Source organism: Lepidothrix coronata, unplaced genomic scaffold (assembly GCF_001604755.1).
Source record: "Lepidothrix coronata isolate B3197 unplaced genomic scaffold, Lepidothrix_coronata-1.0 Scaffold16, whole genome shotgun sequence".
Lineage (NCBI taxonomy): Eukaryota > Metazoa > Chordata > Aves > Passeriformes > Pipridae > Lepidothrix > Lepidothrix coronata.
Window position 1 is genome coordinate 1,920,146 of NW_016690196.1, and position 72,089 is coordinate 1,992,234.

A 72,089-nucleotide genomic window follows, 5' to 3' on the forward strand; every position below is an offset into this window, starting at 1 on the left:
ATTGTAAATCAGCTTCCAAAAAATACAGTTTTCTTGTGAGAAGACAATGTGAAACAAGCATTTCAAGAGAGTATCAATTAATCTCTCTAAGGGACTATTAAAACAATCATAAGTAGATTTTAAGGTTGACTGTCAGCTCCAGTGTACCTTTCTGCTCATATATGAAGACACATATGGTCAATATATGTAACTAAATCGAAACAATCATGGAAGACAGATGCAAAAAGTGTAGGCGACAGGACAATTCACAACAGGCAGCCAATAGACCAGCTCTTGCCTAATGCAACTTTTCTGTTCAATCTGACTTCAAAAAAAACAATGCCCACTAATGTCCAGATTACTATCTTTTTGGGTACCGCCTCTTCTGGTACTCTACACCCTCTGTAGTACACACAGTACACACCTATCATAATTTTACTCTTTAAACCTCTTCAATACAATTTTCTTCTTCCCCTCTTGAGATGTTTTGGTCAAAGAGGAGAAGTAGCCACACACTTTTTGTGGCACCAGAGCACTGCCAGCTCTTAGGCCATTTCATCTGTCCCCCCAGTTCACAAAGAATGGCTTCTACAGATTGGGAAGGCTGTGCTAAACAAAATCCCACAAGTGCCCTAGAACTTATAAGAATATTGTATGCTAACAAAAGGTACCACTGTGGTCCAATTGCATACCTTAAGTCTATGATGGGCAAAACTGAGTAAGCAAACTATTTTTTAATATTCATTAATCCATGAATTGTTCGCTTATTTGTTTTGAAGTTCTACAGCATCAAGAGAACTACATGCAGAGCGAAGCAGTACCTCAAACTTCTCCCCAGCACTACTTTCTATATAGGAAACATGTCCAGCACATTAGGAAAAAAAAAAAAAAAGAAAGGGAAAAAAAAGCTAGGTGCCATGTAGCTTTTCCTGTTTAGGCACTGCTCTGGCAATCCTACAAGGTGGCTGTTAGAAAATCCTGAGGTCTGCTAAGCAGACTCCAAAGCACCAAAAAATAACTTGGAAAGTACAAAACTGCCTTTCCCCACAGTCTTGGTCTTTGGAAGCAGTATCCTAAAGTCCAGCTACTTTTCTGTTAAGCCCCAGAAGAAGTCAGCTCAGAGAAGAAAATGAAAACCCCTCCACACAGTGAGTGAGAGAAGGAAATGGAGCCTTTTTCTTTCTGCCCACTCACCTCCCATCACACATGGATGGGCTCAGGAAAATACACAAAAATTAACCACGCACCAGGGAACAGCAGCTCAAGCATTAGCAACACTTAAAGACTGTACATGATATCATCTTTAAATCAAGAAATATAGACAAGCAGGATAAAGAAAGAGATCAGAAGTTTGGTCAGTTGATTCTTTTTAGGAAACTGCATTTCATCCAACTGAGTTAACCTCATTGTAGAATGCACCCTGGAAAGAAAGTAATTTTGTCATAGACTGCTCTTTAATCCACCCTGCTGGAGCAAATTTGCTCAGCCTTTCTTTTTTTTTTTTTTCAAACTGAGAAGAACCATCATTATTTCATATGACAGACTTATAGACAACAGAAACTCTTTTGGCAACACAGCAGAGTAACTGCTAGCAAACAACTACAGGTAATTTCCTAGAAAAGCATCAAAAAACTCAGTCAGTCCCCAGCAAACTCTCTAAGAACAATTATTTGACAATAAGCATCAGACAAAAAGCATCATCACCTAACCTTGCTGTCCAGCATCCATAGGCTAAGGATAGTCCCGGGAGTACACCCTGGCCAGAAGGCAGGCAGCCTTTCCAGCGCTTACTATAAACCACAACCAGGTATCCCATAAGGTCACGCTGCTTTAAAGGAACAGTGCCAACAAAATCATGGGGAGGAAAAGGGTCAAAAGTTTTCTAGAGCCTTTCTGCTAATCCAAGAGTTAACAAGCTCCTAAAGTATCCAACTGAAATTTTCTGATAGGAACATAAAGCAACCTATCCTTTTAAATAACATCAAGCCATCATGTTTTGTGTAGCGTCCTGAATTATCTGTATTTGCAATACAGGTCTCTCAATTCTGCAGTGTTTCCTACGTCCCAGGACCCATGTGACTCTGCTGAGTTCATTACAGGGTCAGGGCCTCAATGAGATTCTGGATTTTATGAATTCTTTTTCATACAAAAGAAAACAGAACTGCCTGGCAGTTTCTCTGTGAGACAAGGCATCTGCACTTGTTTCTCCTACTCTGCACACTAGCAAAGTAAGAGGTCCTCAACAGCAAAACTTAAGAAAGTTAGAAGCAAGGTGAGCACAGCATGCCAGTCTTAACAGGGAACTGTTTTAACAATACTGTTATAATAGACAGGATAGTGTTTCTTACATAAAATAAGAGCTGGTTGCTGTTTCACAACAGTGAGCTTGTCTATCATTTACAAACTTGAAGAACTTATAACCAAATGTATTATTAAAAAGGACTGAAAACAGGCATGCACTTCAAGCACAAATCTAACACCTTCAAAACAGAGAAGAATCAGATTGTCCACAATATCTATAAAGTTTTTTTTAATCACCAGTATGTTCCACATGGGAAAGTCTCAGATGCTTTAGTTATGGATAGCACCGTGAAATCATAATATACTTACAAAAAAAAAAGCAATTTAGAGTAAAAGAAACGAAAACAAAACCAAAACCTGACAAAACACTTGAAAAATAAGCAATTACATGAGAAAATAGTGTTATAACTGTTCAGCTTTAAAGGAAATTAATGCAGAGCATTCAGCTGGCAAATCTTTAAATGAATGCTTAAAACCAGCTTTTTTCCTTTATCCTCTATTTCTTCTCTGAAGCTGGTCTCATCACAAAAGCCAACATGTTTTTCTCAGTAGATAGCACGTATGCTCTCTCCAGCTTCTAGGTATTAGCACTTTTATTCCTGATTTCCAAGTGACAATATAAGTGATTAATTCAGTGCAATTATTTGTGATCACAAAGTTGACAGAAAAAAGGGCTCTTACAGGCTAGATTTGTCTGTGAAATCTTGTGCTTAATATAAAACCAGCTCTTATCTGCTGCAATCCACCAGGCTACTGAAGGATGTGGGGAGGATGGAAAAAAGAATTTGATGATGGCTCTCTTAAAAGCAGATCTTCCCAACCATTGGATTGCTGCTAATGGCACTGTCCCCTTCAAAACCAACCACACCTTATGCAGATGAAATGCCAGGCCTGGACCTTTGAGTGATCTGTGAATTTATGGAGCTCATCCCCACCCCTGCCTCCTTTTTAATTCTGATATTACTGAAGATTGTCTCTACTGAGAAAAAGAGATGGGTATTTACTTCTTTCAAAGTCTCAAATCAGAGATTCTCATCTATGTTTCTCATTTCTCAAATCTATGGGGAAGCCAATAGCTTTAGGCTGATAACTTTATGCATTCATATTTCATGGCAATGAATATAGGTTGGAAAGTGATAAAAACAGAGCTCTGAAAATCAGCTTCTTGCTTCTACTACTGAATCAAAGTAATCCCACAAAGACAAAACACTCTTTTATTCCTTTCTGTGTCATATTGACTGAAGAGGTCTTCAGTCTTCAGTTAATTTGGAAGACTGGACTTCTGAAAATATACTCAAAAAATTGGCTGCTAGAGGTGTTTAGGAGAACAAGAGGTTCTCAGACTTGTCAAATTTTAGATCAGAAGAATCATGTGTATCTCCATGGTTACCAGATCAGTTTGTGAGCATCCTGGCAGATTTCTGGTAGCCATTTTGAAAGGTTTCATAGATACATTGCTTAGTGAAAAGATTACTGTAGCCATGCAGGCTTGCTGGGGAGACCAAGGGAGGTTGGACCAGACGACCCCATGGGTGGTCTCTTCCAACCTTAACCGTTCTGTGATTCTGCAAAGGCTGTATATATTTGACCATCAGTTAGAAAGGAGAACATGTTGCTGCATCACCTTGTTATCTGACCTTGTTAAACTTGCTGGTGTCAGGGCTAGAGATCAACAAAGTGGTCGGTTTAGTGTCTTGTGATCTGGCAGTCATGGGTCTGTCTACATGTCTGTGTAGCCTGAACTTCTAGCTTGCAAATATTTCACTATGGGAGGAGGAAAAGTGGTGGTGGTGCCACTGAAGGGAAAGCTTTGTTGCGGGTGGGAATAGAAGATTGAGACAAAGTTATTAAAAAGCAAGGCCTTGCCGGTGAGTCTTGAGGTACAGAAAGGACTCCCTTGCTTTCTAAATTCCTTCTCAGAGAAGGGTTTAGGTGCGGTTAAACCCAATCTTAGCCTTGGACTGTGTTAATGCTTTAAATTTAAAGGAAGTATAGAGGTCTGATTTAACCACTTTTGTCCTGCTGATTTTAATGATTGGCAAAAGGAAAATATTTATATAAAATGAATAATTTATTTTATATAAATGATCAGACAAAAGATCTTAATCAGAATTATTTACTACACAATATAAACACTAAAAATCTACTAGTAGAGTATAATGTAGCATAAAGTAGTATAGTGCACTGCAACAAAGCAATTATTGAAGCAGTTATATTAAAGCTAGCAAAAAGAAAGAATTATTAAGTAGAGAGCTGATGTAACTCACCCATACCAACACTTGTGGGAAGATCTTCTCTAAACCTCAAGGAGTATCCTTGGAGGGCATCCCCAACCCAAGGAAGGAATCTCCACACGCACACTCCAAGAAGGGTTATGTCAGAAGAACCTGGCTGCAGAAGAGGGGACTGTACTTCTATAGTATAAAGTGATTGACTGCTAGTCACAGCTTTACAGACCAGCTGTCAGCTTATCTGGATGGTAGCTGGCAGTGGAAGGTAAGGTCACCACGAGACAACAGTAGTGCCTCAAATCATCGCAGCAACATTTTGTCTTCAGGCTTCCAGAACTTGCGGTTTAGTTAAAAACTATTCTCCTTCTTGGAGTGTCTGGTTGAGTTAAAGTGAACTGACAGTAACCATAACTCTCTAGGTGACAAAGATGCCATGCCAATAAATACTGTTGTATAGTGAAAGTATATATAAACCAGATAAAAAAGTGTGTTCTGTTTTAATTATATACTTCAATAAACAATTAGAGGAAAATAACTATCTCACACGGTGATATCACTTTTAGGTTTATTTTCATAGCCATCCTGTTCCTGAGTGTAAATCCTGGTGCCAATGACATAGAACTGAGAAGAAGTTACCTATCTAGGATTTACAGATCCTCAATTTCAGGTGGACTATTAAACTTATATTTCCACTTTGTTAAATTCAATTAGCAGGTAAAACTTATGCATATATTAGGTATTGGTCCATTTTCACTGTCCTGCATAATCTTAGCCTTAGCTCTTTCCTATGCTGCTAAACTTTATTTGTTGGAATAATCTTACACACTGATCTGCATATGATCAATGTGTCTAACCGGCAACTGCTCAGCAACCAGACGTTAGGCAGTTGTCACTCCCCATCTTATTCTGTGCAAGTATTTATGTGGCTATTCAGAAAATGAGAATTTGTTTCATGGAGAAAAAGCCCATTAGTACTTCGTTGCCTATGTGTATTTCCTGGGTTATTTTTCATGTTGTTTGTCATTTCCCTGGTGTGGTTCATTGCATAGTTTCATAAATTCATAAGTGATACAGCTCTGAATGTCCATACTGAAGACAATTTAAATGGGTTTATCGAGATATTTAAGTGCCTCTTCTTGTTAAGTCTCCTTTATTTGCATCTATCTACAGTATCGATTAGAATCAGTTTAGTATGCTGCAGTTTTCCCTGCTCCTTAGGGCTCTGCATGTGATAACTGCTTGTCTTTCTGTCCCATAAGGCTAATGTCCTTATCATGTTTTCCTTTGCAAACACTCACCTATACCTTGCAGGTACCAACTAGCCATTTCACTCCAATAGTCCAAATGATGTAACATAATAAAGCTAAATCTATTTGAAAGTGGTGACCACTGTACTCTGTTGAAGGGATGCAATTTCTGTTTCAGAGCTGAAAAAGGGATTATATGTCCAAAACCACTGGTGGTTTGTTTGTTTGTTTGTTTGTTTGTTTGTTTGTTTTTATCCCTCCAGCTAGTCTAATAAATGATTAAGTTTCTTCTTCCAAGCCCTGCTTTTGCTTCCTCAGTGGGCCTCTGTGAGAATGAAGCATGACTGGAAGACATTTCAAGAAGGCAGCCATATGAGTTGGGAGAAGTTGAGCCAGTGATGGAACAAAAGCCCCTTGGAGGATTGTGCCAAAAGTCTCAGGCTGCTCCTTGGTGGCAATTCTGTGTTTCCTCAGCCCCTGCTGATTGTTCTTTCACTGCCTCTTCTGCTACACTAGCCCAACTCACAACCTGGTAACCACAACCACAAAGAAAGAGTATTTTTTAGCTGAATCAGCTTCCTACTCAGATCCTTTCATGGCCATGCCTTGGGGCATGGCAAAGAAGGTGATACAAGAGGAGGTGATGCCTCTGCTTGCCCTGGCACAGTGCCTCTGAAAACTCGACCAATCCGAAGTATTTGTTAGTTTGCTCTTAGTTTGAGTTACTGTGTCTAAATGGTGCAGTAGACCCTTCCTATTTCTAGATTTATGCCATATCTAAATAGTTGCAGTGGTGAAATTTAGAAGAGGAGGAGCAGTTTTGATAGCTTATTTTTTCAGTTCCCAAGAATGAAGAATACAGCAAAATGTCAACTCTAACTGGTAAAATTGGCTGAACTTCAGCTTTTGACAGTGTAACAGTCTATTGTGGTATGAATATTTTACATTCATAGCCAACATGCAGTCTCTGAGAACAGATTTGATATTCATTAATACAGCTATGTATCTTCTGGCCACAGTGCATCAAAGTCCCCTATCCCTCACAAGGGAAGCAAATAGGAGTTCAATTTCTTTCTTATTCTGAAGGTAGAAAAAATATTTCTGGAATGCGTCTTAGCTCTCTTCCTTTTTTCCCCTCTTAAAATAACAAAATATATTTTTATTTCAAAGCAACTTTCATTTTACAATAGTAAGTCTATATAGGAAAGTCTACAAAACATACCCTGTATAGTATCTCTAGTTAGATCAGAGATAGCTTTTTTAAAATATGGAAATCAATTTAATAACTGCAAAGTTAAAGCTTATATTTCAGTAAAAAATAAAATTCGTGAACCTGGAAAAACAAGCTAGCCATGCAATTAGCCCTTTAAATAAAAAAATACTGAGATGAATGAGAATTGAGGTGATACTTATGCTATAAAACTAGTCTTCATCCTGTGCCACTTGTGTCAATGGAGATGAATAAATTGTGAATCAAATTAAAATCAGTCCCCCAGCCCTTAACCTTATTCCCACTGAAATTCTGAAGTTAACATGAGCAGGTAGTGGGGTAAGACTTGTAAAGTAAAATTCTGAACACATTAATGGGACTTGTTATGGAATATGGTTTTCTCCCTTACTGTCCTACCGTAGATTTAAAAGGGTAGTGCTACATCAGTTCTCCAAACATTATCTTCACAAGCAGATGGTGTAGAATTTCTTTTAATAAATGAAAATTTGCATTCTGAAGAAAGCAGAATAATCAGAGATGGTTAAATTGATGGACTCTCTATAGCCGGGTTCATTTTGGTTTTGATTATTACTAACTTAGTGAGTACAGCAACATCTCTATGCCCAAATAATCTTGACAGATGATGTAAAAGAAAGTAATTTTACTTATAAGCCAGAAGGATTTTCCTGAGTATTAAAAAGTACCGTTTCATACCTCATGTAAAGTGGTTAAATGCCATATATGATCATTCAGATGTATAACCTCAGTTCCTTTTCTCATCCTGTGTCATGGCTGACAGTTCTGTAAAATTTGCTTTGGGCAAACTTACCCATGCTATGGCCTTTATACCCTTAAATTTCGTGTTATAACATAACGAACAACAAAGTAGGAGCTTTTTTTTAAAGGTTAGCTTCACAATATTGGTAACATAAATGTAATTCCAGCAGTCAATCACTTTATACTATAGAAATCCAGTCCCCTCTCCTGCAGTCAGGTTCTTCTGACATAACCCTTCTTGGTGTGTGTGTGTGGAGATTCCTCCCTTGGGCTGAGAATGCCCCCTGAGGATACTCCTCGAGGCTGAGAGAAAGTGATCTCCCTACAAGCGTTGGTATGGGTGAGTTACATCAGCTCTCTACTTAATAATTCTTTCTTTTTGCTAGCTTTAATATAACTGCTTCAATAATTGCTTTGTTACAGTGCACTATATTATGCTATATTATACTCTACTAGTAGATTTTTAGTGTTTATATTATGTAGTAAATAATTCTGATTAAGATCTTTTGCCTGTTCAACTGTTTGTTAATTTGTCATAATAAATTCATTTATATAAATATTTTCCTTTTGCCAATCATTAAAATCAGCAGAACAAAAGTGGTTAAATCAGACCTCTATAATTCCTTTAAATTTAAACCCTTAACACAGTCTGAGGCTGAGATAGGATTCAGCCTCACCTAGACTCCTCTCTCAGAAGGAGTTTAGAAAGCAAGGGGAGTCCTTTCTGTACCTTGAGACTCATCGGCAAGGCTTTGCTTTTTAATAACTTTGTCTAAGCCTTCCACTCCCCCCCATGGCACTATTCAATTACAATTGTCTAATTATCAGTCTGAAATCTTTGATTTTGTGTTTTCCTCATGTATCTCTATTTTTACACAGCTTCTAGATAACCACCTTATTAGAGGGCCTCGCTTAAATATTAAACAATTATCAAATAATCTTTTGCTTTTTTAAGAATACCAAGATGAGCCTTCTGGGACATGTCAAATGTTCATCTCTTTGAGAATCCTTTCTTCTAGTGACGCCTAAAGAAGGTGCTCAGTGGAGAATCAGGCAAATGAGTATCTTCAATACTCTGTCTCTCAGCCTCCTACAAATGGTTTGTGATTCAAGGATTTCCCAAGCTAGGGACATTTTAGAGTATTTCCATGTGTTCAGTACCACTCGGGTTTTTCTTCTTTTCTTCCTAAGTCCTTCAGTCATTTGAGAGTATGTTATTTGGGATTTTCTTTGGCATGGTATTGAAACATGCAAAGAACTTTTTCAAAAGAAACAGAGAAGGCAAGAATGGAGTTTTCACTGATGTTGCCAACATCATTGCTTTTGTCTCTTGAAAGAGGGATTCCACTGACCTTGTCTCGGTACTCCAAAAGTCCCTCATTCCTGAATGTCAGGCTACTGGCTGATGCCTTCTAGGCTCCAGAGGAACACAGGCATCTTAGATATAGAATCCAAGGTCTTCATTTGAGGAAGCAGGCTTTCTTTACCAGTACGGGGCCCGTGAACTTGGCTCGGTGCTCAGTGGTGAGCCCCTGCTGCCTGTGGAGCATGGGGAGAAGTACTCATGGCAACCCATGTTGCTAGGCAGATGGATGATTGTGTTTTGTTCCTGCTACCGTGTTCTCAGGGATCCTGGCTTCACTTCTAGATATAATTAATGGTAATAAAGTCTGAAGGTTAAAATATATGGATCCCTAGGGCCATTTTTGTGCCTGGGTGGGATGGGGAACAGCATCCTGACACTTACATATAAAAGAGAGAGCTTTTTTCTGCTGCAGCTCTTTAGGCGTAGTCCCAGAGGCCAAGCACTGCCAGCAACTCCTTGACATTGAAGAATATTGCTGCAGTAAAAAATGCTTTTTTTTTCTAGTAACTCATTTTTAATGTATGTTCAGTCACTTTTCCTCAAGTGTAGCTTTGTTGAAGCTGGACAGGAGGAGCAAAAGATCCAAAAGATCCATAGCTGTACATGATAGATATTTACCAGGACAGTTCCAAAGCAATCCCATGGACTGAGAAGGGTTTGAAACGCTGCTATTATAAGCAGACTTCAAACCTGATTTTTCCCCTTTCTTTCTTCTGTATTTTACTTATGGACTTAGCCAATCACTGAGCCTTCTACCTGTAAAAGAATATCTCACCCTTCTTGCCTTCCTCTCTATTTCTCCCTCTCTTCTAATTGCATGGTCCAACTTCCTGGATGTGCTGATTGAGATGCTTGTCAAACCCTTTTCTGAATTTCTTAATATGGCAGAACACTATTCACTTTTTGCTGGATTGTTTTTTTAGTACTTTAGTGACTCATATCTGCTCTCAGTGAGTGGCAGAACCAGCACAAGGTAGAAGGAGGTTGTGCAGCCAGCAATAGGGAAGGAAGAGCAAGACTTGGATCTTCCCCTTTCAGCAATGGTGAATTCCATATGTGTCAGGGAATCATATGCTGACATTTTATTTAAGAGATCAGATTTTTTGCTTCTAGGTTTATGACCTACAGAAAAAGTAAAGGAACTCCCTTGCCAATTTATGTGCTTTTTGCTATTCTATAGGTGAGAAGAGGAAAACTTATTTTTTACAAAGAACCCAAAGTTTTGGCAGATAAGGTTAATATAAACATACCAGCAGCCCAGAGGAGGTCAGTGGTAGAGCAGATAATGGTGGGCATGCCTATATGTCTGTCTCTACCCACTTTGTTAGGCTTCTCTTCATCTGGTCCAAACATAGGATAAAAGCCTACTGTTACAAAGAGAACAAGTCAGAGGAGAAGCTGTCTTCCCTCCCACACATCAAAGAATGAGGTAGCTGCTCTCAGTGTAATTTACCTAAATTCTGTAGGGAAAGATACAGCATAGGCAAGGAATAATGGAGTCTTTTTCTCATTTTTATCTGGTTGATGTGTATCATTTGGGTGAACAGATGTTTAGATAATACTCTGTTTTGAAGAGTCTGTTTCTGAGTGACACAAATCAGCTGCTAATCCCAGAGAAAGAGTGGAATGAAGGTGCCAAATGCACTTGGGCCATTCATGTCACATTGGTTAGAAAGGGTACTGTGACATGGAAATGCCTGCTGAGTGGTACATCTATACCCATTTAGCTGCGGAGGAGTTACAGGTAGAGTCCTGTCACAGAATTACAGTTATCCACCTGCTTTCTCTGAGAAGAGCAAAGGAATATGCTTCTTTGTGCCTTCAGTTACATGGTCCCCAAGGACCCAGAGAGGGAGTCCTACAGTGAAGGTCTTCAGCAAGTGTTTGGTGCAAAGATGTGTCCAAATGCTGCAGCCCTGAAGCCATGGGGGGACACTGTTTTACAGGATGTTACTACACCGCCTTGAACTGCTTTGTCTTTTACGTCACTTCTCCCATTTTAGAGCTGGTTTTTATTGCTGAATAACATTTCTGAACATATGCATGGAAAATATGCAAAATGTGTGATAGGACCCTGATAGCTCACAGGAATGTATGTGATTAAATTAGGTTCAAAAGTAAGGGTACCTTATGTCTATCAGACTTCAGTGGATCCAGGCTTTGTATCAGTAATGCTGGATCCTTCCATATTTTCCCTGAGATATTTTCTGACATTTTTTAAATGAAAAGTTACAATTTTAAAAGGGTATGTTCTCTTCAGAGAAGCTCTGTAAAGATCTTGCATGCAGCAGCTGATATTTCAAGCTGTTGAATTAGTAGTTCTGGGTTTCCTTTTGTACTTGTCTGTGCCAAAATGTGATTAGTTGTTTCAGCCCACTCATACCCTTGGTTTGAGATATCTGTGCATTAAGTTAGAAGGGAAACAGCCATGTGGTTCAGGTCCAATATTTGATTTGCATTATAATTGTTAACACTTTTTTGCTACATAGATTTTTTTCAAGACGTTGCCAGGAAATTTTAAAGCAGTGAGTTCTTGTTTTGAAGTGCTTTCTCATTCCATATTTTGGAGCCGAGATATCAGAGCCCTGTGTGTCAGGAGTTGGGAGAAGAAGGAGAAACAGGTGCTGACACTTGACTGCAAGCTACTGGAAGCAAAAGGAAACTCCACACTGGAGCAGACAATGCAAAGGAAGCACTTTGATTTACAGTAATTGTCCTGAGTGGAATCTCAACAACACAGACAGGACAGCTCAAAATACTGTTAGCTGAAATTAATATGACTCTGAGTCACTGAAGATTCTTCACCTAACTTAACAAGTACAAACATCCAGGATTCGAGCAATACCTTTATACACTCAGAACGACACTCTCCCCAAGGAGCTATAGTAGCAGCTCACGAGGGCTGGAGCTGGCTGCTGCAACAGGACATAGATGTTGTGGTGTAAATGATGTGTCATCTCTGTAGCGTATTTCACCATTTTCCCTTTCTTCATCAGCTTTTGCCCACTGCTTTCATTACCATCTCTCTTGGAGGAAACAAAGGAATAGCGAGGAAAGCCAAGTGCAAGCCCTGGTGAAATTGTTGGGAAGATATTATAGGTGGATGCCTGAGTGGAGTTCCTGCCTTTTCACGTCACATTTTCAGTGACTCACTTCAATTCAAAGGCTACTATAAACACACAATAATCTCAATAAGTTTACACAATAAGCAATATTTGTATGTATTTTAAAGCTGAAAGCTGTTCATATTCTGGGCATAGATTTATCATGAAAACCTGAATAACTAGAACAGGATTTTTTAAAGCTTTGTTTAGGGATATGTAGTAAACACTTGAATCAGTGTAGCATTCATAGAAGAGCTGTAAGTGTGCTGTGATTAATTAGGTGATCTGGAAAATTACATAAGAAATATAACGCTGGGTACAATATTCAAGAACATGAAATTCCGCATTTGGGGTAGGAGAGGGAAGAGATAAGAAAACTCCATCCTTGCCAAAACAATGTATTTCACACTTTACTTCAGTTTCAAACATGTGATTGATCCACCACCACATGCCTACAACCAGGAAAGAAAAAAGTTTTCTGTGTGGAGGGGTTGAGGGAATAAGAAATGGGACCCCTGTGAGACTGAAAGATAAGAGTCTTTCATTCTGCTGCCACTGCATCCTCTAAATTTTGCTGCCATGCTGTTCTCACAAAAATTTCTCTTACCAATTTGAGAGGAAACAAATCTGTGCTCCTCCTGTAGTCAAACATAATTTGAAATATTTAGTTACTTTAATAAACTGCTCATGTCAGTAGATAACCTTTCTGAGAGATCAGCTTTGTTAGAGAGCGTAATCAGCTGTTTTCCGAACAGAGTAAAGATGTATTCTCTTGGGTATCTATTATACCATCTTTATTCAGAGCCACATTCAATAAAAATGCAAAAAAAAAGTGGCTGAAAGGCAAATAAAAAATGCTAAAATGTTTTAAAAAAGGGATGTTTTTTAAAGCAGAGAAGACCTCTCTAAGTTCAATGTGTTTTTTGAAATTTCCATGAATACGGGGAACATTGTAACTGAGAGGTGGAAATGAATGTGTGAGGAGCAGTCATCCACACGGGCTTTGCAAAAATTTAATATCTGACAAACAAGCACCTGCTGTGGTGAGGATGAGGTTTTAGTCCTAGGAATTTCATAAATGTTTATTTTCTAGGAATATATGATTTTATCTTGCCAAAATATTAATATTTATATTTTTTTCTATTTTCACAGTTGTTTTTGAGTCAGAAGAACCAGGCATCGCAACCCTGTCTGCTAAAACACACAGCTAAATTTAAACTACACAGTTTTATTTAATATCACTAAGACAGAATATTTTAGCTGTTTCGGTGCGATGGTATTTAGAATAAAATGTTCTTTCACTTTCTAAAGCTGAGATACACGGAAATCTCTGCAATTGCTGGGAGAACTCTTTAAGAGAAATGTAGTCCTCTGAAGTGTCAGATTTAAGCGGCAGGTTTAACTTGATTCCTGCCTGGAAGGGCAGTGGGGTGCAGTGGGGGTCAGACATGAGGTTTGGGTACGTTCTCCATCTCTTTAGCACAGCGGGGAGCGACGCCCTACACCCCGCTGGTGTGTGCAGGAGAGGGCCCGCCCGGGCCCGGCCAGGCCCGCGTCGCTATGGCGACAGCGCCGGCGGCTGCCATGGAGGAGAAGGAGAGCGCCGAGGGTAAGGCTGGGCCGGGGCCTGGCCGGGCCGGGCCAGGCCAACCCAGGGCCGCCCGCCCGGCAGAGTGTGCAGGCGGGCAGCGCGGGGGACGGGCCGCCGCCGGGCGGTACCGAGAGAGGCCTGCCCGCTTAGGGCCTCCGGCGGCGGGATAGGCGGCAGCTGCGGGGTCAGCCCTGCCCGGGGCTGGTGCAAGGGTGGCACAGGGACACGCACTGAGCGACACAGGCAGAGATACACACGCACACACGCACACATATATACAGGAGTGTGTATATTGAAGTCTTCAACATCTTCACGAGGGGAAGCAGAGGGGCAAGCACTGGTCTCTTCATTCTCACGACCACTGACAGGACTCGAGGATACGGCCTGAAGCTGTGCCAGGGGAGGCTGAGGTTAGGTATGAGGAAAAGGTGCTTCACCCAGAGGGTGGTTGGGCACTGGAACAAGCTCCCCAGGGAAGTGGTTGCAGCACCAAGCCCGACAGAGTTCAAGAAGCATTTGGACAGTGCTCTCATTCACACGGTGAGATTCTTGGGGTGCCCTGCGCAGGGCCAGGAGTTGGACTCAATGATCCTGATGGGTCCCTCCCAACTCAGCATATTCTGTGATTCTGTGGTTCTGTGATTCTATATATGTGTATATATATATATGTGTATATATATATATGTGTGTATGTATATATATATTTGCATATATCTGTGTGCATGTATGCACATATGTACATGTATATGAAAGCACGCACACGTGCATATTTACACACACACAGAGAAATACACCTCCTGCCCCCGTCCCGTTCAGGGTGGTCACAGCAGTGCCTCCACCTCAGGGCAAGGAGCTGCTCCCCAGCACTCCTTGCCACAGGGGATGCCACCAGCTGCCCATGGCCAGTGTCACCTGTGGCCAATGCCACCTGCAGGCAGTGGCCACCGGCACTGGCAGCCTTATGGTTGTGTTGCTGCCACTCAACTGAGCGGCTGAACTGAGCTGGAGTCACTTGGTCGTCTCTTTTTGCAGTCATTTCTGGATGCATCAGACTCTCTCTGCCAGAAAAAAAAAGTAATCTGTGCTGCTGCTAGCACTGTGGCTTATTTTTAGAGGCAAGCATGTTCTACTTTAGGGAGTGTTGCCAGAAATTATATTTTATAGGCTAAAGGTAATTCCTTCTTCAAGGATATTCAAGTACCATTTCAAGGAAAACGTATTTTCTGCAAAGCTCACAATGTTGTGACTTCTGAAATCCATCCCTTCTCTAAGTAAACTTGGTGTGTTGCAGTAGTTTGCAAATTCTGAGCATTGTATTTGAAATAATTTAAACAATGGATTAGTTCATATTATTTAGGAAACAAATAATATATTCCACAGGGAAGTCCAATATAAATAGTTGCTGTGGATAGTGCTAGATGAGTAATTTGATTTTGGTAGAAGTATTTCTAGCTGCACTTTGACACATAGATACCTTGCAGACATTAAAAAATAAGGCTGATGTAGTTTCATTGAAGACTATTCTAAAAGTGGTTGTTTTTAATATTGATTGTCCTTTTTGTTTAGCCTTGTGAAAGCATATTTCAAGTGTTGCAACTGAAGATGAGGTGCAGTGCTGGCAGAGGTGAATAGAGATGTAGGATAGCAGCCTAGAAGTCTGCTGGACCGTCTGAGAAGACAGAATGTGGTGTTCTGGCAGGATAACAGTAGTATTGGGAAGTTCTAGCTCCATATGTTTTGGGCACCCATATATGTAATACTGAGATTTTGCACCATTTTGGTAATCCACAGCCAGAAACTCTTGGAGAAGAAAGGTCATGGGTTTTTGACTGCTCAAATAATGAATTTAAATGCCTTTTTTTGTAGCTTCAAAGTGAGAATACTTTGTAAGAAGTTTAATTATTGTATTACTAAAGACAGATCTCTTGGGTTTTTTTACACTTCATGTTTTTTTTAGATCCTGTAAAACACTATTCCCAGAAGAGTATCAGATGTCATCTTCTAGAGGAAAATTGTACTGTCATCCTAAATGTCCTTGATCCGTAAACTCCATCCCTGGCCCTCCAATGGTTCATGGAAAGTGACATTTAGTTTCTTTTCCATAGAATGAAGAAAATAACTTGTATCACAAGGAAAAGTCACTCATGAGAATCACAACAGTGTCTGCTGTTAGGCAAACCAGTTGCTTATTGCCCTATAAAGGTGCCTCATTATTATAAAAACAGGTGAGGTAAGCTAAAAGTCTCATTAGCAGAAGCAATCCCCTAAGAATAAGTCACTTACACCATTTCAGACTTGCTATTAGCCTTCTTGCTGAGAGCAGTTAGAGGGTTAATTAGGATTCCCGACTCCGGATTCACACATTGATTATGCTTTCTTCTGACAAGTATTCCACATCTGTGCAAACTGCAGCTTTTACTTTATTATGCTTCAAACTAATAACATTAGTTGCATTGTCAAATAACTAGTCCTTAAGTATTCCTCTCGGTTCTTTGTAGAACTGCAGCTCCACCAGCTTTCATGGAAGGGTTTCCCTTAGGTCCTATTATCTTCCAAGTTCTGTCTTCTTCAAAGTCGAAATGCCTACTTAAATGTTTTACAGATGTACATGATGTACACAAGGAAAAATGGTGAAAGGCCAGATCCTTCTACCTATTGAACATGTTATTCACATGAGTATTACTCTCTAACTTAAGCAAATGTTGTGAATAAAATCTTGTGTGTGCATAAAGTGTTAATGGGATCGTGCCCATACTATCTGTAGCTATGTGTTTTATGTATGAATTTATATCCCTACATTTGTGCTTTCAACTATATTTAATGTTTTTTTTCATACTCATCTGATCATGCTAGACTATTTGCATAATCTTTCATTTTTGTACATTTGTCCCTATCTTCCCTTCTATCATTCTGTTCCTTTCCCTTTTTCTGCTACTTAATTCAGTCTGTCTGTTCTTCCATTTACTCTCAGATACTGTCTTTGTAATTTGACACAACATGTCAGATTTTTTAAGTTTTAATACCTTTGATCTCAATACTGATGTTAACAGAACCTGAAAGCAAAATGCCAGACTGGTAGTGCCTCAGGTAGAACTAGACAGAAGACATGTTTTTTTCCATATGGGATTTAAGAAAGTACATAAAGGAGAGAATACTCAGTGTTCCTGTATCATTATGGAAATGTTATGTAATTGATTGGTATTAGAGTTTTTGGTAAGACCATATTCTTTGTGCCAGATAGTGCATATTTAAAATGCAACTAAAAAGTCATGGATTTTAATCCAAAAGGGAGTATATTAAATAATCTGAGTTCCTGTTTCATCCATTTACACCCATATGAAACCGAATAACTAGTTCTGGATAACAGATGTCCTTCAGAAAGTTACTCTTTTTGGATATGAAGACTTATGGAGAATAACCTTCTGCAATGATGGCTTTCTCTGGTACATGATTAGTAGTTGTTCTGGGTAGTTTGAGTTACAATTACCACATGTAATTGAGCCTCACAAAACCTCTTCCTACCACGTATGAAGACGCGCAGTCAAGTGGATGTTATAAGTGGAAATGGGAAGAGTTTTCACCCCAATTTTATTATGTAAATACAGTAGCAGTGTGTTCAGTCATACCTATATGTCTGCTCTTTACCTGCCCAGACTGGCTGCCTGGCATGCTGATGAAATCAGGAGTTTACTGGAGATAACAATTGGTAAGAGCTAGCTACATATCCCATTCAACTACTACCTTCTTGCAAAGAAGCAGAGTTACCACTACATCACCTGCCATGCTGAATCTCTTCTGGAATTAACATCTAAACCTTCCCTTCCCATGTCACCTGGCTCTGCCTGCCTTTTGATACTGATAGAGATACTGAAAATGTGCTATCACTACTTGTTCTGTTTTAATAAAGTTTCAAGTCAAAGCTTAGAGAGCCTAGGAGCTGCCATGAGCACTGTAGGCAGTTGTAACCATTAATTCTGCTTGGAGCACACTTAATTAACATGAGAGTTTCAAATCTGACACAGAAAAGCACTTAAGCCTTGTAAGGCTTTGGGGAATCCTGCTGAATGGGATAACATGATGCACATGACACTTAAGCACATGAGTACATTTGAGGGTCTTGCTATATTGAGGATTTTAAAATATGTTTTTGAGAGTTTCACAAATGAGCATCAGCATTTGAAAGGTACAAAAGCTATAAATTAAACACGATAAACCTTCAGGCTAGAGGAGTCTATCAGACAGATTATCTCAATTTAAAAAGTGACAGTGTTTCATTTATGGGAAAATATACAAAATTAGTATGAGATGTTAAAAATAAGTGGCTTTCATAGTGCTCAAGCAAGCAATATTTCAGCTCTGGAGGAAAATCTGAATATATGAGATCACTTAGGAACTCAGCATGCAGTTTTATCACAGTGGAATTTACAGATGAACACTATGAATATTTTTATATTCTCTTGTTGACATTGCTGTAGGAAATTATGTGAGAATAAAAGTTTATAGCCTTTATTAGACTGTAATGCAGTTTGAGATGCACCCTGGCATCAATCTGATTTACGTTTTAATATTTATACTTATTTGAGAGTGAAACAAAAATTAAATTTTGTCCATCTCACATGGACAAACACAGGTTGTAGAGCTGATCCTCTTGGCTATACTCCCCCAGCAAAAATTGATCTCAAATGAATGTAGAATAGGTAATTGCAGATTGACATGTTTCTTGTTTCCATGGTGCATAAAACGACAGAAGTTTTTCAGTTTGGCTCTACTTCTAGATGATTTATTGAATAAAAATTGGCTGCTGTGCAGGCAAAGGCTTTAAACTTTTTTGTCTTTTAAACAATACCAACCAGCAGATACACAGGGCTGACATGGAGCTTGAGAACCCCCACAAATTAGCTTTCCAACAATAGTTATCATGTTATTAAGAATTTCCATGTCTACATACTAATTACTCTGAGATCTGAGGGGTTGGGAGGTTTTTTTGCAATTTAGGAGTACCTGTATTTTGTGTGAACAGATACTGCTTCGTTGCTATTGGCAATAAAATGTGTTGGGCTGGAGGTTGTGGAAGGGAAATGGTCTTTTGGGTAACAAGAGATCTGGCATGAAACTGTTGTCAGGCCCGGTGTTTAGCCCCTAGGTGGGAGGTGGCCATGCAGACAGCAGTGCTGGTCACACCAGTGCTCTGTCCTGGCCAAATCCTGCCATGGGGTTCGGCTGCTGCCTTGAGATTATGGCTGAGGTGGGGGGCAGAAACTGAGAATATCTCCTACACATCCTGTGAGGTGTCCTGAGAGAAGAAGGGGTGTGGCAGCAACATCCCAGCCCAGCCTGTGTGGAAGTAGGCCTTGTACTAAACGTGGCAGTGACGTGGGGAAGGGAATGGGACAGTCAGCGGAGGGGCTCAGGGTGCGCAGAGGTGGCCAGAGAAGCAGAGCTCACAGGTACCTGGTGCAAGGGTAAAAGCTAGTGGCACGATGAAGGGCTAGAGTTCCCAAACTTACCTCTTACCCCCACTGCTTTTGAGGTTGGATTAGGTGCTACCTGATGGGTCTCAGAAGATATTTTTATAAATGGTCTTCAATTGTGAATGTCCATCTTTAACAAAGTACAGACTACCAAATTTTTGAAAATGACAGCCTGCCTCAAATGATTACAGGAATGTTGTTAATTCATTGTTAAATGTATATGTCTTAAATTTGTCAGTCGAAATTCTGTTCAAATTCAGAATATTGCTTTTAGGAAAACAAAAAGAAAATTGGAGGTTCATAGTCATTCACAGTATGTAAAGAAAGTGGTTTCGGACTGTAAATGATACTTTCAAGACAGTTCCTTAAAAAGCAGTAGCTGCAGCAGACCCCTGTAATCCTTGCCACTTTGTTTCACTCTTAACAGTCTTCCTTTGCGTGGTCAATGACAGAGCAGTGCAGATAGAATTGCAACCAGTTTGGAAACTATTTTTCTAACCCATTTAACACCAAATTGAAGGGTTTGTGATATATTACATAATAACAGCATGTATTAAAAGTCATACTTAAAATGCTCATTCTCCTGTTATATTGTAGATTCCAAAGAAGAAAGTTTACAAACTGTTGTATTCTAGCAGCGGTACTGTGGTACTGCAGATAAACTTCATAATAGCTTATGTTTAAAATACATTAGTTCTCAGAGCACTAGTATCCAGTTAATTCTGGTCCCTGGTTGCGGACCACTTAAGCAGTCCATGTGCAGAGGCATATTCAATTCAGTTCAGTAGGCATATTCAATTTATGAGATGTTTGCTGCTGCCACGTGCAATCAGGTGTCCCTTGTCAGTGACTAGTGACAAGGTGCCCTGTTGGGGCTGTCCCATGTCCTTGGCAGAGTGAGCTGCTGTTGAGGGGCCACAGCAGCATGTGCATTGATGCATTTTGGTGGAGCGTGGGGTGGTGCATAGGTGTAGTAGGCTGTGGGTGTCGGAGTTGTCCTTTGTGGATCTCCCATCTGCTTCTGGGGCCAGCACTGTGGGGAGTCCAGGAGAAATGGAGACAAATGCCTTCTGCGACCACACAGCACGGCAGCAGGGGTTGTGTTCTGCCAGTGTCACAGCCTATGTAAGCTTTTCATTTTCAGCAGCAGCTGGAGATATAGCGAGACTTGGCATCACCAGGAGAGCTACATATCCTTGCAGGGCAGTTTGCTGGTGGTGATGAAAGAGAATATAAGTATGGGCTAGACATAGCTCTTTCATTATATCTCAGGTGTGGCTGAGATGAAAGAAAGATATAGGACAAATTGCAACAGTGTAGATGACTGTTTTTGGCAGCTCTGAGCTGCCACATGGGTGCTGGCTGATGCCATTGCCAGAGTTGAGATTTCAGGGATGTACAAGACATCCCTGATGGAGATTTATTTAGAGTTTTTCTCTGCCTTATGAAAAGGGACACTGCATGTGGCTGGTATTGGCTTTAAAAAAGGTGTCACAATTATTTTCTGCAGGCTAAAAAACATCAAGTGCTGGCATTTCTTTAACTTCTCTGAAGGAAGGATAACATCCTGACTTTCCTCAAGAGAGGTATAAGATATTTAAATGTATATTACCTGTGAATCACAGGCATACAGGAAGCAATCCAGATCTGTGCATAAATCAGACTTCTTGCTTTCTTTTCTTTGGATGACTGGAGGCACGTCTCCACATCGTCTGATCAGAAGAGGAGACCTTTGTATCAAAAGGAAAGGATTTCCCCCATCATTCTGTAAGTTAGCGCAGGGCATGTTGTTTCACTGCCCTCAGTGTTAGTTGCATGTGATGGCAAATATTTGGCAATTTGTCTGTGGTCACCAGCTAGCAGAAGGAGAGCTTTGTTGTTAGAGCTGGACCTGTGCAAATGATTAGGGTGAGGGATATTAGTCAGACCTTGCTGCTTTGGCTAATGAAGCTCCAGGTTTTGTGAAGTCAATCTCAGTCACCAGTGGAGTAGCTGCAAAATGATGATGTGCTTGTCTGGCTGAAATTCAGGTCATAATTGAGACCAGTTAGGTTCAATTTGGATTCTTCCTGAGAGTCCTTATTGCATGCTGCTTCCAAAATAATAATCTACAACAGTTGTGAGGCCTGTGGAACTAAAGCAGCATGCGCTATGGCCAGCTACTTGGGAAGACAGGTAGGGCCAAATCCCGAGAGCTACAGTTGGACATTTCCTGCTATGCCCCAATTATTGCTCTAAAAATGTTACAGCTACTCCTGACATAAAATGTTTGACATCTTATCAAATGATAATGCGCATTGTTGTGATCCAGAACTCAATAGCTTTCTCTGTCCTGTAATACTACTGTAACTTTCCTATCCCAGGGTCTTAAGGCCCGTCTCATCCAACACTTCCCTCCAAGAAATGCAAAAAGGAAAAATGGATTTCAGGGAAAAAAAATACGTTTCAACACTTGACCAAATATGAGAGACAAAAAAGAAGAAACTGGCTCTTCTTCAAAGATTCTACAACAACAAATGCAGAAAGTGTGGGCTAACAGACTCCTGTGAATGCTGGGAAGGGAGAAACCCCCATGGTCAGCATAGATGCTGTTGTATTTTGAAAGATGCTCAGGAGGACTGACAAGCGTTTCTGCTGTAAGTAGCAATGACTCCATATTCTTTCAAGCTCTAAAAGATTATCCCTACTTTTTATCTGAGGTTTGAGCGTATGCAGGGCAAACCCCATATGCATTCCTTGTGTTTCCTGGTGTTATGTATTCTCCAGAGGGTATAGGCAATGAGATGTATGTTACTGTTCACTGCATAACCCTGCACTATTTAAAATGGGGGTGGGGTGACAGTGTGTCAAGGCACAAGGAGTAAGGTGCTTAAGAAGATCAGGTCAGGGCATTAGCTCTCACTATTGAGTGTTTTAGAGCTCAGAAAGACTTTGTACTCATGGTGATAAAAATCTCTAAGCTGCAGCTATAGGGAAAGGTGCAAGCCTGAGCTGTGAAGTCACACTGCAGCAGCAAGGTGCTTGTCACTGGGCACTGGCCCCCAATGGCCAAGGGACCGTGGGAGATGACTGGAGGAGCTCAGGGCTGTGACAAGGTGGAGCAGCAGCAGAGCAATAGTAAGTTGGAGCAGGAGGAGGGCTGGGTGCCAAGTATTTGCTTGCACACTTCCCTGCTACTTAAAGGTAGTAATTGCAGTAATCTTCCCACCCAGCCATCCTGGCTGGTCAAAACGGAGAGCAGAAAACGTACTTGTGCTGCTGCCTATGTGGAAATCCAACTTGCTTTGCTATTTTCTGACAGAAGAGTTTCTGCCTATTACCACCAATGAAGTAGTGGATGATGACCTCCACTGGACTATTTTCCTTGCAGATGTAAAAGGAATGCTGTAGCATGGCTTACAAATTACTCACTAGAAAACGTGTCAGAATTTTAAATGGAATTAGCCAAATTACAGTTTTCTTTTTTGATTTTTTTTCTCCCCTGGATGTGCTGCTAGGTCCAGAACACTTAATCAGCAGGTGTATCTAGTGCTGTAGCCAAGTCCTGGCCAAGTCTGCAGACTTTCAAGACCTTCCACTTCCCATCTCAGCAAGCTGCTGATATGGGCTACTGCCTGGACTTGCGGCAGCTCAGGAATCCTTCCCAGAGTCTTACTAACCAGCCAGCTACTGCACCTCCATTTCTCCTCTTTGGTGGACGCAGACCAAATCCAAAAGTGATAAGTCATTCTGTGAAGTGAAAGTAGGAAGGACACCTTCCATACCATCCCTCAAAAAAAAAAAAAAAAAAAAAAAAAAAAAAAAAAAAATTGAAAAATTGATCACTCATCAAACTGCAGTGCTTCAGATTTGAGAAAATTTAAGTCTTATCTGAGTACAGCCAGGTAGTATTCCTTGATCATTCCCTAGGATTACAGGCTTTTCTGCTGATGCTTATGAAGACTGATGTTTCAGTATCTATAGATATATATGCAGATATAGCATATCTCCACAGATTGTGTACCGTAAAAGCATCAGAGCATATTTCGTTGAGCTTCTTCTAGGATGCATGAAGTGCTATCACTGACATGGATTGATACGCACCTGTGTTGCATCATTCAGACGAGCTGCCTAGAAAGGAATGATTTTTCCCTAACAAACCATGTGATTGTAGCGTTTTGCCTCAGTGTGTCCCAGAACTGTGTAGACTGAGCTTGCCCTCACCAACAAGGTCCTCAGGAACAATTTAAGCAGGAGGAAGGAAGGAATTTCTTGCCTCTGAGGTAGGGGAGAGACTAATCACACACATCACACAAAGAGATCTGGAGATTATGATGACAAAAGCACGAAGCTGAGAAAGAAGGTTCAGCAGAGCAAATGGGTGCTATCTCAGAGGGAACAGCAAAGTGAGCAGAGCTGAGGTGGTGTCGGTTGCCCTTGCCTTCGTGCATTTCTGTGTAAAGGAGATCCATGAGATAACAGGAGGGGCAGATTCGTATTCCCTACCACATTCTCAGCATGTGCTGCTGCCTTTTTTTTTCTTTTTCAGTGGCACCAGACTTGCAGTCTGTCTTTCATATCTCTTCTTCAGGACCAAACACTCCACATGCCCAGCCCTGAAGAGCATTTAGTGGAATTTTAGGGACTGTAAGAAACACTGTATCCCATTAGCAGGATTCTTGCTGGTTCCCAATCCCACTCAGCCACTCCTAACATTTAACATTGCCTTCACTTGCAAGTTCTGCTTGGCTATAAATAGTTTCAGTAAGTTTAGAGAAAGTTTGGTTTGCGTTTTGGGTGTAGGAGGTCCTTATGCCTTTTATTTCTTTGATAAATTGCAACCTTCCATTCTGGGGACTTCCTCTAAGAATTGGGTGGAACCAGAGAAATTAACGCTTCAGTTTCAGGAGCCTGGGCACAGGGAGGCTGTCAGGGTTGTAGTATAGGAACTGATGCAGGAAAAAATGGTTTATTGGTCCCCTCCAACATATGGACAATTTTGTGTTGCAGCAAGCATCTGTTAAGGAATTTGCAGAGGTAGCAAGGCTATTCCTTGTAATTTGCCCTTCTCCATTCCCATAGGCAAATGCCTTATCTGCAGCAAGCCCAGGCAGTGGTTGTAGTTCCACTGTGGGTTCATGCTGACATACTTTACCATCTGCATCCCCTGGTTTTGATAAATACAGTGCAAGCTCAGGACAGAGCAAGCAAACAGCAGCTCTTAATATAGCAGCTCTTCAAGCTGTTATATCATAATGACTCGAGGCAGACAGGTATGAGTTACCAGGTGAGGTTACTGAGTGATCTCTCTATACTGGTGTGGGGGCTGTCTGCCCAGCACAGACCGGGATAAATAATGGCATCTTGCAGGAGCAACCAGAAGTGACAGCATTAAAATGGGCTTGATGACCTACAAGAATGTGTACCATAAGGGAAAGAAATGTTTTTCCATTGATGAACTGTGTTTGATCCAGAAGGGAGGTCAGCAGTTAAGACTGCCCATGACTCCAGCGCTTTTTGTGAGAGATGAATGGGACAAGAACTTTATGAATGGTGGATAATCCCTTTCAAATCAATGACATTTTAATATGAACTGTGTTTTGAGGTAGTGTGAACTATGGGTTTAAACACCTTTGGAAATAGAGGGTGGGGAAAGACATTAACTATTTATACCTTCTTTTCCAGCTTGACTGTGGCATCCTCCATGGTCTGTTTTGTTCTGTGTTACAGCAACTAGCAGCTTGACTGCTTATCAAGGCAGCAATAGTTTCTATACTTTGTTTCTTGACAGTTTGCTAATTGCCGCATCAGTTTTATTTGTTTTTGTTCCCATATGTATTGAGACATCTGTATCTGTGGCAGATTAGAATGCCATGGCATTTAAAATAACACCTACTCAACAGTCAAAACCTGGGATAATACTGAGGATATCTTGTTTCATTAGGTGAAGTTACTGGCAAATTGTAACTTCAGTAGTTACTGCCAACTAACTACCACAAACTAGATATATTTTGCAAATTGATATATTATTGCATTTTTCAGCTTTGAGGTTAAAATGCGCAGTTGCTATATTATATTTTATAAGTCTTTAATGAATTTGTCAACTTCTAATGGAACTAAACAAGATATTTCCATTGTGGTTGATCTGAATTCTTTTTACTTTTTAATGCTCTCAAATTCTATAAAATAGTATCATTTTCACGACCAAAGCTGGAATCAAGATAGTGCTTAATTTTTTATGTCACTTTATTATATATTTTGCCCATGTTACAGCTGTCTTTTGTAAAGAAGATAAAAAGGAAAAATTGTATTTAATATTTTTGTGTCAGAATTTGAAGTAGCTTTTGCAGTTAACTTTTCCACAGTCATCATGAAACTGACAGCCTGTGTTTTATTATCAGACATCAAATTAATTACCTGATTTTTCTAAACTCTATTTGCTGCTGGTGATTTTGTTCTCATGGTTATTCACATTAGGTGCCATGGGGCTGTGCAAAGATTGTTCTGATTGCTCCACTCTGAAAGCTCCATTCTATGTATCTATTTTTAAATATAGTCCCTTTATTTTTATTCTCTATTAGTTTCCCATGAGGCAGTTACTGTGATGGAAACACCCAGGTAACTTTTCAGCTCTCACATGTACTGCCATTAGGAAAAGAGGTATGAGAGTAGGGTGAGGTTATGCTTTTAGTCCAAGGTTGCTCACATACATGATGATGATGAGTGTAGGCTAAACAATCCCAGCTCCCTCAGCCTCTCCTCACAGGACTTGTGTTCAAGTCCCTTCACCAGCGTTGTTGCTCTTCTCTGGACCTGCTCCAGCACCTCAATATCCTTCCTGAACTGAGGGGCCCAGAACTGGACACAGTACTCAAGGTGTGGCCTCACCAGCGCTGAGTACAGGGGAAGAATCACTTCCCTGGACCTGTTGGCCACACTGTTCCTGATACAGGCCAGGATGCCATTGGCCTTCTTGGACACCTGGGCACACTGCTGGCTCCTCTTCAGCTTCCTGTCAATCCAAACTCTCAGGTCTGTACATGGTGTATGTTGTGATAAACATAAGCAATAGGAAGCAATGACATGGCCAATTCTTAACAATTCTGAAAAACATGAACAAAAAAGCTTTTGCTGTTCTTGAGATTTCATTTTTATCTCTTTGAAAACGCATGCAAGTGACCTCTACATAAACCAGTTAAGCTTTTTTATTCTTCTACACCAACAGACTAAAATTCAGATTGCCTGAGTATTATTATATTAACATGGGATGCTTCTTATCTAGGAGAGAAAGCATTATCCCTCTCCTGAGTCTGCAGGGCATAGGTTGCATCCCCAAACTGGAGTAGGTTCTACTGTCAGTGAAGACTGGTCATTTCTTGGGAACTGACGTTTACCAAATTTCATGAAGCTACATGTTTTATCTCTTCATTCAATCTGAGTGGCTAAACTCAGGTGACACATTTCCCATTGGTGCCATCAATACTTTGCATCAATTTGTTTTCTTTGTATTCCAGTTCAGGAATAGGTTTATCCCTTCTTTGGATGACTTGAGCTGCTTTATCAGTGTCTTGTTTTTCTTCAAAATATTCTTGATTTGTCTTTTTAGAATGCAGACTCTTCAATGATCACATATCTTAAATTGTTTCATTATGTATCACAAGACACAGAGAAACAACATTGCATATTCTGCAAGCTTACAGCTTAATCATATCGTTAATTTCTTTTCTGATACCCAATACGTTAATATCATACATGCTATAGGAGGTACAGAGTAACAAAGGAAAAATATTTGTCTTACCTCAAAATTTTTAGAGCATGTGCTGGTTCAGCACATTATACTGACTGTACATTAAGCTTCCTCTGGAACTAAAAAGTTCACTAGAAAAAAAATCTAATGCATGCGTTTTCCTCTACAGAGCAGAAAGATCTTGCCAATAAGTCAGATTCAAATGGTTTTCTCCATGTTCCTTTGCCTCAGTAATTTCCTTAAAATAGAATTAGTTAAATGCTGTAAGGTTTTCTTCTCTGAGGTGCAGCAAGCTTTCTGAATTATTTTTAAGTCAGTCAAGCTCCCCACATGTAACTTGAATGCAATGCAAGTGTTTGTGGCAGAAAAATTTAGGGAGTTGTATACTTTGCTTTGAATCTAGGAAAGAGAACAGGGGCATGTTCTCTTACACTGATACCATCACCAAGAATTCGTTATGACACAACGTTGGCTTTCCCTTTTTGTTCTGGAAACACAACACCTTGATAAAACTGATGAGTTTATCTGAAAGTATTTGAGATTTCAGCTGTACAGGTGGTGCTGAGTATTGTGACAGCTCTTTAATATCTTGACCGAGGTAATAGTCCAGTTAGAACTTGCTTAAAGTTCTGGTTAGATCTCGTAAGAGCTAATTAATAACCTCAGAGTTTGAATTGTGAAGTCTCTTACTGGTTTTTTTTTTCTGCAAACATCAAAGACAAATCTCTTTTAGTTTTTAGTTCATCTCTTTTATCCTAAAAAGGGTGGCCATAGGGGCCTTACAGAAGAATGTTAGAGCAGTGTGGGGAGGGTGGTTAAAAAGAGTAACTTGGATCCATGAGCAGAAAGAGAAGGTTTGCTGAAGTTGAGTGCAGATTGCAGGAGGCTTTAAGACTCAGATTTTTTGTATGGCTGACTGCATAGAAACATCCCCTTTTGTGTCCATTGTCTTCTTAAAAATGTTCCTTTTACATCATGGCACTCTTTGTATTTCACTCCCAGTTCAGCTGACAGGACCAAGGTCACTGGCCACTTTTTTTTGTTGAAATAATGGTTAGTGGAAAAGAGAAGTGGTACTGTAGTATATAGCCACTGATATGGTTTTGTACTTTGTGCTGATAAGCCCCAGTTAGTGGATGGGAGATCTACAAATGAGCTGTTGCTAACAGCACTTTAAGTAAAACTGGAACAACAACATGCAAATGACTCTAAACTACCTGCCACTGAGTTGGAGTTACCTGGTTGTGTCCCTTATCCTTTCAGACTGACTGGTTCCACAAGTCAGCCCCATGTGAGAAAGGGTTCCTGTCAGCAGAGACCTCAGGGGTTTCCTCACACCTCCTTGTAACCATAATATAATACTACGAAGAGAGGATGGAGTAATTAGTGAGGTGTCCTCATACACAGAGGAGTTTAAATATAAAATTGACTATATATATTAAAATATGCTTAGATTAATGTTTAAAAAGACTAAATGTGTCAGGTATGTGAGCAGTAACACTAAGTAATAAAATCAAGTCTGCTGGTGCTTCTACAAATCAACCCTTAATTTTACTCTTTAATAGCACGAAAGAGTTCCAGTAAATGGTTAATAGGTTCATCAGGCGGCACAGGGACTAAATGTTTTCCTGTGAGCAGCAGACAGATGCTGCTCCCCAGCATGTTAAGTGGTTGTTTAATGTTGGGCTACCTGTTCTTATGATAAGTCTTTTTTTCTGCACATAATTTCTCTTCAGTGAAAGGAAAGGTTAGCTTTTTGAACCATCAGAGCAACTGGCCCAGAAAAGGAAAGACAGCAAGCTCATACAGTTAAATGAATGGTAGAATCTAGCAAATTGCATCAACTAGAAATCCCCTTTTAAAATCCTCATTACTCAAGAGTCTGGCAGAGCCACATCCAGTTAATGGCTTCTGTTCCCTACAAAGACTTAAGTGTAGTCTTTGAGGAAGAAATGTCACAACCGAGGTAGGTGTGCTGCTTAAGGGCTGGCTGCAAGTGGGCCTCAGAGTGCTGGGCAATAGTGTGCACAAGCTGAAGAGGAGCAATTCAATCTGAAAGAATGACAAGAATTGATTTGGAAGTCCCAGATCCCTGTCAGTCTTACTTAACTGACAGTGTCTAGAGCTTTATCTAGTTCACACTAAACAAACGGAAAATAGCAAAGGAAGTACAGGAAAGAAAACTGATAGTGAATACACTTTCAGTTAATGTGTCTGAGGAACAGATTTTAAGACATTTTGCCTTCTTTTTGCATATGTGGTAGGAAGATATGTTACAATGAGGCAACAATGACAAATATCTGAAGCATTTCAGCAGCATAGAATTGGAAATAATATATCATCCCTACAGGACTCATTTGAGGAAAGTATTTGTAGGTATTAGAATCCTTTGTAGCATGGTATGTTTAAATATTTATTTATTTAAACAATTAGGAGTAGTCCAATAATTTTATCTTTGATATGTGTATTGTTTTTCTTGTTAGTAGAATAGGTGAATGAAGTCTTTTATTCAATCAAGGTGTAGGTATTTCTGTCCTGAAAAACAGATAAAACATTGTTCCACAGGGCAACATGTAACTTTCATTGATCTACCCATCGTGCAGAGTCTCCTTGTATAGAAAAATTTCAGTACATTAGAGCATCACATCTGCTGAGTTAACTGCATATCTGATTTCTTGTGCCCTTCTTGAAGGTATAATTTTAAAACTTTACCTTTTTCTTATCCTAAAACCGGAATCCATCTTCTTTTCCCTCCCAAAGGGAGGTTTAGAGTGAATCATAGAAGTCTTCAGATAACTAGCTTTGCCATCCTGAACTATGCTGAACATATTTGCCTTTCATTCCTAGAGGGAAGATGAGAGATTTAGGCAGTAGCTTATTAGGTGTTTACTCAGCTCACCGAGAGTTTTTGAGAGGAATACAGTATACTATGTTTTCTTCCATGGATATGGCTCTTGAATCAACAACTTTGTCTGAGTTCTTGGAAGAAATATAGATTATCTGGTACCTAGATTAAATCATCAGGTTCATTTCATTTCATTTCAGGACCTTTGTTTATCAGGCCTCTTGAAACAGGTAAGATTAATGTACCCTGTTTTCATAAAAAAAAGCTTGAAAAGGCTGGATGCTTACATGGTTCCAGTACTTAAAATCTTTCCCTGCCCTCCCTTGCCTAATTTTTATTTCTACAGAAGGCTTACACATCAGGACTGGAACATACAGCTATAAATTTTCCTCCAGCATTTCTCTGTTGCAAATCGTAGTATACAGTTGAAGGGCCTGATCTCAAGAACTAAACTCCAAGTCTACACTGAAGGCTAGATCTGAGACTCTTTGAAGTCACTGGAAAAAACCCTTAAAATTTAGTAGTTTGAGAGTCTTTAGGGACTTCTCTACAAGGAATCAGGCCCACTTGGATTGAACTGTGGGATTTTTTTAAAGAATTCAGTTTGCATTCTTACTGGCACTTAGGCACAGAAAACATAGGCATTACTGTCAAGCTGTGAAAAGAATACAGTTTGTCCTTCATCAGGGACTGGACAGGGCTCTTCCTCAGTGAGCTCTAGTCTCCTATCCATTGTACGAGTACCTGCCTATGCTTTCATCAGGGCAATATAGTCCAAGGGACGAATACAGGATATATTCATACCTCTCTTCTCTTTACGTATTCTCTGGGGAGTTCAGTGCCAAACACAGATGGAAAGCAGCACGCAGCTGTAGCTTTATAAGGGGATGCATCTCTCGTCTACATGAAGAAGAGGTTCCTTATAGCTGGTTCAATCCACTGCTGTACTGAACTGTTTGCAGCCTGTGATGGGCTGACCTTGGCAAGCTGCCAGGCACCCACCCAGCCTCTCTCTGCTTTCCTCAACAGCACAGAGGAAGAAAATATGATGAAAAAGCTCATGGGTCAAGATAAAGAGAGGGAGATCACAAAGCCAATGTATCATTCAACTATGGTCAGTTCTGACACCCTTTGCCAGCAGAAAGATATTTCTATCATGAGGGCAAGAAATCAAATGAAAAAATTGATTGCACACTACAGCCCCAAGGATTCCCTACTATTGGGATTGTAGAAAACTAGGTATGAATTTTTTATGCCTGTAGAAAAAAGGTCCAGTGGCTTAATGTTGGTCAGAGCTGCTCAACAGACCTTAACACCACATCAGCTAAAGAAGAAAATAAATTGTCTACTAGAGGAGAACTGTGTTTTACTTATTATGTTGAAAATACAGAAGAGAAGTATGAAAACGAGAAAACAAGTGTCCCTCATACCAGTCTAATTCTGGCTGTCACACAGATTTTCCTTGTGGCATTGCTGTGGAGGCTGGGGGGCTAGCTCAAAAAATGCTGCCTCATGAGCTGGTTTGCCAGTTGGAGTTTGGGGGTGTATTTAGCCACAGGAACCAAAAGTTCAGCTCCATGTGACTTTGCTTCCCATATTCTCTCACTTGGAGTCAAATATTCATAAATGGCTAACCAGTTCACTCCTTATATACCCCGGTTTTCTTGCCAAGGAGTTTTTCTTTTGAGATAGACCCTTTCCTCTCTTTACATTATTTCTTCAGAATTTATTTCCTGGTATTTTGCCCCAAAAATGCAATTTCTGGCTTATACAAGATTTATCTGTGATAACTTGTGGTTCTTCTTCCCCCCTTCCTTGAGATTGAGATATGAAAAGGAAATGCAGCAAATTACTCCTTCCCCTTTGCTGAGATTGTCTTCTTTCCCAAACTGTTACAATAAATTATTTACCATGAGCCGTATTCACTAGGCACGTATCTTAGCCATCTCTTTATCCCTGGTTCTCAGCTTTTCATTCATTATGACTAACTCAGTGGACATAAGAGCACTTATGTTTCCCTGGATGCAGGAACCTGGATGAAGTGACTTAGCCCTGTCTCAGGGCAAGCCTGGGCCCATGTTTGCCTTTCTCCTTCCACTGACACCATGGCATCCAGGAAGGGCTCAGGCTTGTGGTCCAGAGGGAGCTGTGGCACACTCTGGGCGGGGTCCACACCTAGGCAGCCTTCTGATCATGCAGTTCAGACACACCATTTTCACCAGACTTGATATGGCTGCAGAGCCACAGCAAGGCCATATTACTAATACAAAATGAGAGATTCTGCATTTAAAGTGGGTTTTTTTTCAGAATAACTTCTGCTTTCCTGTCTGCCCCTTTATCAGTTTTGGTGCTTCTGCTGTTGCAAGTCTCAAATTGGAAATAAATCAGTTGCAACAGCACAGTGAATCTTTCTTTTTCTTATGTTTCTCTTTGCAGATGGCAAAGTAGCTGAAATTGAGAAAAGGATTAGAGAAGCTTTTGAGGTGTTTGACCGGGAAAGCAATAAAACTGTGGATGCCAGGTTTGTAAATATATTCACAAAGAAATATTGCAGGATCAAATATAGAGATAAATAACTCCCTAAGCCGGCATCTGCTTTACCAGAAAATGTCATTGAAATAGGCCTTTTGGCCCTGTTTGGACAAGTATGTCTGTGGTGGGTTGACCTTGGCTGGACACCAGGTGCCCACCAAAGCCACTCCATCACTCCTCTCCTCAGTGGGACACGGGATAGAAAATATAACAAATGGCTTGTGGGTCAAGATAAGGGCAGGGATCACTCACCAATTACTGTCACAGGAAAAACAGACTCGACTTGGGGAAATCAATTTAATTTATTACCAATCAAATCAGAGTAGGAATAACGAGAAGTAAAACCAAATCTTAAAAGCAGCTTTCCACCCACCTCTTTACTTCCTGGGCTTAACTTTATTCCTGATTTTCTACCTCCCCTCTGCAGTGGTGCAGGGAGACAGGGAATGGGGGTCAGTTCATCACACGTTGTAGCTGCCAATCCTTCCTTCTCAGGGGGAGGACCCCTCACACTCTTCACCTGCTTCAGCAGTGGGGTCTCTCCCACAGGAGACAGTCCTCCATGAACTTCTTCAATGTGAGTCCTTCCCACGAAGTGCAATTCTTCATGAACCACTCTGGCATGGGTCCCTTTCCATGGATTGCAGTCCTTTGGGAACAGGCTGCTCCAGTGTGGGTCCCCCACAGAGTCACAAGTCCTGTCAGCAGACCTACTCCAGCGTGGGTTCCTCTTCTCCACGGGGTCACAGGTCCTGCCTCCCTAAACCGTCATCTGCTTTTCCAGAAAATGTAATTGGCCCTTTTGTAATCAGTCCTTTTGGCCCTGATTGGATAAGTTTGTCTTTGCTGGTTTAATAGACATTTTGTATTGTTCACTGGTTGAAATTGGCTTGAGAGAGGAATGCTGGGACTGCTGGTGCAATGGGGCAAGAGGAAGCTGCAGCTAGGCAAGAGGTCTGAGGCCACAATTAGTGCTAGTAAATAAATCCCTGCTCTGATAGCTCATTTGGCACTACAGGACCTGGATCCTTATGAAACTCCTCACTTTTAGGGTATTTCAGCACATCAAGGGGTGTCCCTGCCAGTGTGTGTGTCACAGTTACCTGCACTCAGTAGGTGTCTTCAATGGAAATGCATCCTTCTTCTGGGGTAATGTGGGAGGTGGATGTTGCTTTGGCAGGGAGGTGGTTTTAGGAGACTTGGGAGAAACTTGCCTATAATTTATTTATGAATAATAATAATGATAACAACAACAACAGTAATATAAAAATTAACATAAAGATGATCATACTTGATTGCACCAGAAGTCTATTTAGCCCAGTACCCTCAGTTGAGCTACCAGCAGTTTCCTAGGGGAGGAATGTAAGGAATTGAACAAATATGCAGTATTTTCTTGTTGGTTTTGTACATCTGGTACATTATGATTTGAGTGGCCTCTGGTTTATTTTTTTCTATCCTATGATGAATAGCAAACATTTGTTCTCTGTTAATTTTCTCGTTAATGATTTCATACCTGGCTGTCACATTTGTCCTCCATCACAGTAATTTAAGGCTGAAGAGTCCAGATGTGTTTAATCTCTTAGGAGATGCTATTCCATAGCTCTGGCCATTCTTTTTTTGTGCTTCTTCATGTTCAGCTTTCTCCTTTTTGAAATGGAATGACCAGAACTGGGGAAGTAGAGTGTACAGGTGGGAGTCTGGAAGGAGAACTGCATGCACTATACCTTTAGCATGCACCATACCTTTAGCATGCACCATTATGGAAAAACATACAAAATATATGTCTGAGCAAGGGGGTAGAAGTTCAGTGGAAGATGAAAACATGGACTGTTAGACTGATCAAGGCATAACTGGCTACAAGATACAGAGCTAAAGGATGTCAAATTTAAAAATTCCTCAATAATCTTAATTCTGGTATTTTTTAAAGTTTGAATATTTGGCAATGCTACTTAAACTTCATTTTAATATAAGCATTCCTAGACATAACTATGGCATTTATTATAAAATACATAAAGGACATGTTTATGTCTCACAGAGCAGGTTGTTATAAGCTGTTGTCATAAAAGCTTACTGGAGTAATTTTTCATATTTCCAATTACTACATTTAAAAGAATATCACCATAGCTTTTAATTATAAACCAATTATTGAGCATAAACACTACAAAGGAGTGTGAGAACTGGTGAAATTGTTGTCATTAAACATTCTTCATGAAGCCAAATTGGAAAATATCTTTAAATGTTTCAAACATCTTTTCTACATTCTAGACCATAGGTGAGAGAGATGCAAAATATTTATGTGATGGTTTTAGGAATGCATGCTTACTAGTGCCTCTAAATTTAAGAAATTGCTAGTACTTCATAGAAGTAATGATTTTTCTGCTATACTAGATAGGGGGAATTTCAGGATATATCTCCACACTCAGTATAATTGCTGTTCCCTTGTCCATAGTGCTCTTTAGGGAAGAATGATCTTACATCTCTTGGCTCATGCCCAGGGAGGTGCCTGATCCCAGAAGTGGAATTGCCCCAGTGCCCCCCAGATGCCCTGCTCCTGGATGGGCCCTGGCTGCCTGGCTCACATGCAGAACCCCCACCACTACCATCCCCGGCCCTGGGGAGCCCCTAGCCCTCACTGCATCACGACATACTCATTGCTTATTTGTTTGCCATTTACATCTGCAGTCTTGGCTAAATAGTTGTAAAATTTTCTACACTCCTCACTCTATTATATCATGGATATACAGCTTGATAAAATGTTACAACAATGAAATGATACAAATAGACTTTTAAAAAATGTGTTCCTTCAGACAGGAGACATCCAAAAGTCTATTTAACATAGTAAATGCACAATTTTGCGTTAATTTTTATCATAGTACAGTTACAGACAATGAACAACAGTTTATTGTCTAATTATTCCTAGGTTCATACTGCAGGGCTGTATCACAATAATGGGATTATTAATAACCGATTATCTTGTATCAGAAGGTGGCAGCACAGCACAATTCTTAACCACTGTTGTAGACGTATGAATATTATTGCCTGAAATATCAGATACCCATGAAGAACATGGAAAATTACACTGGCTTGACAGGCTAACATTGGCATTGCATGACTCCTAATGCAAATTCAAATTAGTAAGAAATTAAGAATGAGGAAGATAATATTGTTTTATGCTGCTTACAACATACTGTTGGTCAAGGACTTTTGTGATTTTGCAAATCTTGCCATTGAAAGTGTTATATGTAGGGCAAAAACAATGACCCAAAATTTTATTGTGTCTGTTACAAAACTTGTATGATCATGAATTTGACTTTAGATGTTGTTTTTGTATTCTAGAAACTAAACAGGAATCGCAGCTTCTGAACTAAGTGAGAGGAAGTGACTGGGAGCAAAATACAGTTTCCTATCAGGGTTCTTTAAACTCTGTGTTATTACCAAATGGAACCTGACTTTTTTCACCACAGTCACTTCAGACAACATCCTCATGTTGGCACGCATGCAGACTGCCAGATACAGCACCAGGAATGCCAGATTTTGCAGGCTCTTCTAGGGCCTGGCTTACCTTACTCACATCACAGTTTTGCTGGCTGCGAGTGAGGTGAGGCAGGAGGGTGATGGCAGCTTTACCATCTCTGGCATCTGTGAGAGTAGAAATAGTGTGGGACAGGAATGAGGCAGGATTTGTGTTGGGTGTTCCTCTAGGGGAGGCAGGGAATACTTAGAAATATCTTTTAGGTGGAAAAGGTGAGGGAGTGCAGGAGTGAGAACAACAGATGCAGTATATACATACTAGAAATAGGATGGATGGACAAGGATTATACCTAAATGACTGACCTCCCTGACACATATGGCCATTTGCATCCACAGAGGCAGTTTCACTGAGTCATTTGAGTAGATGGTCTCATTTCATAACAACTGGATGTGTGGGATTGGGTTTTGTTTTGTAACTAGTTTTGTCCAGCCTTTTCCTGTCTTTTGTCTATTGTAGTGCTTCTCACATGTTTTCAATCAGAATGGGAACTCCTTGGGACCTGTCTGAGGAGGTCAAAGACTTACAATTTTGCATGTGCTTGGTGTGCAACATTCAGGGCCTTACTGTTATAAGATTTTACAAAGGTCACTGCTCCTTGTATCTACCATTTTTATTAGGCAATCTGATTTTTCCACCAAATGGATTAGGATTCACCAATGGTCAACATGAAGAAACCACAGAGATCTGGATTATGGGAACCACCAGCACTGTGAATAGATATTCAAATGTACCTAAATTTCTGTGTTGTTGAATTGGAATGTAAATCACAAGCAATAGTGATGCTTCTGTTATTCTGTTTTTAATCGTACTGTGAATCTCACTAAAGCTTTTTTACAACTTTACAGTACTTTTGTTTCTAATCTGTGATGTTTTTCATCTTAAATTATTTTGAGGCATTGCCAGTTTGTTCAGAATTTTTTTAGAGCCTCAGAACAGCTGCACCAGGTTCAGCAGTAGATGCAAGCTATGAATATATTTGCAGCATAAACAGAGTGGGGATAAGCCACTTTGTTGTTCTGTTTGACTGTTTCAGAGCACAGTAGGGACATAGCAGGGCTGTCTCCTTCCTGACTTTTTGTAATTGTTCTTTAATGCAGTTAGAATTTGTATCTTTATAACATTTAATGTACACATGTATTTTATTTGTTATCTTTCATCTCAGCATGTTTCCAAGTGATTTGTTAACTATATAGATGTAGACTTTACTGAAATAAAGCTTAACAATTAGAGAACAGTAGTTGAAAATTAACTTTCACAGTACACTGCAACACAATGGTAAAGAATTTTTTGGGAAAGTCACAAGAACAATTGCACTCTTTCAAAGAGCTCCAGAGTATTTAATGTCTGTAAAAATAGACATTGGTTACTGAAACATCATCTTGAAAGTCCACATGCATATGCTTGTGCATACTTTTGGGCTTGTACGTGCATATTCCTACATGCAAACTCTTAACTGGATTGTCCACAGACACTCTTGTATTGCAGACCTATTGACAAAGATGTTCTTTCTTTCTTTCAGAGATATTGGTTGCATTGTCAGGTCACTGGGTTGCTTCCCAAGTGAGGCAGAACTACGTGAACTGCTTGCAAAGGTAAATGGTTAGATCTTTTGTATTTTTTTCAGTCTTAAACTTGCACAAGTTTGGCCCTTCTGCCTTGCTGAGTGGGAAACTCAAGTTCTTTTCCCAGATGTTGGAAGTGTCATGGAAGTGTTTCAATCTCAGGTTGCCCTGAAGCAAACCTTTAGGTTGATGAAGTAACAATGCCGATGGGTTAAAATGAGGAGTCTTTGACTCTCTATTACCCCAGAGGATCACTGTGACACTGCGCTAAGGTGGAGGAGCATTTATAGAAAATGGACAAAAATTGGTTTTGACTGATGAAAAAGAATGTCCTAAACCTCAGTCAGATTAGGATCTCTAAACACTAACCATCTCACTCTTCAGGACATGCAGTGGACACACGGTGCATGATTAGGTAATAAAAATTAGTTCTTGAGAAGACGTTAAATTACAAAAATACACAGAGGGAAGGTGGGCCATTTTTTTTCACTGGGTTATTGCTGTCTTATAGCCAGACCTTTCTTCTTTCTGTCCTTCATGAGGTGTCTCCCAGTCTTGAGATTTCTCAGTTATAAGTAAGTAACCTTGATTACTTAAGCCTGTAAATCAGGCTTCAGGACATCAAACTCCACAAGACCTAGTGGTCCTCCCATTCTCTCACTGATATGCAGTGGTAAGGAAATTCAATGACATTTCTCCACAATCCTTTCCTATACTAATTTTTGTCTCCTTACCGCATGCTTGTAATAGAAAGGATGATGTGCTGGTGCATTGGCAGGATATGGCTAATAGATGGGATGAAAAAGCTGGAAAAAGTCTCCACATTCTTTTTGTAAATGGGCATGCTGCCTTAAGGAGTGGATGATGCTGGAGCTGAGAGGTGGGGTAAGGATTTTTCTCCTTTTCATGTGTAGCTCAGTATACTGAGAATTGATCTCTCTTACTGTTTTCTTCCTGCACCAACAAAAATTTGGATGGTTGCAGTAGTAGTCTCTCCTCAGTAGGCTTGTCTGGTCTCCTGTAGATCAGAATTTAGTGTGACAAATCTTGTGCTAAGTCTTGTGAAAATGACACAGCTGCTTCAGATGAGGAAGTGCAAAGAACCATCAGAGGAGAAAGCTCTTTTAACATGATACTGCAGTCTGTCTGCTCTGGATCTGTACTCTCAGTACCAGATAGTCCCAGTTCCCACTGACAAACAAGGCAAAGTAGAAATTATTGTGCTTTATATAGATTATATTTTTAGTGCCCCACAGTAACTTTTCTTTACAGCAAACAAACAGTACAACTGACTCAAGATATAGAATTGTGAAAAGGAAGGGGATACTTTGGCAACCCACTTCAATTTCAGGAGAATCGGGAGAGTTTAAGGCCTTCCAAAGAGATTGGACATTGGTTTTTACCCATTTTGAACAGTACTGAAATTTGAGATAAGTAATACATAACAAGGTACAATGCAATGCAGCCACAAGGCAGATGATTCTTGAGATATAACACTGTAACCTGTATGCAAATGTTGATTATAAGGATATTAAAGTACAAATACTGCAAAAATAAAGAGTATATTCAAGAGTAATGGTTAACCTTAAAGAACACTGAACTGGAAATCAAATAGCAAAGAACAGTGCCTGTAAGTGACATCTTGGCATAGGTTTAGTACTAGAAGAACACTGTCTTCTTGTAGAACCCTTCATATATTATGATAATCACAAATACCTCTTAGTTTATATAAGATACCATTATAATTGACTATGGTAATACCATTTCATCTTAATCTAGATAAAGTAAAAATTGTGTCTGTTAGCTGGTTTGTAACTAAGCTATTTCCCCAGTATTGTTGCCCATTGTAAATGGTGATTTGTTTCTCTTTCTCACTACTTGTGCCTCTCAGTCATCTGATCTTCCTATTAGCCTTATTGTAGTTAAACTAGTGTATGCTGCCATCAAATTATTCATATCTGTAAAATCATCATTCATATAATTATGTTATCTCTATAAATTATCATTACTGTCTCCTATATTGCCTTATACTCAGTGTTATACTTAATATCATATCTTTAGGGCTACTTACAAATTTAAGATTAAATGATAAGCCTAGAGATGGTGAAAGCTAATCTAAGGATCATTTCAATGTCTGGAGTTCGGTACACTGCTCTGCCTGTTTCTTTGTGACTCAAGTCCCCCAGTGTTGTGTGGACAGAAATAGTATGGGTGTGAGAGTAGAGATACAAAACGTAATGGGTGCTACAATACAATTGTTATGGGAGCTATGGATGAACCCAAAGGAAAGAAATAGAGCAAAACTCACAGTGAACATGCAAATACTGTTATTGTGAAAAAAGGAGAAATTACAGAAAAAAGGAAAACAATAATGAGGAATGAGGTATAGAACAGGAATGAGCATGAGAAAGAGTAAGAGGATACATATACTTGCAAATCCCAATACTTAATGATTTAGGCAAAGTTAATATATTCAATTTATCCACGTATCAATCCATTGTTAGAAATAAGATTAATTTTAACTGTTCAGGATGTTTCTGGGCCTGTAGAGCCTCTGAAAGGGAAGCTGTTTCTTTCATCCTCAGAGGAAACTGAGGTTGCAGATCACCTCCCAGGACTAGGTTTTGCAAGGTATTTTTTACATCTTTTCAATCAAGCGAGCAGTAATACACATGATTCTGTAATGGTAAAAGGTACCATTTGATATAGGACGAACAGCTTCATTTCCTTGCTAAAGATCCCTTTACTAGGCTCACCAAACAGAAGAGAAAATGTGTTTTTTTACAAGCCAATTTCCACTCTAAAGCAAGAGGTGACAGCTGTCTTCTCTTAGTGCCCAAGCCCCTTCAAAAACACTGTAGAAGAGCATTCAGCAGCAGTTACAGCTCTCCATTTAAGCAAATGGATGTATCAGGAACCACCCCAGCTCTGACCCAGCTCCCAGGAGGAAGATTCCATACTAAGTGTTTCCTGGCTCAGTTAGAAGATTTCAAATCAGTGCCTATTTGAGCTTTCTTTCGATCTGAGCTGTGTCTCGGAGAGCCTAGCAAGGTATTGGCTGCTGCCATGTGAGACCTCAAGGCATGCATCCAGTTTCAACACAGACAGGAACAGGCTAGCTCCATTAACAGGGCTCCTTTTGAGAGAAAAACTTGAAATTTTCAGGGAAGGGATGCACCCTGATGACAGGGAGCAGTTTTTACCATGTTTCTTATCTCTTGTGGAAGTATAGGAATGCAGTGAGAATGCTGCTAGAAGTCCCTGATGTTTTGAGATTAATCTGTTAATTTGTTTGGGAGGCAAAAGGAAGATTTTCTGTGTATAGCATTTTATGGGCTGCCTTATGACTCTTTTGGACTGCCCTGACTCAGTCTGCCTGCCTCTCTGGTCCTGATGACTCTCTTTGGCTATGAAATATGTAGAGGGAACAAATTCCATCCTTGAGGTGTACTAGACTGGGGCTATGTCCAAGCTAGCCCATTAAATATGCCCAGAAACATCCTTGGGTGTTGAAGTCAGCTGGCACAGAGCAGCTTGTGTCTACCCCGGTAAATCTTTTATGCAGAGTGGCTGCACAAAGTATCCTTCCGGGGAAAAGCCCTTAGGGTCCCAGCCAGGATCTGCTGAGGGGAATATTGGGTGGCACAGGCCAAAGTCATGCCAGGGAATGTGCTCATGGTTTGCTATAATGGGTGGTCACATTACACTGCTTGGGAATGTTCCAGATCCTGATAGACTTTACTGGTATGGATTCAGTCTGAACGTTTAAACCTCTGCTGAGTTATTGTGGAAGATAAGATCAGTTACACGGTGTCCGGTTACTTTGCAAGAATGGTTTTGAAGCACAAGAGGGCAATCTTGAGTTGTTGGAAGTGTCTATAATAGCGGGCCTGTGTTTTCCCTGGGATATTATTTCTTCCCCGAGTTTCCTTCTGTTTGATCACAAGCATTTCACTCAGATGTTATGGTGCCCTGTGATATTAAAGACTTGATATAAATATTCAAAGTCTAACTCTGTAGTTTTAATGCAAGGACTTCCCCAATTTTCTGTTTTTCTGTATCAATTTGCTAATGAGCCATATACCCTGCGATACTTAAGTTTTATTTTTAGTTAGTAGAAGAAGTAGAAGATGAAGAAGCAACCAGATTCATTCATATGGAAAAATTTCTTCCAGTGATGACAAAAGTACTACTTGACAGAAGGTAATGGAAAGTGAATTTTATGTATCTGTAGTTTATTCCATATTGACAGGGTTGATTCTGAATAAATATATCTGCAGAAATTTTATATAACTGGAAGAAGTACAGATTTTATTTGTCATTTAAGATCAGTTTACATTAGCTAGATACTTTGTCTACATAAAATTGTGTTTTACTGACGATATAAATAATACCAGTTTATAATCATGAATTGTGATAACATATAGCTTTTGTGTTTTTAATGGGAATCAGAATTAACTTGCTATTCAACATGTTTTGTGTATCTCTAAAATGTTTCGTATGCAAATTAAGGTTTTAACTATTACTTTCTCTGAACATATGGGTCACAGTTACTGAGAAGCACAGTCTGTTACAGTGTATTTTAAATAAGTTGTGTAAACCAGCTTCATATTCATGTCTCAAAGTGACAGCCAGGTACAGCTGAATGTATACAACTAGCACTCTAAAAGACTGCTGATCTAAAAGTCTCAAACAAAACCACTGTTCATTATACTAAGGTGCATGGAAGTCTTTGCATGTACACAGGAACTTGTGCTATTTTGATATTTGCACTAAAGCAAGATTACTTACAGCAAGATTAATTTCCTTTTAAAGATGGTAGTCAAGGCTTCTGAAAAACTCTGTCTTGTCCAATACCGAGAAGTTATTTTGCACACAGAGAGCCTTTGGTAGGAGGGTGTTCTAGACATGAAATATCCGCGGCTCCACACTGATGTTCAGCCTTTCACACAGTGATGCCTTGCTGCTCTGGGCTCTCTTCTCCTCCTCCACAACCTCTCCACAAAAACATACACACACAAAAAAAAACACAAAACCCTACATGCTTTCCCCAGACTAGTTCAGGCTTGTCAAGACCCACTTTATCATTTGGGGCACTCTGTCCATGGTTCACTTATCCAAGGGTACATGAGATTTGGATCATAAAAACCAAGACTACTTCTTAGAACATTTGATTTTTAGATAGTAAAAGACTGAGGCGGGTCTGGACAAAGCAGTCAAGCACTTAGAATCTCCCTGGATTCAGCTCCTTCTGTTTAGTATTCTGGGGGGTTGGTGAGAGTCTGTTGGGATACGGAAGCTCTCCTTTGCTACACAGAGCTTCTTTTCCATCTCTGAAATCAAGCACGCATATGCATGCACACATGTGCCCAGTTCTCCCATCTCTCTGAAATTGTTAGTGACAGACCTTTTCTTTTAAAGCTACCAGCCTGCTTTGCTCATCATCAACTCATTAGACCGCCCAAGTCCCACAGGTGTTGCCTAGCTACCAGTGTACCTGGACAAAACTTTGTTTTCTTGGTTTGGCCATCTTCTGTGCAGTGCATTGGCTGTGTGAGTGATTCAGCTATTACTGACTCCTGCTAACCCACTCAGCCAGCCCAGACATGCAGAAGCCATTCATCTGGCTCCTCAGCACAAGGGAAGTTAAACAGTAGTACAACAAAAGACAAAAGAGTTAAATACATGGACAGTTCCAAAAAGTCAGGCTCCAATTAAATGTTTGATAGAAAAACTTAATAAGTTGTCACAGAAAGGAAGTTTTCCTTTTCCTCATGGTTTGTTCTTTCAGAACACTGGCAAACAGTAACTTAACTTTTCTGATTCAATGGTTTCAGCTACTGGCCTATTCGAGAAGATGTTCTTCTACATGCATTTGAGGTCTGTAACTAAATATTCAAGTACCTAATTGTTTGGAAGAAGTTGCTGCTTCTTGATACAATATGGTTAAAACAACAAGTTTTATTCTTTTTCTTTAAAGGCTTTGGATGAGAATAAATGTGGATATATTACTAAAGAGGACCTGGTCAAATATTTGACTGAAGAAGGTAACATGACTTCTGTAATATCAGTATTTAAGTAAAAAGCATTACAATTATATATGGCACCTTGAGGTCCTTAGTCTGTGTGCCAAAACCTGCGGTTTTTGTCTTCAAACAATACTGTTAATGTGATGAGTGGCTGCAGACTAGGACATTTCACTGGTGAATAATGCAGGGAAAAACATTTATCTGCCTGCTTACAGACATTATAAGATAGATATGATGATGATGATTAATTCAATCATACCTGGATATGTTATGATTCCGTGCACATCTCTGTGCTTACTAAGGATGCGACTCTTTTTCTGTCCTCCTGTAAAATTGTAGCTTAGATTTCCAGATGTTTCAGGTAGTTTCAGTGCTCATTCATTCCTCCATTATCTTGATCTTAATTCTAGAGCCGTACACAAACCAAGAGATTCAAGGGTAAGATTTAAGTTGTACATCCTGTAATCCTCAATATCCCTTGAAGAGCCTGCTTTTCTTGCATGGCTGACTCATGCATGCCTGCCTCAAGTACAAAACCTCAGATGGTAACCTAGTTCTCAGAGAGGGATGATGGGGGCCAGAAGCTTCTACGAGAGAAAAACCAGAAGTCTTTCATGATGTAAATACAAGTGCAAGGATAGCCAAATGACAGATAATAATAATATACACATTAGGAAAATTCCTTCTGACAAAAATGGTTGTTTCGAAATCCCTGTGGCAGAGAGGAATAGGGTGTTCTGGAGTCTGTGAACTAGAAGATCAGAAGATCCAGATCCTTTGCCTCCTTTCCCTTAGACTGGCTCACTCGGTGTGCAGGACTTACACTGGCAAAAGTGAAGGAATCAGATCCTTAGTTTTCCTCCTTTTCTTCTCTGTGTGAGAACCAAAAGGAGATTCTTTCAAGGGAAAAGCAGTATAATTTGCCAATCCTGGAAAGAATACTTACCAAAACAAAGTGTTATTCTCTGTTGTCTTTCAGGTGAGCCCTTTACTGAGGAAGAAATGGAGGAAATGCTCTCCATTGCTCTAGATCCAGAAACAGATACTCTTCACTACAGAGACTACCTTTCAAAGTTGGTAGTAGATGAAACTAAGATCTTCCCCTTTCATGTTTGAGATGCCTTTTGGTAGCAAGAGTGAGCTTGGCACATAGTTGAAATATGTATTTTAAAGTATAACAAATCTCAGCTTGTGACTTGCTGCTTATAATTAAAATAAAATCTGTGAAGTTATATTTCCTTGGGTTCTTTGTGTGTATATATATATATAAAAATATATTCACACCTGGAAAAAGAGCTCTTGACAGAAATACTGTGTAAGGTCTGGAAAAGAAATCATGGAATTTGGTTGGAAAATAACAGGACAAATAATGTTAATGGAGTCAAGAAATTACTTTACAATTGCTTTTGAAAAACTAATGGAAAATGAGACCCCTGGAAACAGGTAACAAGTGGGTGAGTATCTTAAGATGACTAATACTAGTAAGATAAAGCTTTTATATTTAAATGTAATCCTTGTTTGTGTTTAGCTAGTCAGGCACCAGATAGGGTACACCTTTTGAAATAATATAATAGATCAAATAAGCTGTCTATTTCTAGTGGTTTTCAAATATTTTTGTTTTGTTTACCATAAGCAATTGAACTGGACCAGTTAGTTCCATTTTATATTACTAACCTACTGACATATGCTTCCATATTTTTTCCTTCCATTTTAAACACACGGGTAAGACTCCAACCATTGCCATAGTCAAGTTTACAGACAAAGTAATCCTTGAGAACACTTCTGTTACTATAGGCAATAAACAGTTCCCCTTTCATAACCAGTTTGAAAGTCAGTAATTTCAAGTTTTCAGAACTTAGGATCACAGGACAGGAATTTGATTTTCATAAACTGATGAAGCACTGTTTTTTGAAAGATGTTACTGTAGAATAGGTGTCTCAGCTTTCCTTGTTAGCAGACCACAACAGACCTCACAGTTCTTCTCATTTCTAGTTTAATAATTTTCTTGGCTGTTACTGTACTGCTCATCCTTAACTTGAGTTCAAGTTCCTTCCCCTCGAGTTCTTACCTTGTACATCATCTTCTAACAAGTGGCCAGCAGTTGCCCTCAATTGATGAGGTCTCAGTTTGTAGAAGATTCGGTGGTCTGGTCCTCAAGGACACCATCTTGCACTTTGTACTCCACACCTTCCACCCCATTTGTTTTTCTGCTCTCTTTCAAGTTTGCTTTCCTCCTGTACTGTGTCCTACCACCCCTCTGTCTTAACTGCATATCCCAGCTCTGTGTCATCCACAGACCCACAGATGATGAAATCTGGGGAAGACTGACACACAGAGGCACTGAGTGCCTTACCCCTGTCATACCCTTCTAGTGGCAGAGCTGAGAACAGAGACAGGACTCCTCCTCATGTCAGGAGGACATGCTTTACCCGTTTGTTTCCCTTGAGCTGGAAGCTCAGACAAGCTGTTTTCATGTACAGCTGCAAGGGAGCTGCTGTGCTTCCCAAAGAAGAGATTAGCATGATCTAAATGTGGTGATGGAAGCAGTCTGAAACAGACCATTTTTTAATTCAGTTTTTGCTTCTCTAACCCAAGTTGTCTTTCACTGATATTTTCTTAAACAGCAGGGCAACGAAGAGTTAATGCAGGTAGGCAACATTTACCTAGTTCTGAGCTGGGTTTCCATCTGGGAAACACTGTTGCACTGGTCCAAAGACTCTGCAATGCACTCTGATTAACACATTTACTGTGTGTTTCACTTCATTGTCAGAAAGAATGAGAAACAAAGGCAGTCATTGGTGTTATACTGGTTGAAGATACAAGTTTTTGAAGATTAAAGCAAGAGCAATGAAGACCCGTTAAGAAAAACATTTATTAGGCTTATTCAGGCTCTCTTAGAAAGCTGAAATTATTTTCCCTAGATGAATTCTTCTTCCATTTGATATACAGTGTGTTATACTGGATTTCTGACCCAGCTAGTGGGAGTACAAGTTTCATTCGTATTCTGCAGTCTTTGAGTCCTTGTCAGCCTCATCTGTGATGTCAAGCAGGAAGATGCTAATTTTGGGATGTCATCTCCTAGCTCCCAGTGCTCCACAGAGATCACAATTCGTTTCTAGTGGTGCTGCCCCATAGGGCACCTCAGCTGATGCTGTGTCAAATCAGGATGTCCATCTACAACACAGTTACAATTTGTAGTGCAGATAGGTTCTTAACATACATCCTTTTATGATATATATATTTTTTTAATCTACAGTCCTCAAATGCAAGGGAAGAGGGTATTCTGGCAAATGATTGTGTCTGAATTTATCATCTAACATCTCCTCCAGCCTCATCTTCTTATATCTGTCCTCAAGAAAGATATGTGCAAACAGGACAGACAAAAGCAAGTTGCAGTCTTCCCTTTGTGCATAAGCAAGCAAATTCCATTGCCTAGAGAGTTAACAAACTCGGGGTGAAAGAATTGTCAAGAATCAATCTCAGACTCTAGGATCCTAAAAGCTGAGCACTCCCTGCCAGCTAGGATCACATAGCAGTGATCTGACCAGCTCATGAAGGGGCTGCCCCACGGGGCACTCCAGAGGCAGCTGCGCAGTGGCCACACATGACTATCCCCTTGCCTGTGTCTTTCATGACTTGCCAGCCCATGCTGTGCCCACCCATTTCCCCATGGTGGTGGTAGGCTGCATAAGGGGACTCTTCAAAGCTCCCTGGGATGGGTTGTCTGAGTGCCCTGCATCTCTGTGCTCCCTGGGGATGAGCAGGGACCCATACGCTAGGGGAAAGTAGAGGAGACTTAGGGAACCATTTTGCTGTAGCTAAAACCCTCTTTGTTTCCATATTTGAAGGGAAAAATATGTTACTTTATCCTCTTCTTTGAGGTGGACAAATTGAACTGCTGAGTGGTCTTGAGCTATCTCTTGCTACATGCCTCTCCTTGCTGGCTGTTTTGCCTCTTCCCTCAAGATCAGGAACGAAGATAAGGAATTGGATCACAAGGAGAAGTCTAGGGAGGAACCAGCCTAGCACCTGGACTAAATCCACACAGGGAAGTAGAGCCAAGGCTTTGAAGAAACTGGGGAAGTCAGAGGGTTTTTGACCTTGTTGAAGGAGGGAGAGGGAAGGGAACTCATTATCCACATGTAAAGAAGAAAACAAAATTAAAAGCAAAAGAAGAAATCAAAGAAGCAAACACTGGAAACCATCTACAAGTACAACTGAATCAGCAGACTGTTTACGTCACTGCTGTGAGTTGTAGGCTGGACAAGACTTTACTTGTTTAAAACTTCAAGTAGGTTCAGCTGTGTCAGGGCTGGTATACAGTGGATAGTGGAGACCTTCTCCTCCATCTTACTGATAGTGGGGAGAAATTCATCCAGCTGCTAAACTTGCACTTGGGAGTCCCATTGCTTGTATTCCAGGTAATGCATTGCTTTTTATGTTTCCTTCATCAGCTTTGAAGTTGCTTCTTCAAAACAGTTGTCTGTCTGCTAGTGGCAGTCTCATATATATGCACACCTGAAGACTTCAGTATTTTACCACTGCATTGCGTACCAACATGGTATTTACAGTTCTTTTAGACTCTCCACTGACTGTGGAGAGAAGCAGAAGTTGCAGGACTTCCACCACCAAAACGCTAAAGGGCCAGCATGAGACCTGGGACTCCAAGAAAAGAACTGGGCTGTTCACCTGCGCATCTCCACTCATGTTATCACAGAGGTAAGAGCCTCTAAAATGTTCAGGCTCTTACCTCTATTCAGGGAATAAGAATTTGCTATATTTTCCCCTTCTTTCTGTTGTTTCAGTCTGTCTTTTCTCCTGGTTCTCTTATATGTTGTTTCATTAATCCAGTTGCATGATAGCCTGTGAGGACTGAAAATGCAAGAGAGTTTTGCTCTGCTCCACACTTCTGATGCCCTGCTGCTTGCTCTGACAGCTGCCCATACCCCATGCCCGGATCTAGACTTGTTGCCACTGAAATCAGCACTGGCAAAACACTCATCACAGGTAAGGGGGAGAAGTGGCTGGGGATGTTGGAGTTGAGCCAAGGCTGTGATAGGCATGGGAAGGTATGATTTTTTAAGTCCTGTAATACACTGTTATCACTGTGTGAAAGGGGTAGTGTAGTCTTGACAATAAGGCACGAGGTTGGCAGGTTCATTCTAGACTTTGTGAGAGGTATTGGTAAGTCACATAGTCTCTCCCTAGCTGAACTTTCCATCTAAAAAGTCAGTGTAATTATAAGGAATGGGAGACAGGGAGTATCTGTCTTGCCTACCTGGACTGTCGACTTTTTGTATTGCTAGTTCTGATGTTTGCACAGTGCCTGGTACTATAATGTTCTGATCGAAATCAGTGCCTACAGACCTCCCTGTCACATAATTAATAAAGGTCTCAGCCTTCAAGTCTTTTGTTCCAGACTGTACATTCAGCTTACAACTTCTAAACAGGTCAGTCTACTGCAAGTATGTTTGTTTTTCATTCAACGCCACTCTGTTTCATAGCGTCTCATGGCATGAGAGGTTTGACTATAAAACTAACTACTGAAACATCTGGTCTTATTGGAGATTTTTTTGGGCAGGTCAGTACTAGGCATGGGGACTATGGTGATTTAAAAGCTCAATAAAGATGTAGGTTGAAACAAAGCAGATTCTCCCATTCAACCTATTTTGAATCCCTGGGGCTACTATTAGGCTTAGTGTAGTTCTGAAAGCCAAGAAAGTGTTACTCATTATGCTCAAAAGATTGATCACAGTATTTATGTCCTGAGGCTCAAATCCTGAAGTCCTTATTCAGACAGAACTCCCATTGACTTCAAAGGGAGTTCTGTCTGCAGAAGAGCTTCAGAAATAGTGATGCACTGGCTCACAAGGCACTGTAAAAAACTGTTAGTGTTTTTAATGAAGCCTCATCTGTGGAGGATCTAACAGAGATATGCAACCAGCAAGCAACTTGTGTCATTGAAATGCCCAAAACTGTAAAACTATGGCCACAAGGAGTTAATTGTTATCTATAGCAATACAAGCAAGAGTCAGTGAGAGTCAGCAGTCAGAACTTCTACATATTGTTCAGAGCACAAAAAGTAAAATCTAGGGATGCTACTGCATGGAAATGTAAAGTCACCTCTTCCTGCTGTTACCCTGGAAGCGCTGCAGCCTTAAAAACACACGCATGTTGCGTCTGTGATTTCATATGCTATACCTATTCCTTTTATCCTGGACTCTTATTTCTTTTAGAAGCCTTTTAGAAGAGGCTTCCCTGCTGCAAATACCTGCCTAAATGATAGCATGAAAGAAAACATTCTGAAATAAGATATTTCATGTAGAGGAAAGCCTTTGAATATTTGCTGTCAACAGCAGTCTCTTTCCTGCCAAGACAATAGCTTCCCCCAGTGGAGAATGGGTCCTAAGATGGCCTTATGTTGTCAACCATGTCTTCCCCTAGACACCACCCTAGTGATGAAAATAACCAGATTGGAGTTCTAAGGTTTTCTACAGGTGTGATTTTGGAGCTGATAATGCAAGAATTTGAAGCTCTCTGAGATCTTCCATATTTGCAAGTGATCCCAGTTTTCTGCATTACAATAAATTTTACAGTAATGGAATGTTAAGGATGTATTATGGTCCAGATGGAAAGTAGCAAAGACTGAAATTTAGCTTCATTTTAATCCATAGTAACATAGCCAAGAAAAACTCAGTAGTGCAACTTTAAGGACAACTTCCTTGGAACACCTTTTTGCATGGTGAAGTTGTACTCAATATCGCAGAGACAAAACTAAAAAAACACCCTACTGTAGCCACTTTTGGTCTGCAGTCGTTGCCTTGAGAAGCAATGCCGTTCTTCAGAGCTCCCCAAATACAGAGGGGCATGGAAATTCAGTTCAAATTTAATGGAAAACTGAGAATCTGTCTCTAGTTCTTTGGGCATTGTCAAGGTTGTAGAGATAGTTTGTTATGCTAAATATGATGTTCTACCATCTTTGAGATCAGTAGGGGAGAACTTTCTGTAGGAATTTGTATGACCAGGACTGGGAAGAAGACCAATCTAAATACAGGGCCCTTGACTTGACTGATTCCAACAAAGAAAAAAGGAAAGAAAGAAGGAAAGAAGAAAAGAAGGCAAGAAAAAAGGCAAGAGGGAAGGAAAGAAGGAAAGAGGGAAAGAAAGAAAAGAAGAGTGAGAGAGAGAAAGAGAGAAAGGAAGAGAGACAGAGAAAGAGAAAGAAAGAGAGAGAAAGAAAGAGAAAAAGAAAGAGAAAGAAAGAGAAAAAGAAAGAGAAAAAGAAAGAGAAAAAAGAAAGAGAGAGAAAGAAAGAGAAAAAGAAAGAGAAAGAAAGAGAAAAAGAAAGAGAAAAAGAAAGAGAGAGAAAGAAAGAGAAAAAGAAAGAGAAAGAAAGAGAAAGAGAGAGGGAGAAAGAAAGAGAAAGAAAGCAAAAGAGAGAGAAAGAAAGAAAGATAGAAAAAAGAGAGCAAAAGAAAAAGAAAGAAAGAAAGAAAAAAAAATAAGAGCTCCACCAGAGCCACAGTTTGTTGACTTTCAAATGTTGTAAGACATGTCTATTTGCTTAGGATAGCTATTATTCAGTTTACAGAGGCTGGCCTGAGCCTGAGGTTCAGCTGTGTGAATGCAGTTTGTTTTCATTGCTAGTCTCCTCTGGCACCTCCTCATTGGGAGGCACAATGCAGTTCTGCTCTCTTTCACCTTTTATTACAGTAGCCCTCTGAAGCACAAATCAGGAAGAATGTGTGCTCTAAAAAAACCCCAACTATCTAATCTAAGAACATCTATCATGAGAAGCAGGGGACACACAGCAAAAAACCAGTTACATACTCTTTTTATAGCTATTTAATTACAGTGTTTTACAGTTTATATAAATAAGCTGTGAGTTTCCTCTGCTGTTCTTTTGCCAAGACAGGTTTCTTTTTGATGTCATGCCAGAGTACATATCCTGAAAGCATCTGTAGAAATGCACTGGAAACAGAGGTAAAAGAAAGAAAGAATGTAAGCATTAGTTTTACAGGAATGTGAAAAAAGATGTTCTTCCTCTTATTTCCTATTAGCATGTGCAGTTGGGTTTTCAGGAAGGTGTTCTCACAAAAATCTTGTGGCTCCCCTGGGTAGAACTGAGTGGCCATGAAGAAAGGCAGTACTTGGAAATGTGTCCTTTGGATTTTCTCATATAAAGGGCTGAAACTTCTTTTTCCATCTTTAAAACCATAAAGGGATGCAATGTCTTTTGGCAATATGAAATGCACTTGTTGGTGACATCTCTGCTTTCCTCTTCAGAAATGTACCACCTCTTCAGCATAATATAGTGGATTAGTTGGAGCAGGGCATCCTTCCCCATAACTTAGTCTTTAAAACAGCTAAATGAACACCAGAGGCAGTAACAGACACTGCAGAGTTTAAAAAATAAAAAAGGTAAGAGATAAATCTCTTCATATGGATTTTTCTAATTGCCAAGGGTGTGTGTTCTATCTGGCAGAGATGATTTAGCAATACCCACCAAGAGGATGAGTTCAAGTGTCAGAAAGGAGTAATGACAACTCTTCTTTTGGATAGGTTGTCAGAATTTTAACAAGCACCATAAACTTTCTCTGTAGCATCCTTATTTCAGAATCTGGCCACTTGGCATTGGGGGGAAAGGACAATTTAAATTTTTACCTCAGTAAAATGAATGCATCTTCAATGAAATTAAGGAAGAAATGGTAACTGGAGAATCCTTCAGAGGCAAAAATACATGTATTTCCTTCCCCAGAGGTGCTTGTGGTACAAACAGGTTTTATTTTTAAACAATGTATGTTCTCACTGGCATTTATGAGAAACTATTTGGTGCAAAGACTTTGTAGTTTCTCTTTTATAGAGTTGCCACATTTCTGCATGTATGAAGGCCTTGATTTTAAAAGCTCTTGGACAAACTCATACTCAGTTTTCATTTAAACAAGAAATAAGAAGTAATCTGCCTTCCTCACTTCTGTCAATAGCTTCAAAAATAATAAACCCCATGGAAAAGTAAGTAGCTCTGGAAGACTACAGCATGCCTTTGTAATTCATATTTAATGTGTGCTATATTGTCCCTTGTTGGAAGCCAGATTCTGATTGGTGCTATTCAAATATGGTTTTTATTTCTATACTCAGTGGACCTCATATATTCATTTCTATACTCTATATACCTCATAGACTCAGTGAGGTCTATGAGGTACACTGTTAGAAACTGCATGTAAATAATGGTGGGGAAAAGACCAGCTCTCTGCATCAGCTAATGAATATGGCTCAGGGAGCAAGAGAAGAAACAATGCATTCACTACTGCTAAAATTTAACTATGTAACTTACCTTTCGGCAATAAAAATTCATAACAAGGACAATAAAAATGGCAACAGAGGAACATTTCCCCCCTTTCTCTATTGTTGTTTGTCTAGCACTCATGTGCACCGAGCCAAGACCAGCAAGTTCACTTTCTTTTTGTTATGCTCTGAACCAGATATAAACTGCAAGGTAAAACTCTTGCACTAAACTTCTGCACTGTTGATGAAATCTTTAAACCTTACAATATTTGTTTAAGAACAACAGATAAAATTCTGTTTGCAGGGCATTTTTCAGGTAGTGGGTGGACTAAATAAATTTGTTCAGAACTGACTGCCTTCAGTCCCTGCTGATCAATGAGTGTTCCTCTGAACAGCGACATTTACAAACCATCGCTGTTCCCCATCTGGGGAGAAAGCCTTGCTCTGTCCCTTTATTGTCCCATGTCAAAGAAATGACATTAATGACAAGCTAAGTTGCAGAAAGTCACAATTGTCTCACTTAGGATTGTAAAAATAGAATAAACTCTCCACATTCATTCCCGCGTTACTACCAATAACATCATTAATCTACTACAACAATCCATAAGGGGATGGCTTTACTGTCTATTAAGTGTCCATCTCACAGAGATGGTACAGTTTTTCATTATCCTTGCCCCTCATACTGAGGGTATTTACCTCATACCTTGGCACAGATGTGCCTCTGGAGATGCCAGGGAGGGGTCTCAAAATTCCCATCTCCCAGCTCTTCATCAGAGGGGCTCACAATTTACTTGATTATATATAGTCAGCAAAATCTGTATCTTCTGTGTTCCCATCATAGACTCTGTTTTCATATAAATCTGAAGTCAACTGGTTATGTCCCCATATAGGGTCACTGTATGTTGAGAAGAAATCTGTCTCTTTGAAAAGTGTGTATAACTGGGCTACATGTACTGTGTCTGATTTGTACAATTAAGTTCTTTCTGGCCCATTGATACCTGTACAGTTAAATGCATAATTAGGCTGTTCTGAAGGGACCTGTATACAATGCAGTAGAGGAAAAGTACCTACACAATTTTAGTTGTTGTATGTCTAATCAACATCAATGTGCACAAGTGCAAATTACAGGAACCATAAGGTGTTTAGCTTGGAGCCCAATCTAATGTGTTGTTGTAAGGTCTGTGCCTTGGAGTTTACTGGAGGCAAACCAGGGGAACAGGGTTAACCTATCCAATTTCATGGTATTGTGTAGATCTCTCACTGTTCTAGAAACTGCAACTCTTAGTATTTCCTTTGAGTTCTCTGTGCCTATTTTGATTCTTGGAACGTGCTGCTGGGGAACAAATAGTGCCAAACTGCTTTCTCATCTTCTCCTACCTGTCCTCACACCATTGCATCCAAAAACCATAATTATTTCCTACACTGAAAGTTCAGGGAGCAAGCTGAGCTGCCTTCAGCAGTACTTAGCTGGGTCAAAAGTTCATATGGAAGAGCATACTTCGATTGCCACCTTCCTCCTCCTGGAGAGAATGCCTCATTCTGCAGTGTTTTGGTGGCATCAAGCAGCATACTTTGGATGCCTGCTACTTACGGAAATCTGTAGATTGGCCATGCACTGCTACATGCACAGATTAGAAATTGTTTCCATTTTTGGAGAACAGTCCTTCAACTACTCATTAATCTGGGCTCCATGTTCCGCTTTCTTCCATGGTCTGTATTTGCCAATCTGGTCCATGGGTCAAAGGAAGTTATTTCTTTGTTAGCAGAGTTTGTTAAGATGGATTCTTCCCCTTACTGACATCTTCAAGACCCTGAAGAGAAGTTGAGACTGAGAAGGTAGCCTGGAATCTTTCTTGGAACAGATGTGATGTCAAAGTGCACCAGCAAACAAGTCTCATTAAGATGCCTCATCCTGGCACCAACTACTTGGCAGGTATCATGAATAAGAGAATGCAGGTCCTGTTAAAATTTAAAGAACTTCTTAACCTGGTTGAAGAAGGCATGCAGAAGAATTTTAGGATTAGTCTTGTGCTTCATGAAAAAAGTCTTTGTGGTTGTCATGTATGCAGGTTATCCTCATTTATCAAGACAAGAGCTAGAAGGTTCCTGCATTTTAAGGATTGCTATTATCAGTATTCCATGTGGCTAAATCTTGAAGAGCAATCATGAATATACAGGATGTTGAGTTTAGTTAAAAAACTAAATTCATTTATGTAATCCACTAAAAACCACCTCCTTGGCCTGCTTGGTCAAAGGAATGAGTTGACCATTATTCAAGACTGGTTTTACTGGACCATTGCTGGTAATGCTTATGAGACATATAAAATAAATATCTATAGATAAGTATCTATAATGATTTCTTGCTTCACTTCCTAAAGTTTTGGTATCTCCTTAGTAAGTCTGAATGCAACTCTAGTGACTAATTAACACCAGTTTTGTTTCACTAATATGCTATAAACAAAAAGAGCAACAAGTGTCCAGGCAGGCAGGCAGGCAGCCTTTAAACAGTTCAGCTTAGGAGGAGACATGGTTATTTTTCTTTCAACACAGAAAATGGTAAACACATACCTACTCAACCTTTGCCAGACTCCTGAATGTTATCAGGACCTTCACCTGAAGAAGCATACAAGATTGTAGCCTTCATTTTATTGCTATTTACATGGCAATTAGTAATCCTAAAGTCACCACGTGGTCCTGGCTGCCCATTCTTTTCCAGATGGACTTGAATTATATGTAGCAATTTTTTTCTGCCTAGTTTCTCAGAGACTCATGCAACAAAGATTCTTCAACTCATGTGGACCCCCCATTTACTAGTTAGAATCTGAGCAGCTTCCTAAAACACTTCCTTAAAAGGTTCTAACCTTCCTTTTGAAGTCTATGAAAAATTGTGTCCCGTCAAGCATGTGAAAGAACATGAAGAACTGGACAAACATGACATATACAGGAAAAAAGGTAAGTCAACTCATCTATACTTGCTAGACAAATATATTTGCATTCCCAATAGTTCTGAGAACCACCTTCATGAGACATCAAGGTGAGATCAGGGTGACTGTCTTGACAGGAGAACCCACGCAGGTTCTCCAAATGCTGTGTGGCATCTAATAGGAGAGTTTCAACTTTAGACATTTTGACAATACTCTTACTGGTCCCTCTGGAGCTTTCTCCATGCTTTTCAGCAACAAAAATGTTTTCTCTGTGATAAATTCTCAGCTTGAAGCCAAATAAGATGAAAATTCTTTGAATGATACAACCTTACACATATTTCTCCCTAGAGAGTGATCCTTGCATCAGCTGTCATCCCTACCCTGAGGCAGAGTACAGCTTTTTTGAGGAAGAAAAGTCAGAACCACTGAACTTCTTTTTCTGTTTTAAGCAGGCCTAACATGCTACAGGAACACTCAGTTTTTCTTAAGATCTTCCACTCAACGGTACTGGTTCATTTATTTATTTGTGTGCAAACAACCCTAAAAGAACACACCTCCCAGGTTTGCAGTGTCTCCTCCAACTAGCAAAGCATCATCCTCACATACTAAAGTGTAAATAGCATGGCAGCAACAACACCAGCCTCCCACTGCCAACAAGAACACAGATCAATACAAAATCACCAGATCCTTTCGGATCCAAAAGGCACCCTGTCCTCAGGTTGCCTCCCCAGCCCCACTTTGTTCCCATTAGCGGACAACAACAGCTGCTCCAAGCAGTGTGGAAGGGCTCCTGTACACATTCACAAATACAGAGATTTGCCATCTCCAGGGCACAGATTCCAGCTATTTTGCACCAAAACTTTGTTTCAGTTTGCAGTCTCATTAAAGAAGTAACTGTGTGAACATACTGGCACTCAAGGCTTCTCAGTAAAATTATTAACTTATTATTGATTTAATTAATAATTAAAATTATTAACAAGTGCCCTCACCTAGCAATGTTCATCCCAGAATATTAGTCCATACTTTCAGATGGGACCAGCCTCAGCTGTCACTGCAGCCCACTCCATTTTTCTAATACCTGACTGCTGCCCAAAACTCCTTGGCCACAGAATGGCAGTGTCACTCACGTACAGCACCAGACACTTTCCAGGCTCTCACCCTGTCTGTACTAGGAGATTTGGACCAAATCCATTACTCTAAATTGATATTGTTGCATTATTGCAGATCAGGCATCAGGTAATAGATACAGTGGTGAGGCTAGCACTGGTTAATATGCTCAATAAGGCTAATTTCATGGGTGAACATATCTTCGATATGGACAAGACTAAACAACCAAATTAAAATGTAGGCGATCATAAATACTTTAAAGCCTTATCTATGCATACAGGGACATCCTGATGGGTCTGAAGAGAGGGAAACCTCTGGGAAAGAGGCAGTGGGGAGCAGTGCCATCAGACTAAGAGTGCTAACCTTCTCTTCCAGGAGCACAGTTGTTTGTAAAGTATTCATCTTTCTTCAGTGCAGTTATGGTTGTGTGCTGGTTTTGCCTGGGGTAGAGTTAATTTTCTTCATAGTAGCTGGTATGGGACTATATTTTTGTTTGTGATGAAAATACTGTTGATGACAATGTTTTAGTTACTGCTGACCTGTGCTTACACAGAACCAAGGCCTTTTCTGCTTTTCACACCACCCCACCAGTGGGTGGGCTGGGGGTGCACAAGAATTTGGGAGCAGTCACAACCAGGACAGCTGACCCCAACTGACCTAAGGGGTGTCCCATACCATATCTGTCACATTCAGCATAAAAGGTGGGGGAAGGTTGCCAAGGGCCCCACTGCTCAGGGACTGGCTGGGCATCAGTTGGTTGGTGGTGAGCAATTGTTTTCATTTGCATCACTTGTCTTCCCTTTTTTTTTTCCTTTTTTTTCCTTTTCATTACAAATTTGTATTATCGCCATATTTTATTTTATCTCAATTATTAAACTGTTCTTATCTCAACCCATGAGTTTTCTCACTTTTACGTTTCCAATTCTCTTCCCCATGCTGCTGGGGACGGAGTGAGCAAGTGGCCATGCGATGCTTGGTTGTCAGATGGGGTTAAACCACGATGGGCTGTTAGGTTAAGCTGGCTTTTTCAAATGGATGCATCTTTATGTCTGAACACTGCTGCCAGCTTAAAGCTGGCGCTCTCCAGTTCAACTTGCACCTGCTCGCACGGGTGGAAGCTAAATGGGTGTGACTAGTAAAAGGCGCTTTAAATACATATAAATAACCATCCAGGTCATGCTGATTTCATTAAGGCAATTCAGCATTTAAAACTGGTAAAACTTCCACAAGCAGACAAGCCCTGTCTACAGATTAGACCTACTTCTGCTGGATTTGGTGACATGCAGTAATGCATTCCACACTGCCAAAGCTTTCCGGCAGGAAGAAATGCCCATCAGTTTCTGCCAGTCCACCTCTGAAGCTGTGTTTGTGTTGATAGCTTCCAAGGCATGGGATTGTTTTCTCTCTGTCATGGTGTTTAACAGAATAGTTATGGATCAGAAAAGAGCTACATCATTAAGGCAGCGGGTGGGGATATGCTGCTGAGCACAGCTGCCCCTTGCTTGTGTTGCTTCCAGGGACAGAGCACAGCTTGAGGGGACAGACAGAGACTTTCCTAGAGCTGTGAGTATGCATGCCCTGAAACTGGGTAGCAATACTTTACCCCAGCCTGCCTGGGCCTACAGACAGGCTTCCGGAGTCAGTTTGCCACACTGACATCTGTGCTCAGAGACAAGACTGCTCATTTGTTTAAACCTGAAAGAAGTTCCTGTGCAAACCATGCTCACCTGGAGCACCGGCTTCATGGTGTCCCTCTGAGGAACAGGTATGCCTTACTCATCCCCTGCTCTCCAGAGCTGTGCTGCCAGATCTGAACATCCCTTGATGGGCAAACACAGAAACTGAAGTCATTTGGGTCTAGTCATGAATCCTCCTGGACTTCCCCACTTGGTTATTCATGCAGTCAGAGCAGGAGAGCCATGAATATGCTACAAAAAAACTCATTGCAGTGGACAGGGAAGGGCAAAGAGAGCAGCTCTGTACCTTTCTAAGCCACTGACTTGCATCCATAGGAGATGTGAGGTCTATCCATGGCTCTGCCTCCCCAGCTGCCAGTGAGCAGATGAAGAGAGGGATACAGGAACCAAACTGTGTCTCTCAAGGCAATGTGAAACTAGGGGCAGGTAACAAAGAAGTTTGAGGGAAATGGTAGGCAGATAAGCCAGTCAGCAGCTCTCTGTAGTTGCTTCATAAAGAATACAATCAGTGTGGAATGATGTACAGCAAAGAGAAAAATGATGTACAGCAAAGAATTTTTTGGAAATCTGCATGCTCTAAAGTTCACTTTTAACCCTAACTTGGTGATAAAAGAAATGTATGAAATGTTTGAAAAGGAGTTGAAAAAGGGTTACAGATGAAGCAGATGCTCACAGATCTGGAGTGCCTAATGTTATAAAAATCTCAGGAACATACTGCGGTGAGACCTCTGACGTAGTACATTATCATGAGTGTAATTCTTTGTTGCTTGAGCAATGAGTTGAATTAGCTCACCTCAGATGAGCTGAGGGGCAGAAAAGAAATGCCTGCTGTCTTCTATATCATGTTTTGTTCAAGGCATTTACACATTCAAGGCTATGATAAACTATTGCCTATGATGCCAGATCTGTTGTTGCTCTGCACTGCTATAAATTACTCCTGCAGAAAGAAAGGATGCAGCATAAAAATGCGATGATATTAATGCTTCACTGTTTGTTTCTCAGGGCTGCCTGTTCACTTTGCTGCGTTGTCTCCACTTAGCTCCTTCCACACCATCTGCACTGCTCGCCTGTGTCCCTGGCTCCTAGGGTGAAGCAGGCACACACGCTGGCTTTGTGCTTGCTATCCTCCAGCAGCCACTTCTCCTGTTTTCTAGCTTTGGCACATGCTGGCATATGTTCCTCCTGTTAATGCTGTTATTTGCTAATACCATTAATACCATCTTCTCCCCTTTTCTATCCAAAGATGATTACTGAGAATAATTCCTTTGGAAGACAAGATTTTCCTCTGCCCCTGATGTAGTTAGGAGGTTCTTTGAAGAACATTTAAAGGAAAGCCTTTGCCCTCTAATATCTCCAGCCATGTCTTTGTGCTCAGGTAAAAGTGCTAGCAGTATTCCAGAGCCAGGCCTTGGCAGTTCAGGAGGCCCACAGGGGCAAGCAAGGTTTCTAGACAAGAAGCAGCCTGTATCTTTCCCCACTAGAGCCTGTGACTGGCTGTTGGTACTCCAACAGTTTCTTGTTCTGTTGCTGTTCCATGTAATATCTGCACTGCTAGGGCTTGGTGCTTTGGGATTCACAGGTATTCCCCCCTTTGTTCATTTTTCAGGCTTGTCTTTAGTTCTGAAGTTGCAATAAATGCTCATTGTGCCTGAGAAACAGAAAATGAGATTCTGTCAAATTTCAGTATTTGAATTTATGAACTTAACCAAAATTGGCTGCAGACTTGTCATTGCAATGAATCCTGCTGCATAAAATGCCTGCAGACTTCTTCATGCAACCCTGCTGTGTGAGCATATGTATGTGCGTGACACCGCATCCTTTAGTACTTATGAAAAACATACCAATATTGTATAAATAAGTAGAGATTGATTTTTGCTAAGAACATAAAGATTTATGGAAGTAGGCAGTGCTGTGTGGCAGAAACTACGACAGCAGTTTCTAGAAAAATCTATAAAATATTTTACATTTGAGATATAGAAAAAAATGCCATTAAAAATGAATCCAAATAGACAGGTCCCTTTGTGGAAAATAGATTGTTTCTGGTTGTGGGCAAGGGTAAGTTTTAAAGGCAACTGGTTTACAACAAATGAAACTCTTTGTCCAAATTTGAACACAAATGGCTTCCTTTTAGATTCTGGAGATTTTCAAGGAGGATCTCAGTGGAGCAAGAAGAGTACAGGCTAAACAGCTGCACAATGGCCCTGAGGCAAAAAAATATAAAGTAAGCAAATAGAGAGATGTACCCCTGTCAGGCAGACAGTAAAACTGTGCTGTTGTTTCAAGGTGGAAAAATTACATTCAAAGTTGACTGATTCAGGTCTGCTGGTAACAGCAATAAGTAGAAGCTGTAATAAGGACCATGCAGAGGGTTCCCTGTCCATGATACACCATCCAGACCGAGGGATTGTAGCAGTGACTGAGAAGTACATGTATTCCAGTGTCAGTCCACTTTTACAATGACACACAAGGTAAATCTTGGGACTGATTTAGAAATTGTGCTACAGCAAACACCTCAGCAGCCAGCTCATACAGAGGAAATGCCCAGCCTTAATTCTCCATGACATCATGGTTAACAACTGTCAAGAGTAAGTAGAAAAACACAGTCCAGAAGCATAGTATATCCCAGACACTCTGGAAGGAACATAATCTACAATACCAGAAATACAAATGCAGTCCATATAGCTGATTTCCTCCTATACTGCATGTATTCATAAACTCTGCAGAATACTTGGGCTGTGGCTATGTGTGTTTCTACTCATGTGTGGGCTATACAAAAGGATAAGGGACTTAATATGCTTGATGTGCTAGAGCTTTTTGCTGAAAAGGTCCTATACCTTGGGCAAGGGGAAGAGAACAAGAACTGGAATGGTTTTGGAGAAGAAACATATCAAACGGGGAAAGTTCTGGTGATTCTGTTTGCAGCTCTTAATGATTAGCTGCTTCTATCTTTACAATTAATTCTTTGTCAGTATTACCAGGAATGCCTTCAATTTCCTCCCTGTCCCCCAACGGACTCCAGCTCATTAATATGCAGCTCTAAGCAAGTATTGAAGCTGTCGTGCATTTCAAATCTCCCCAAGGAAGCTTTTTAAAATTGTAAGTAAGACCTGATACTGAGACTTATTAGCACCAAACCTGGAAAAAAAGCTTCTGTGCGGGCAGCAATGACTCTTCAAGTTACAGTTGCTGTCACCTTTTTTTATCCTGAATTTTATTATAAATGTGAATACCTCAAAGGATTTCTTTGATGCAGCCAACATTTCCAACTCTCAGAAACTGCTGTTTGTGGATAGAACTGGGCTTGTGCCAGCATCTCAGATTTGAGTGCTGAAGCTGAACTTCTAGGTCAGATTTAATTGCACCCACACTGAGAAATACTCAGAAGGAATCCAATGAAGGCAGCAGAGGGATAGTACACCATGTCAAATGCACTGCGGTGGGATGGAGAAACTGGAAGTTTGTATACTTGCTAAAAGGTAGGTCATAACACTCCACAGATGTGTCAGATTTAGATCAAGATCAAAGTCCAGCCGCAATGTTTTGAGACCAGCTTTTGCTCAAACCTCTGATACTTAAGCTTGCATCCAAGGTTTGGATCTTGTCCACTTACTTATGTCTGAACAGCTCCATTTTTTCAGCTCTGTCTTCAATTAAGAAGAACAATCAGTCTAACTTCTAAACTGCTAGCATAAATGATTTGCCAGGACTAAGGTGAAGGCAGACTCCCATGACTACAGTTACAGTAACAGAAGGAGCGTGTAAACTTGAAATTGAGAGGTAGCTGTGGAGCTGCCTGCCATTGGCATGTTGGTGATTCTGCTAACTAATCATCTTTAATTAGTGACACATGGAGCGTGAGGTTTTGGTAAGAGGAAACTAAACCAACTTCCACATAAGGGAGCCTACAGAGAGGGAGAAGGCCATTCTTCAACACTTCTCAGAGAGAAAGGTGTTATTCCAGAGAAAGGGTTCTTAGCAGAGCTTTTTGGTAGAGTGATACTATAGTGTCCCAAACATTGTCCAGCACAAAATAACTGGAAAGATTTTAGCAGCAAAATACCTCAAACTGGAATTTGGAATGTCCCTCAGCTTCCGAAAGTGTTCACAACTCAATAAAGCCTTTCTTGAATGACCCAAAATATCAGTAAATACTGACACCTGTCAGGAGGGAGAGCTGATCCAACAGAGCTATTGCCAATAAAGCTGCAAAACTACAAGCTGTGAGAGATGCTCTTCTAATGCACCTTCTTAACAGTTCCCCCAAACCTGAGACATGAGGAAACGCAGGTTTGCTACTGAAACTCTTCAGGCTCAAACGACAATTTCATCACGTCCTGAGGTCCCAATTTCCTGATTAGAGGTGTTCTTCATCCTCACCAGTCCTGACCCTACTTCTCCACTTCCAACCAAACTTAGCCATCAGCTACGGGCCGAGAAAGCCACCCTCCTCTAGAGGGTGTATAGGACCTGTGTATAGGATCCACTCCTTTCCTGGTGGGCTACTCCATCTGCTCCAGCAGCCCTTCAGCCACGCTGCTGGCAGGCACCCAGGCTGCCGCTGCCGCTGCCTCCCGAAGGCCTGGGTGTGAACCCATCTCCTTTGGGATGCTTGCTGCAGCCCTCACTCAGCCGGGCGGCCCTACATCTCCTAGATGGAGTTCCGCCTCGGAAAAGGCACGCTCTGACAGCCCTTCGCAGCCGCGCCGAGGGGAGCCCCGGCACGGCGGACACTCCCCTGAAGGAGGGTCCCGGTGCCGCCCCCTCCCCGCCCGTCTCCTCACGGCCGCCGGCAGAGGGCGCGCGCCGCCTGCCCACGCCGCGGGGCCGCGCCCCGCCCCGCCCCGCCCCGCCCCGCCCGGCTGCGGGGGCTCCCGGGGCCCGGCGGGCGGCAGCGTTCCGGACAGGGATACTGCCGCCAGAGCCGGGAAGGAGCGCAGCCACTCAGCCCGCCTGGGCTCCCACGGGGCGGTGCCCGCCCTCCGCGCTCCCCCAGCCCGGCAGCCGGGGGCTGCAGAGGCGCCGTGCGGCCCTGCCCCGCCAGCCCGCGGTCAGCGCTGCCGCACCGGGGTCCGCCCGCTGCCCCGACCCTCGAGTCTGTGGGGAGAGCGGAGGCCGGGGTGCCGGCCGACAGGGCCTCCCGGTCCCTCCCGGACCCAGCGCGCGGTTTGGAAGGGTCAGCCCACTCCTGCCCGCAGGATTGCCCGCGGGCACGGCGCTGCGCGCGGGGCGACGGTCCCTGGCAGCACACGTGGTTAGGCAGGCATAGCTGGCAGCTTGGGAATTGAAGGTCTGCCGAAAAACAAAGGAAATCTCCCAGCTCGCCACCAGAACTGCCGAGCCCAGAGAAGGAGCAGTTCCACACTGCAGTGCGAGCGGCCCCCCGTCAGCGCCGTGGGGCCAGCGGAGGCTGTACAGCTCTGCACTGCTGCGAGCTCGTACGGCATTTCCCTGCCTTACCTTGTCATCCCTATCACGTCTGCCTACAGAACAAACCACGGGATCTCTGCATGCGGATTTATGTGAAACCTGTTCACATGCAACAGCAGCTGGGGTGCACCTCCTTTTGTTTGCCCGTTTGTTCAGCTTTTTGGGGTCACCTACGTAAACGCACAAGGCACTACCGATGTAGCCTGGCTATCTTGGATGGCATCACTTTTGTCAGCTTTAGATTAAAGCTTTCCTAACCGGATCAGGAATGGCTGTTCCACTCTTAGGGTGATAACACAGTGAAGTTAAAACACAGCAGAGCATCTTACACATCTTTACTATTGTCAGAGTATCTGTGAAGACAGACAAGGACTGGGAGATTCCTTGCTCAGTGATTCTGGTTTTGTTTCCTCACAGCTGTTATGGCCCAGGTACACTAGGGATGCAGGAAGGATGCATTTATATGGAAGTAACAATAGGAGGTTGGAAAGGTGGATGCAAGTCCCCTGTGTGTTCTGCCCTCTCATCTGCATCAACCTATCCATGTTATGACCCTATCAGGGGATCTGGCATTTAGCTCTTTATTGCCTCCATTTCTGAGAAAATGAGCAACTTCTTTTGAGAAGGAAGATTTATTAGAGATGATTTTACTATCTACAGGATTTGAAATAAAAAAGGATATGTAACTAGATACACATGACCATCAAATAGAAATCATAATTAGAAGAGAAAGATTAATAGGGACACGAGTCTGTAGAATTTCATTGTTAAGAGATCAATTTATTATGCCCTTGACTGCAAGTTAAATTAATAACATTTAAAATTACAACAAGGAAAAGAGATGCCAGTGACTGTCATAAATACAGCTGGCTTTTCTTTCCTAGTTATTTAGGGAGGATTGGGAACACTTGTGAATAAAGCCTGAATAGAGGCAACTAACCAATAACTGCGGTGAAAGCAACAAGGTTTTCCCCCGCACCCGCCCGCCTTTGCAAGAACGGGGGGAAATCACAGATGTCAATCAGGAAATACTGCAAAATAAAATGGACCCTCCCGTCAGCCGAGGCACCGCGCAGAGCAGCGGTGAGGCTCTGGCAGTCTGTTCACAGCCGCTAGCCCTGCAGCTCCGCCGCTGACCGGGGAGCGCACGGGGCTCCGCAGCTCGGGTCTTCCCTCCCTTGCAAAACTGTCAGGCACAAATGGGCAGGAGGATATTGGTTGCAAGGGACGCGGAGGCTCCTCCCAGAGACTGGATCCCGATATTTTCGGAGGATTTCTTTTAACTCACTTACAAACCTGGGTGAAGGGAACAAGTTGCCGATATAGCGGAGGCGGAGAGAGCGGCTCCTACTCCTTCTTTCGCCTTCCTAGTGCTACCTTAGATGCTTCGCCTCACTTGCGGATAAGAGCTTGGCTGCCTGCCGGGGGATAGTTCCTGCTCTGGATATTGCTGTTTCTGTGAAAACAAGGGTTGTAAGGGAATGAGAAGGAAGACAATGAAGAAAAACCGACCTGGAGAAAACCCCAGTCCCAAGCGTTTTCCTGAGAACTGACTGGTGTTTTGGGGCTGAGTGATTCCGGCGGAGGCGGAGGAGGGAGCAAGCCTGCCCGCTCCGCGGGGGACTTCCCAGGACCGGCTATTCCCTTCGGATGCGGAGTGAGAAACCTGTAGGAAATTCTCCCGCCTCCCTACGAAGCCACCATGAATTCAGTGGCTGGAAATAAGGAGAGGATTGCGGTCACGGCTCGGAGCAGAAAATACGGGGTAAGTTGTCGGCGGAGGGGCGGCTCGGAGCGGTGGCCGCCGCCGTGCTGGGGCTCCCGCGCCTGTCGCCCGCTGGCTGCCGGCCATCGCCCTCCGGCCCCGCGCAAGTTCCGCGGTGCGGGGCGGTAGAGGCTCCGGGCGGGGGAGGCGCGGGGACCGCCGCAGGCGCGGAGCGTCCGAGCGAAACTTGGTGGCGCCGCTGGGCCTCCCTGCCTGACCCGCTACTCCTTCTCCCGCTCCAGGTGACCGACCCCTGCTCCCCCACCAAGCCCGCCGCTCCCTTCTCCCCCGAGAGCTGGTACCGGAAGGCGTATGAGGAGTCCCGGGCGGGCAGTCGCCCGGCGCCGGAGGGAGCCGGCTCTGCCCTGGGCTCCTCCGGCACCCCGTCCCCAGGCTCCGGCACATCCTCGCCGGGCTCCTTCACCGGCTCGCCGGGACCCGCCTCGCCCGGCATCGGCACCAGCTCCCCCGGCTCGCTGGGCGGCTCGCCGGGCTTCGGCACCGGCTCGCCGGGCTCCGGCAGTGGCGGCGGCTCCTCGCCGGGCTCGGACCGCGGCGTCTGGTGCGAGCACTGCAACGCCCGCCTGGCGGAGCTGAAGAGACAGGCGCTGAAGCTCCTCATCCCCGGGCCCATCAGCAACAAGGTGAGCGCGGGGCCGAGGGGAGCGGGGCATCCCTGTGCCCGGAGCAGCCTCCAGCAGCCGCTGGGGCTGTCGGCCATCTGGGCTCCCCTCTAACGGTGTCACCGCTGAGCGCTTTGGGTTTATTTGTGTTCTCCCCTTCTTGGTCTTGTTCCCTTTTCCCATCCCTTCCTGCTGCTTCGTGTGGAGCAGGGTGCCTCTGTCTCCGGAGGGCTGCCAGGCTTCCGGGGGCATCTGTGATAGTCCCTGCAGCTCGTTTCTTGCCTCCCTCTTTCATTGCACTGGTAGTGGTTCTGTGTTATTTCCTGCGTGCTTGTTTTTTTTTCTAGTGGGGAGTAAGGGAGTCACTGGCCCCTTCCCTTTCTGCTATCTTTGATCCTTACGGGATGGATTTACAAAATGCCCTGAGACTCGGCAGCCAACTTAGTGGTGGTGTATGTATGGTCTGGTGCCAGTGGTCTCTACTTCCATTGAGGGAGAGACCCTCCTGTAGCTCTGGGTTCAGATGAGGCAGTGAAATGCTATGTGAGCCCAAAGGTCACCCAGGGAGGCTGTGGCAGACCATGGCATTGAACCCAGCTCTCCCAGGTGTCATTAAAAGAAGGATAACTTGATGATGCTTCTCTGTTATAGAGAAGTGCTGAATTTTTTTTTTTTTTTATTCTTAAGAGGACTTGAAAATACTTGAAGCTGCTGGACACTGAGCACTGGGTTTAATAATCCTGTGTCTAAAGAGGATGTAAGCATTTCTGATATTTGGCACCAGGTTTTAAGAACTGGCTGATCCTGAATAGAGCTGGAAGTCTGCTTTCTGCCTCTGTTGGGGAATTTGGTACCTCCAAAGGCATACTCTGAAATTCCCAGGGGTTTTTTTGGCACTGTTTTTTGGTTTCCCTGTTTGTTACATAGAAAGATTAAGGCTAACAGCCCTAAACGAGTGACCAGCAGCCCTTGGCTGACCTCATGCTACCAAAATAGTAAGCACCGGGTTCCTCCATAGCAACCCTGTGAGTGTTGCATTGTGAATGGGTCTACAGCTGCTGGAATGTAGTACAATACAATTTTGTTTGCCCTGTTGGGTCCAGGTACTATCAAATGATAATATTTACTCTTCCACTTCAAAGAGTTTTCATTAGTGGTTACAATAAAGAGGTATCGTGGAAAAGAGCCGACTGCTGAGAAAGGATCCCTGGTATTGCTGTTGTGTTGTACTCTCCATTATTTATTTATGTGCTTTTGAGAGGGAGTTGGTGCTCTCATGAACAAAAGGCTCAAGGACTGGTTACCTTGTCTCAAGAGCTGACTCCACGGGATTATTCATGAAAAGGGAAAGGTAGAACCACCAAAATGAATAGTAAATTTAACCATTAATATACATGGTTGATCAACTGTAAAGTGTCCCTGTACCGAAACCTTCACAAATTTCAGGCTGTGTGATTTGGCAGTGATTACCAGCTGTGAACGTGGGTGGGAAATTACTGGTACCCATATGGGAGCCACCAGAATAACAGAGATTAGGGGTGGAGGGGAGGATAAAACTAACATAAAGTCACAGTGTTTAAATAGAAATTTTGTGGTCATGCAAGGGTTTGCACAGTGTTCCCTTATTGCAGTAGTGGTTGACATAGCCCTCCTGAGATGTTACCCTTGTATTACTATTGTTATTTGTTCTGTTGTTCACTAAGTTTAGCTGATGCTGTTGTACAGGCTAGTCTTCATTTGTATGAGTAGTAAGCCTTACTTATCTATTTTTTTTTTTTATTCTTACACCTCCTTTCCAAACCTTCCAGTTCTATAGGAAGGTTGCTATCCAACTATTGCTATCCAACCTGTGCACTTAGAGGCAAGGAAGGAGGCACAAGTAAGGTGGTCTTTGTGGGCTGTGGTGACCCTCTGCCCTATTTGCTATGCTCAGTTGTACTTGCAGGCTCAGTTCTGTTGAGATACTCCAGCCTTTTGCATACAGTTCTTTTCTGTGCATGGGTGCTACTGGCTCTGACTGTTTGCTGAAGTATCCCTTTCTCTCATCCTTTCTGGCTTATTTGTGACTCCTCAGAACCTTCTCACCTTGTGATTTTTTGCCTTCAGCAGGTGCTGCCCAGCAGAGTGAAGCTTTGGGCTAGGTGGTGTGAGATACAAACATCATGGCTAGTGCCATTGGTTTTTTGGACCAGCGGTGTTGGTCTTGCAAGTTTGTTTTTGCTGGTATCATTGGGTAGCTTTTTCAGTGTCTGCTTTGGGGAAAGTAAGGCACTGGCGTGGGCTTGGCCAGTTCAACCAGGGCCTGTAAGCTGCCTTTGCAGGTGTGTGCCACAGTAACACAGTTGCCCTTTGAGGGCAAGATGTAGAGGGTCTCTCAAGAATGTGAAAATCTGTCCGTGTCTGGGGAGAACTTGGATTTGGTTTGGGTTGAGGCAGGGGTCTACTACACTGTGTTTAGTGGAGCTGGCATTTTTTAGGGTCCTGTGAGGTGTGCTCTTGATTGCTGCTATGGAAATAGGTTTTTTGTGTGTGGAATGGATCCTGCCACTTAGTTAAGTGGAAGAAGGAGCAGATCACATTCCTAATTCTGGGTATTCCTTCAGAACTTGCAAAGTGTCTTACAACTCAAGACTGTGGTGCCTACGGGACACAGCTAATTGGCAATATGCCTTTATTAGAACAATTAAATGAAGCATTTAAAATGTATCTGCCATCATCTAGTCACCCAGATCTGACTTACATGTTATGTTTTGTTTTGTTGCTGTTGAAGACAGCCTAGAAATATTATTAGCTGTATCAATACATTCTGTGGCACCTGTTCCTCATTTATACTGTATTTAGAAATACATATGATCTGGGGTATTGTGTATTGCAGAACAAGCAGAATATGAGAGTTTATTTTTTTGTATGTTTTAACATATATCTAGTAGCAGACATTGAAACCTACAGTAATTATCCAAATGTGAACCTACATTGATGTTTTCTATGTATGCAATCACATAAAGGTTTGTGTGTATCTGTAAACTGCAATAGTATACTTAATTGATTCATACACAGACCAGGCTTTATGCATGAAGTTATGTACTGAAGCTTTTCATTTGACTGAAAAAAAGCCACACTTAACCTAAAGCAAACTGCTTCTGACTAGCTGATTGTTAATGCTGAGGTGTTGAGCTTCCAGTTTTAAATAGAAACATTCTCTCCTAATATGTCAACAGGATGAAAACTTGATTTTATTTTTTTTTTTGGGGTGAGGCACAAAGGTGAAGAATATATAATTATGGTTGTGCTAACTTATTTTAACCATTTAAAATGCCAGGTTCCCTGCCAATAGCAAAAAGAAAAGTGCTAAAAGCTTATTGTTTCTTTTTCCTCCTCTTGTGACACAGATGTGACTTACTGATGTTCAGCAATTATGTGCATATAAGGGGTTATGTTTTATGAGAACTAAACCTTATTCTAGCCCCCATGTGAAGCAGGCCTATGGGAAATAACTAGCACAGGTGGTTGGTATAGTTGTGCACTGAGGGTGTATTGGAGCATTTGGTGATGGTTGCTGGTGGGGTTTATGTTACATTTGCATGATGAGAAAGATTGTCTCAAAAATTACTAATATATTTTTTTTTAATTTAACGTTTTTCTTAGGCTATATTTTCAGAAGGGCACTAGACAAAATTCTAGCATAGGAGTTTATGGCATCATATTCCCTATTTATCAGAATTTGTGTGAAATGTGTTTACCTTGAATTCAGTCCTGTGATATCACCTGTCTTCAATGAACACTAACCTCGCAGGCATCTAACAATTGAGGAGTTACTATATTGATGTGTATCCAATTATATTGTGTATAAATAATCAATGGAATGCTAATAAGAATACTCTTCAGCTGATGGTTATACATTTGTTAGTACAGATTCCAAAAACGCTGGATAGAGCATATAAATAAAGGTAATTTGAATGTGTAGATATGAATAGCTGCTTAGGTGTGTTGTGACTGTGTTTGTAAGTAAGGATACTATTTTAAATGGTAAAGATGGATAGCACTGATGTCGTTGGGTGGCTTATATTGTGGACTATCCCATAGCTAAAAAGTCTGTGCTTCTGAATATAAGAATTGGGTAAATTCTGAGCACAGTGTGTCTGTGATGAAGGAAGGAAAGGACTTACACTCAGTGTAAAGTTTTGGTTTTTTTCACCAATTTACTGACACTGTCCCATTTTTTGCTTGCATATTGTTGAATTACCTGTTCTTTCAGGAGTGCTCAATGGTCAAAGACTTGACTAATAATTATTAATAATGAAGAAAGCCCCGAAGCTGATCTAATGAAAAATAGGTTCCCGTTAACTTGTAGCTACTTCAAAAACATTCCCAGTAGAGACAGGACAGTAATGAACCCTTCCTCAAAGCTTAGTGAGTGGCAGAATAATGGAATGTCATTTCTGTCCAGACCTTTAATTTGTGAACAAGCACAGCCTGTCTGTATGGTGACTTAATTCATTGTGCAAAAAATCTCAGGCACCTAATCATTTCATCCCAACTCATTGTAATGCAGATAGGATTATTGCATTAGAAATGTGATTTTAAATGGCCTGAGGCAGTAATTTGTCAGCATTTGGAAGGATTAACTCCATTAAAGTTTAGGCAACAACAACCATTCTTTTGTGTTGCATCACAGGTCACAATACCAAACATTTAGCATAACTCATCTGTGAATCTTCTTACAAGTGTATGCTTCCTGGCAAGTTGGGAAGCCATGAGCTACTGCACTTGTGTTGGAATTACAGCTGCTTGCAGAGCTCCAGAGGAGACAAACGGATATACCTTCACCTCTCATGAATTAATGTAAACCCTTTTCTAAGAGCAGCTGGAAGTCTTGCTGCTGCAGTCCCCAGTGTCAACATGTGAAATAGTTATATAATTTCTTTCAAGCTTGCAAATGTCTTGGAGGTCATAGTGAAGATACTGTATATTAAAGACTGCTCTTTAGAAAGCTGTCAAAACTGTTAGCTCTGCAGCTTTCTCTGTGGGATGAAAAATGCTTACCATTACTAAGTGCCCTGGAAATTAGGAACCGGCCTATGATCACAGATTGTATTTAGTGAATTGAAACTATAGTATTTCCTGTCAGAAAAGAAAATACTTTTAGACCATAGACACAAGTGTTGAAGGTGGAGAGGGAAGTATTGATGTTTTAACTGAAGTAAATCTCTAGGGAGCAGATTTCTTTTTTTCACGAAGGCTTGTCTGTGCATCTGAAAATATTGTGTTCAGAAATAGAGTCAGTGCTGAATCTGTAACTGGCCTCTTCATGCCAGGCTGTTATTAAATAACAATGCATCTTCAAGGTGCTTTATGCATGAAATCTGCACAGATCTCAAAAATACCCTTGTATCTTTAGAGAGTCTTATATTTCCTTAGAAGTAAATGTAGCATCCGTAAATATATTGTATAATAAGCACAGGATTTTGGCATATAGTTTTGGAAGGAGAGAAGGAAGAAAGGTAGTCCATCTGAGTTACCCAGACAGTGTTTGAAAAAGTGTCAAACATTACCAGTGTGGGCCATCGGCATGTAATGGGAGTCATGCCTGCATCAGCAGATTATTAGAACATTGCAGTGCTGTGTATGTAGGGCTGAAAGACATAGCAGTTTTGCCACATCAGCAGCACATAGCCTTTGACATCATATAATTGGGGTGTTTCCAAGCACTGAACTTGCAGCCCACCACCACAATAAACTTGACTGTCATGCTCTACAT

General features: G+C 41.3%; 2 protein-coding genes and 1 long non-coding RNA gene across 4 annotated transcripts in view; 2 read left to right on the top strand and 1 right to left on the bottom strand.

The window, feature by feature from the left end:
• Window positions 1-13,510: 13,510 nt before the first annotated feature.
• EFCAB2 (EF-hand calcium binding domain 2) lies at window positions 13,511-44,750 on the top strand. Of its 2 annotated transcripts, XM_017806578.1 has the most exons (7): window positions 13,695-13,824; window positions 32,285-32,369; window positions 37,432-37,504; window positions 41,586-41,677; window positions 43,312-43,354; window positions 43,455-43,521; window positions 44,483-44,741. In XM_017806578.1, the coding sequence occupies exons 1-7, from the start codon at window positions 13,776-13,778 to the stop codon at window positions 44,617-44,619; spliced, it is 546 nt and encodes a 181-aa protein (XP_017662067.1). In that variant the 5' UTR covers window positions 13,695-13,775; the 3' UTR covers window positions 44,620-44,741. The 2 variants fall into 2 exon arrangements, with proteins under 2 accessions (XP_017662066.1, XP_017662067.1); XM_017806577.1 differs by lacking the exon at window positions 32,285-32,369 and having other exon boundaries at window positions 13,511-13,824; window positions 44,483-44,750.
• Window positions 44,751-64,702: 19,952 nt separating this feature from the next.
• LOC108493430 lies at window positions 64,703-66,107 on the bottom strand. Its single transcript, XR_001873470.1, has 2 exons — window positions 66,011-66,107; window positions 64,703-65,399 (listed from the first exon to the last, which is right to left on the bottom strand). It is a non-coding gene; the product is annotated as an uncharacterized LOC108493430 (long non-coding RNA).
• The window catches only part of KIF26B (kinesin family member 26B), a 295,015-nt gene continuing 288,319 nt past the window's right edge, over window positions 65,394-72,089 (top strand). The window contains exons 1-2 of the mRNA XM_017806836.1: window positions 65,394-65,708; window positions 65,951-66,352. Coding sequence (XP_017662325.1) covers window positions 65,646-65,708; window positions 65,951-66,352 — 465 coding nt within the window. The 5' untranslated portion in view covers window positions 65,394-65,645. The remainder of the gene's footprint in view (window positions 65,709-65,950; window positions 66,353-72,089) is intronic.

Coding starts and splice junctions, on each gene's coding strand:
- EFCAB2 (XM_017806577.1), top strand. CDS start 13,664: ATGAGGTTTGGGTACGTTCTCCATCTCTTTAGCACAGCGGGGAGCGAC. Junction 41,678..43,311: donor AAAGTACTACTTGACAGAAG/GTAATGGAAAGT, acceptor CAATGGTTTCAG/CTACTGGCCTATTCGAGAAG. Junction 43,522..44,482: donor CAAATATTTGACTGAAGAAG/GTAACATGACTT, acceptor GTTGTCTTTCAG/GTGAGCCCTTTACTGAGGAA.